The 51,864-nt window shown below is 31.8% G+C and overlaps 4 protein-coding genes, 1 long non-coding RNA gene and 1 other non-coding gene across 8 annotated transcripts; 2 read left to right on the plus strand and 4 right to left on the minus strand.

The window, feature by feature from the left end:
- Window positions 1–10,723: 10,723 nt before the first annotated feature.
- On the minus strand, window positions 10,724–15,405 carry LOC25483580 (uncharacterized). Of its 3 annotated transcripts, none has more exons than XM_024777124.2 (10): window positions 15,279–15,405; window positions 15,104–15,160; window positions 13,923–13,960; window positions 13,160–13,330; window positions 12,932–13,080; window positions 12,500–12,818; window positions 11,899–11,977; window positions 11,302–11,486; window positions 11,038–11,180; window positions 10,724–10,919 (listed from the first exon to the last, which is right to left on the minus strand). In XM_024777124.2, exons 2-10 carry the CDS (start codon window positions 15,138–15,140, stop codon window positions 10,886–10,888), a joined length of 1,155 nt encoding a protein of 384 aa, XP_024632892.2. In that variant the 5' UTR covers window positions 15,141–15,160; window positions 15,279–15,405; the 3' UTR covers window positions 10,724–10,885. The 3 variants fall into 3 exon arrangements, with proteins under 3 accessions (XP_024632892.2, XP_013467730.2, XP_013467729.2); XM_013612276.3 differs by having other exon boundaries at window positions 10,724–10,916; window positions 11,038–11,183; XM_013612275.3 differs by having other exon boundaries at window positions 11,038–11,183.
- A 3,782-nt stretch (window positions 15,406–19,187) lies between these two features.
- LOC25483581 (F-box protein At3g58530) lies at window positions 19,188–24,739 on the minus strand. Its single transcript, XM_013612278.3, has 12 exons — window positions 24,521–24,739; window positions 24,381–24,440; window positions 23,930–24,013; window positions 23,262–23,392; window positions 23,077–23,152; window positions 22,208–22,278; window positions 21,486–21,572; window positions 21,331–21,403; window positions 20,991–21,058; window positions 20,840–20,908; window positions 19,569–19,674; window positions 19,188–19,467 (listed from the first exon to the last, which is right to left on the minus strand). The coding sequence occupies exons 1-12, from the start codon at window positions 24,683–24,685 to the stop codon at window positions 19,402–19,404; spliced, it is 1,056 nt and encodes a 351-aa protein (XP_013467732.1). The 5' UTR covers window positions 24,686–24,739; the 3' UTR covers window positions 19,188–19,401.
- Window positions 24,740–26,060: 1,321 nt separating this feature from the next.
- Window positions 26,061–31,251, minus strand: LOC25483582 (DEAD-box ATP-dependent RNA helicase 37). The gene is made up of 7 exons (XM_013612279.3): window positions 31,090–31,251; window positions 29,990–30,833; window positions 29,810–29,893; window positions 29,462–29,704; window positions 27,631–27,798; window positions 27,331–27,444; window positions 26,061–26,933 (listed from the first exon to the last, which is right to left on the minus strand). Exons 2-7 carry the CDS (start codon window positions 30,725–30,727, stop codon window positions 26,454–26,456), a joined length of 1,827 nt encoding a protein of 608 aa, XP_013467733.1. The 5' UTR covers window positions 30,728–30,833; window positions 31,090–31,251; the 3' UTR covers window positions 26,061–26,453.
- Window positions 31,252–34,935: 3,684 nt separating this feature from the next.
- Window positions 34,936–35,508, plus strand: LOC120580728 (uncharacterized). Its single transcript, XR_005646463.1, has 2 exons — window positions 34,936–35,130; window positions 35,216–35,508. It is a non-coding gene; the product is annotated as an uncharacterized lncRNA (long non-coding RNA).
- Window positions 35,509–43,084: 7,576 nt separating this feature from the next.
- LOC25483583 (fatty acyl-CoA reductase 2, chloroplastic) lies at window positions 43,085–47,021 on the minus strand. Its single transcript, XM_013612280.3, has 9 exons — window positions 46,024–47,021; window positions 45,644–45,747; window positions 45,338–45,537; window positions 45,135–45,235; window positions 44,845–45,055; window positions 44,455–44,616; window positions 44,288–44,369; window positions 43,611–44,008; window positions 43,085–43,348 (listed from the first exon to the last, which is right to left on the minus strand). The coding sequence occupies exons 1-9, from the start codon at window positions 46,442–46,444 to the stop codon at window positions 43,180–43,182; spliced, it is 1,848 nt and encodes a 615-aa protein (XP_013467734.1). The 5' UTR covers window positions 46,445–47,021; the 3' UTR covers window positions 43,085–43,179.
- A 3,217-nt stretch (window positions 47,022–50,238) lies between these two features.
- TRNAG-UCC (transfer RNA glycine (anticodon UCC)) lies at window positions 50,239–50,310 on the plus strand. Its single transcript has one exon. It is a non-coding gene; the product is annotated as a tRNA-Gly (tRNA).
- The last annotated feature ends 1,554 nt before the right edge of the window (window positions 50,311–51,864 follow it).

Consider the following 51,864-nt stretch of genomic DNA (forward strand, 5'->3'; position numbering starts at 1 on the left):
TCTCATATCTAATCTTGATGGAATTGAGAAACTTGTCGATGTCTGTATAAGCATCCAGATCCAATGATGCTGCATATATATGAAAATAATCTATAAGTAAGTCACAAAGCAATGGTGCAAATAAAAAATACTATAATTTAAGACAACAAACTCTTCAATGTATCCAAAGCAAGAACTCTAACAACGTTATTGGTTGTCATAATATGAATGATGCATTAGGGAAGAAAATCTAAAATGGTGTGTAATGTACCTTGAGTGGATTTGGATTCTGTATATTTAGATGCAATGAACTACACTGATGCAAGGCGTGGAATTGGTAGAGTAATATGTCTTGAATGCTAATCTAATTGGTGGAATTAGAATGGGTATGAATGTGGAGGTGTATTTTGTAACGTGCAATGCATTTTGTGATGACCACCATGCATGCTTTTAATTCCTGGGAATTAGACCCGTGTAGAGTGACTTTTCTTTCCTTGTTTTTGACTGAAAACCAATAAGATTACTAACAACTAGGTATTTAACCCGTGTATTGCACGGGTTTATTAAACTGTGGTTAAAAGTATTTTTACATGTGTGAAAGTTATTGGAAAAATTGAAAAATATGTGTATAGCATTATCTTGTCTTATAATTGAAAAAAAAAAACTTATCTTTATGAAAAGACATTTAAATGGATCAAAACACAATTTTCTGAATTCTCCAAACAATCGAATTATTAAAATAAAATTTTGTTATCTCATAATGAGCGTAAAATAACTAAAACCATATTTAAACCAGTTTAACATAAACTTCAATTCATTAATTCAAACTATTACCTAAATTTAACATAAAAACAATTAAAATATAACTTCAATAAATAGGAGAATCGTTTTTTGACCAAACCTTGATCCATCACATTCGATCATAGAATTAGTCCCAGTTAACGACGGTAGCATACATCCTATTAGGAGGATTTTAGGCCCTTTTCAAGAACAAAATCGTACCATCCTCTCCCTATGTACTTCTGATGCATGCTTTTTGGCGCAGTGTGAACATCACAATGATAAGATTTACCAATTTCTTCGTCAAAAAGGAGAATTTTAGATTGATTGATATACAAAACATTCTCAGCAACACCTCGAGGAAAATGCTACAATAGATTTGTCAAAATATCATACAAATTATAATTAATTAACAACAACTTAACAACATAAAACTACAAAAAAAAAAATGCTTCGTAAATGGCACTAACCAAAACATTGTTTCCATTCAAAGTAGAAGCAGTACAATATATTTCCAATAATGAACATCGACATTTTGAACATTCCCTAATTCAGGACCATTGACTTCAACTCCAGTCTCATTCATTTTTCCTTAAATCCAAATGATATATAACATAAAGACATAAATCATATTTACTGCCATTAAAAAATAAAATAGGGACCAACAAAAAAGTTATGCGAAAACCCATGACATTTTTGTACTTATCTATACTTTAAGAAAATTTTACTTTGGTATTTCTTTTTACAAAGCTTTTTATTCTCAAATTCTAGAACGTAAAAAAGTAAAATTTGATAATATCTAATTATAATTCATATTTTTTTCTTTCGAAAATCGGAAAATATATTAAAATAAAGGGAAAATGAAAAAAGTGTATAAGTCAATATAAACCAAACGCAAAAAATAAGAATAGACTCTTGTGATTGAACCCTTTGCTTTTTGACAAATATGTGAATTCAAATCTGAAAAGGAACTGAACAAAAGTCTTCAGAATGAATATTGCATAATTTGAATTGCACATGCACATTAGTTGTCATGCTTCATAATTTTTGGTAGAACGTCTCATTCATATATAGCAGTAGGACAATGTAACGGTTCTAGCCTTCTTTTGTTTACTTGATCTCTAATATAATGATTCATTTGTTATGCCTTTTTGATATGTTTCCTTCCACATGTTTTGTGAACTCTTATCTCATAACAATGTTAAATAAAAAATAATAATGAAAAAATACTTTAATTTCAATGAAAAAAATACAACCACCATTTCATATATGAAGTGCCCTTCCTTAAAAAAAATATATGAAGTATCCTTTCAACAAAACTCTCCCTTTATCCAAAGCCTATGTCAGTGAAATCAAAGAAAAAATATCCATTAGAGAATACAAAAAATTATAGAAATAGAAACACACACACAAACGAAGCTTGAAGAAAAAATCAAAATAATAAAAAAATGAAATGGAAGAAGAAATGAAAAGGATGACATAAGAAACATAAAAATGAGGAGCTTTATAGTAAACTTGTGTGCAAGAGGATTGATTAAGAATATGAATAATTTAAAATGTAACCGTTTAATATTAATAAAATGGATTATAATTCATTCATTGTGCAACTTGCATGAAATGAAGTAAATGAAGTGTTTTTGCAACAGATGAAAAATGAAAGATAGATAGTAAAGAATGACCAGTAAAGAATCAAGAACAAAAGAGAGCCATATAACATAAGTATGAGAGATTAGTTACAAAAGGGAGACGCTGGTGAAGTGACACATAAACAAAATGTAATTTAAATTACATATTTTTCAGTCAAGCCTACATGCTTAATTTTATTTTAATTTTTTTTTTAGGGATAATTTTATTTTAATTAATAAGTAGTGTTGGTAACCATGAATATAGTGTAGTTAGCGACAAAAAAATGGATAGTTGTTGTAAACAAAAGACGATGGAAATTTAAGACTATAATCACAATTGATCATTCACTGACCATTTGATTCAAAGAATTGAAAGATGAAATCAAAGTGTAACCTATCCCATTAGTGATACGGGATGAGACCCTCCCTCCTCTCATTCATCACTAATTTTGGTTCTTTGAAACTCTGGAGAAAAAAGTGAGAGAAAAAAATAATCTTGCATCGTTCATCAAGAACCAAGTAAGTAATTGATACTTTCTTTTGTTTTGATTATCATTTTCTTCAAGTAAGAAATGTAACCCAAAAAAATGTAACATGGTTGTTCATCTTTTGTCTAAGGTGGATTCATAAATAAAACTTGTGGGTTATGAATAAGAGAGGATTCAAAATAATGATTCAAGTAAGAAATGTGAGGAGTTTTTGTAACTTAAACTTAAACTCCTGGAACAATTGAACATTACAGCATATCAATCAACTACATTAATTATGTGACACATTATTGCCTATTTAAAATTATTTTGTACGAAATATCATATCCCAGAACAATTAGCAACATTTTTGTAATTCCGCTACACTATAGCATTGCTATAGCTGCTATTTAACAACATTGCCCATTATATAATGAGAGTGCAATTACTCCCTACATACCTTCTGCATAAGGAATCCTGCAACATATGGCTTCAAGTATTTAGCAACACCTTATGTAGATGCATGAGCTCTATGGGCAGTGCCAAAGGCATCATTAACGTAAAAATCAGCAAGGGAAGCCAACTTCTTTGCACATTCAGGCTCATTCTTCTCTTCTTCCTTGTGGAACCTCACATTCTCTAGAAGCAAAACACCACCTTATGGAATTTGTGCAACCATCTTCTCAACTTCCTTGCCAATACAGTCATCAACAATCTTAACCTATATAATCAATAGAAATAACATGATTAATATACAAAGAGATAAAGAAAGATGTGGTAATAGAAATAAGAGATACCTTTTCATAGATAAGCATCATACATGTAGTGAAAAGAGGAAAGTTTTCCTTCGTCATGGGAAAGAAAAAAAAGAATATACAATAACTTTAGCACTAATGGATAAAAAAAAAAATTGTAAAAATAAACAACCAAAATAAAAGTGTTACAATAGCTTTAGGTGCATATTCAAATGAATATGGTAGTATCAATAGCACCATCGGGGAAACACTAAGATTTAGTATAATTGTCATGGGTAGAAATGAGTTGAAAATGAATGTGGAGGAGTGGTGGTTATATAGGGTGAGAGTGAATATGAAAAATCATACATTATGGATGCAAGAAAAGAACGTTTTTTATTTGGGAAGTGGAAGGATTTACACAATTTAATTGGAAGTTACATAATAAAGAATTATATGAATATGAATGAATGAATTTTATATAAATAAATATGTAGTAAATAGATGTAAGAAAAGAAAGAATGAAAAAGAGAGCCACTTGGCATAAGTATGAGAGATTGGTTAAAAAGGAGAGAGCTTTGGTGAGGTGACAAATCATCAAAATGAACCTTAGAATACATGTATATGTATATATATAGAAATAGAAATAGAAATAGAAATAGAGATAGAGATAGAGATAGAGATAATTTACAATAAGATAATATCACAATTAGGGCCCCACCACTATGTGATTAAGGAGGGAAAAAGGTAGGGTTTAGGGATAAAATGTAGGAGACTTAGGGTTTAAAAGTTTAGGGTTTAATGTCAAATAAATATTTAGCAATTTTAAATCAATTATCGTAAGGTTTGTATTATTCTTTGTACTAAATGAATATTTTTTTTTCTCTTCTTATACTTTAAGAGTATTTCTTTTTAATGGATGTGTTACTTTATTATTATTATTTATTATAATAATAATAATAATTTTATTATTGTTGTTGTTACTATATTATTACCGGAGGTGATAATGGATGTCACAAGTATACATAGTAGTTAACTCTCTATTTGATAAAAATGATATTTATGTTGTTCTTACATTATCACCTTTGGATAATGGATGTCACAAGTATACATAGTAGTTAACTCTCTCTATAGTGTATCTTCTTTGGTTAATTTTATTTTCGAATATCATGCATATATAAATTTGGTCATTCTTAATTATATATCTAACCCGGACAACGCCGAATAGATACATTAGTATTTACTAAAAAACAAATACCTTTATGTTCTAGACTGGTCAGAAGAACAACCGCACGCCGACACGTGTCTGGACTTGCATCGCCTCAAGACTTCACACCCAAGGGAGCACACCAGCTTGCGTGCATCGTGTCACACAGGAGTGCGCCTTCACGGAAGGATCACCCTACACGTGTCCTGCTCTGTCCCTAATCACATGCCGCATAATTTGAAGACGGTTATGGCCAACGTGCGCCTATATAAGGGTGAACTTGTTTCACCCTCAAGGTACACATCACTTTTCACAACACTTCTTACACACTCTTTCTCATTTCCATTAATGACTTGAGCGTCATAATGCTAACGTGCCTGCATCCACCTTTCGTTCACCGCGAAGACTCATCGTCGTCGTGTCGGAAGTCATTACCGTCACTTTTAAGTTGCCACTCAACCGTTCTTACCGGGCATATCACTTTCAATTTTTATTTTTATTTTTATTTTTTGCTCATAAAAATACCTCACAATATAAACATATACTCCTTAAAAAATAAACTTATATAATCTTTGTCAAAAACATAAGCATATCAATCAATCAGTTAATCAATCAATAGTGTGTCTTTATGGGCTGGAATCGCGAGAGAATTTTGAAGAATAAAATATCAAATTTGAGAGAATTTTGGAGAAAAAATGAATCTGAAAAGATCATGGTGAAAGGAGTAGTTGTGAACTTGCTGGTGATGGTGAGCCGTGAGCAATAGAGAAGAAAGAGATTCATAATAGCATTGTGGTCTTGGAAAACATGAAAACCAGTGACATTTTAATCTCTACCATCAATTCTAATCCAAAGGTCCATAATCATTCCTATCATTCTCATATAACTTTGTCATCTCAAATGGTATGCACCATATATATATGTATATATATAGGGGAATGCTAATACACACCCACCTTTGTTTTAGAAGGTGTGCATTAGCATCCTACACCTATCTTCTTTTGACAAAAATATCCGTTTTTTCTTTTCTAATTGTAATTAAATGGATGTCCATTTAATAGTCTTGGATCAAAACAACATGGTCGGTTCCACTGTCAGCAAAACCTCTCTGTACATCCTCAATATTAAGCGTTGGAAGAGTGGCGCTCCGCCGACATGCAGTTCCGACCTTCCATCCTCTGTTTATGCACTGTTCTCAAATGGAATACGTCGGCGCAAAATTCCTTTGACAACACAATACGGCGGCGCGTAGCTCTAGATTTGGGACTGCTTCCTATGCCGTTGGCGTTATTGCAATCAAGGAGAGTGGGCGCGTGGAAGGATTTTTGAGAGAAAGAAAGAGAAAATATTAATGGGAAATTACTTAAAAGGACATTTATTTAATTACAATTAGAAAAGAAAAAAGGGATATTTTTGTCAAAAGAAGATAGATGTAGGATGCTAATGCACACCTTCTAAAATAAAGGTGGGTGTGTATTCGCATATATATATATAAAGTAAGGTTTTTTATGTCACGTGTCACTTTCACGTTTATTCACAATATTTTTATTATTTTTCTATTTCTTACAACCAATATTTGATTTCGCATAAATATCTCAACAAACTTTTGATCTTATCTATTAAATATTTTACTTAACTCTTTCATTGAATTCCTAGGTATCGTTTGGCCAGGCTTTTTTCCGGTCTAAAAGCTACTTTAAACAAAGTTAAAATAAAGCTCTTTAAGGAATAAGCTAAAGTTGTTTGGTTTCTTTATTGTTTTTTAGTTTTGAAAGTTATTTTTAAGTTAAAAGTTGTTTGGCAAAATATTGTACAAACTTTGAAATTATTGCTTTTTTGGTGGTGTCCGGGGTTCGAACCCCGGACCTTGCATATATTTATGCGTTATCTTTATCAACTGAGATCAGCTCACTAAGACAAAACTTTGAATTTATTATGAATTAACATACTAAATAAAAAAAATTAAAATATTTTTTGAAGGGAAAAAATGTTTAAAATATAAAAGATATATTTTTACAAATACTATATTTACTCAATGACGTTTATTTTGTGTAACATGAATACAAATTTGTATCATCATATAAAGGACTTGTTAAATATTTGAGTATGAGAAATAATTTAAGGAGGCTGAAATAATAACATAAATAATATCAAAGTAGTTTGAAAAATTAAAAACAATAATCATCTTTTTAAAACAAAAAAAAAACACAAATCATCACAAACTCAAACATTTATACTCTCCATCAACACAACTCCTATTTGATTTCTAACTTTATTCATGTAGCCTCCATCTTGTACTCTTCGTGTACTATATGAACTGATTTCTTCATTTATATTGATTTCTTCGTCACACTCAATCATATTTATTAAACTCTTCATCTTCAACTTCACGCATTCAAATAAAGTTGTGGAGCGTTGTTTTTGCAACTATGATCTTTTGTTGTTTGATTAGTAAAAGAATTGTGGAGCTGAAAAATATATCTATAATATGTGTGTGTGTATAAAGATAATAGTTGATTTTTTGTTTTTCAATTATACTCTATAAAAAAATTTGTTATAAGAATTCCATATTTTTGGTGTCATTAAAAAAGATAAGAATTTAGTTTATAACAAATTCATTGAAAAAGATATGTATAGTTTTTTTTAATAAGAAAAAGATATGCATAGTTTGTTACAATATAAATGTGCAAAATATATATAAGTATAATTATTTTAGGCATCTATACTTGTACTTTTAATTAAAATCAAAATTTTATAAAAAAAATTATACGCATTAGCGTAACAAAAAAATAGACAGACATAAAGTATTACTCTAAACGCTAATGTGTGTGTGAATAAATGGACTGGTTCAAAAAAAAATTAAATGGAAGAAAATAAATAAATTAAAATATAATATTAAAAAATAAAAAAAAAAGGTTGTCAACATGAGTTGAAGAGAGATGCTTGTGAAATAAATTGCCGAGAAGTAATCTTTTGGTCAAAGCTCATTCCATGCAATTTTATGTATTCTAAAAAAGTACTTTTTTTATAAGATACTTTATTGATATTGTGTTTGACCTAGCTTCTCCTTAATAAATAAATAAATAAAATAAATAAATAAAAAAAAAACTTCTCCTTAAAAATGTAGAGAAGCTGAATAAAAAGTCCGGCCAAACAGTACCCTAATATTTTATGTAATAGAAATATCTCAACAGAAATGACACAAATTCCTAAAAGTTAATTTTATTATATATGTGTTAATATTTTTACTAAATCCAATTAATTTTATCTGCATGTGCATCTATAAATTTACGAGTATTTATAATATGGTATATTTTATTATATTTGTGTGTATTTATTAAGATATTCATCTTATTCCAATCGGTGATAAATTTTACTTGCGGATATCATACATATAATTTTTTTATCTTCTTGAATATGTCTAATCCGAGCAACGCCGGGTAAATACACTAGTATATATATATATATATATAGAGCATGTATCAAGTGAGGGGAGTGTCTTATGATGAGAGATGGGAGGACTCATTAATAGAGCCATTAGATCAAATTGTGTGGCTCAGATTAAAAGTTCCATATTCAATTAATTACAAATGATTTATTTTCTTCTTTTTTCTTGCGTCTCCTTCCTTCATATTTACTAGCTATCTCTTCCCCTTCCCCTTAATTCTTCTGATCTTCTATATCGAAACAGTATGCAAATCAGCAGAAAATAAAAAGCTCAGATGCAATTCAAAGTTGCAGCCTTTCACAAAGCCCTTCAGCCATGGCAGTTTCTTCCTGCTTTTGATGAAAGAATTTCTACAGCCAAATAAAATCCATTTCACGTACCCTTAAATTAATTGACTGATTTTTTATTTCTGTGACCCATTTCTTAGTAATTGATATCCCTAACCTGATTTCTTTCCCACTGACATCAATTGAATCATGAGTTAACAAATTTGAAAATGGGTTAATTTAAAATTGAGATTCAAGTTAAATGAGATTAATCATTTTTCTATAAATTTGTTTACTTTTATATAAATTCCAGTTGTGATTATTTGGTAGTCTTCATCAAAAGAACTGTTATGATTTGTAATTTGTCTTTCAAATAAAACCTAAATTGAGGGAGAGGAAAGAAAGGAAACAGAAAAACAACAAGGAACCTTGTGGATTGAGAGAAAAATCAAGGAAGAAAAGTATCACAAAAAGAGAGAATTAAAAAACAAAAAAAAAAAAAGGGTCTTTTGATTATGATGATGGTGATAACGTTTTTGTTTAGACCAACTCATGAAATTAAAACCATGAAGAATAAGAAGAAGCAGCACATAAAGAGAGTGGAGAAGAGAAAAGGTGGATGTTACGGTGGTGCATGACCCTTTTTAAAGAACAATTAAATCTGAAGTGTTGATTTAGATCTAACGGTCTAAATTAATTCCTCTCACCCTCTCATTTAAAAAGTGCTCTATTTTGAAATGCCATATATATATATATGTTTATTCTCAATATTTTATTTTATTTTTTAATTTTTAAAACCAGTTTTCAAATCTTGCATAAATATCTCAACAAACATTTTATCTTAGTTTTCAATTTTTTAATTAATCTTTGGTTGAATTAATTAATGTCTAATTTAATTTTAACATAATGTATTTCAATAAATATAATAATTTTTTATAAGCTTTTGAACTCTCAAATTTGTTAATATTTTTAAAATGATTTTATTATCTTTTAATTTTCAATTTTTTTTTATCAACATTCAAAAAAAAATTTGAATTTTAAATTTCATATTTATTGATTTTACTGTTTGATTCACATACTTTGAGAACAAACGAAAACATGATTTGGATCTTTTTAGTTTTCCATCACCATCACCATCACCATTTCAATTAGAGTCTGGATCCGTTGACACCAGGTGTGTAAGTCAAAAGATTTACACCAAATCTCATCCATTCAATTTGACGGATCTTATGGTTAAAACATTTCACAAATAAACAACACCTGGTCTATTTTTAATGAATTCCACACGAGTGTTACCATTCTTTCCTGAAAGTGCTGCCGATATCACGCAATCAACAACACACTCCCCCTTTCTCATATGAAGCACGACACTTTGGGAGAAGGATGAGAAATTGTCCATATTCCAAATTTACAAACTTATTGATAACTATATCACATGATTCTTTTCCGCTATATAGGTTTTGATGAAGCGGCACCGCTATCATCTCATGTCATTATTAGGTGCAACGTATCAATGATTACAATTGGGTTTACTGAGTGGTCAATTCTCCATAAGTGAGTTGCGATAATGATTTCAATGTGTTGCAATCAAGATTCACAAAATTGCACCATGGTTTTTAATTAATTCTTGAAACATTTGAGGTTTAACCATCAATTGTTATAATTCACAAAAACATGAACCAAAAATTATTTTAAATGAGGACAAATTCTTGAAACATTTGAGGTTTAACCATCAATTGTTATAATTCACAAAAACATGAACCAATAATTATTTTAAATGAGGAAAAATTGAGAGACGAGACTAGTGACAGGAGAATGAACCAAGTGGAGATCGAAAAAAGAGAAAATAAAAATCAGCCTGTTTTAACCCATTTGGGGTTGGTTTAGTAGTTGGCTTGGGATCTTAGAATTTGCTCCTCCAGAGGTCTCAGGTTCGATTCCCTCTGATGCCAATTTCGGTGGGCTAAGTCCATACAGAGTTTGCTATGCCTTTAAACGGGGCCCCCCGCAAGTGGGCGGTGAAATTGGTCCCCTCAGATTAGTCGATTCTTGAATCGGATACCAAGTTTTCAAAAAAAAAAAAAAGCCTGCTTTCTCTTATTGTTGACCACATGAGCTATTTTTGTTGGATATATTTTCAGCCTTTGGATTAAATAGTTTTAACAGTTTAGATTTGATGCAAGTATTTTGACTTATACCTGGCGTACTCAGTATTTGTTGCAAATCAAAATTAACCAAGTCAGTCTTAAAATTAAGAAGTGCAATCTTACATAAAAACATTATCAGTCAAAACTTTTGACCCAAAAAAAAAACATTATACATTGGCAAAAGGACCCATCGATTAACTATTATGACATCCTTGCGTCTTCAAAATATTGGTCACACAATTCCATTTCCATAGCTTTGCACCCTGCTGATATTAAAGAATTCAAATATGCATTTAGAAACTAAAATTGAGAAACTTAAATCAAAAGCAATGTAAAGGCAACATAAACTTTGTTTAAGATTTCCTGAAGAAAAAAAAAACTCACTCTATATTCTTCAAACAATGCACGTTGCAAAGACAATGATACACATAGAGAGCTAGAATGAATTCCTGTGCGAATCGAACTGAATGAGTCTCCTCCTCCATAACTCTAGTCAGGATAGTAAGCAACCCCTCTCTCCCAGCCCGCTGCTGTTTAGAAATTGATATTGCAGATTTAAAATATGCACAGAAACTATAATTGCGAAACTTGAATCAAAAGCATTGCTAAAGGCCTCAAACTTTGGTAACATTTGCAAAAAAAACTTGCCTGAGTTTCTTGGTAAGGTAGGTTGTGGGTAGAAGTTAAAGATGATCTAACCCTCGAAGTTTGAGCCCTCATATAGCCGTACCAATAATAAGGAATAGGCCCACGGGGATAATGTCTAAAGAGAAGGTCCAGTAGATTGAGTTTGAGCATGAATTCAACCAAAGAATGCTCTTCGTGTATGCTCTCTAGCAAACAAAAATAAGAAAGAATGAAATCATAAATCACTATAGGACGACATCAAGATGCTAAAATAATAATGAACAAAATGGGCTCAATATGCCAAGTCTAGAAACAATCCCAAACAAAAACATAATATCCAATGTGCATCAACACTATCAAGCTTGCATCTTAATAAAAACAATAAAGAAAACAAAATTGCATCTTCACATGGTTCTAAAGTCAAAATCTAAATCCTGAAAGATAGATGTAGTACATGGTTAACTTAAATTAATTCAACCAAGTGCAGAAAATACAGTGTATTAATAATTTAACATGGATAACATTGAACAAACTTAGACAAAGACAACAAAGTAAGACAATCTAGAATAAAAACATCCATACAATTGGTTGATATTAAAAAGTGATGATTCGAGTTACCTATTTGCATTTGAGATTTGATAACGATTGGGGAGACACTCGGTTCCTGGCACCATTCCTCCAATTTCCAACAGCACAACTAGTATGAAAGAACAAAAATATTTACAAATTAAAATTGATGATGATTATCAAAATAATAACAACAAAAATAACCGGTTGTTTAATGATGTTAGAGAATCAACTAAAATCTCTCAAATACATGAACTATGAGGAAAGCTCGCTGCATCCTCCAAAATAAAAAGAAAATCTGCAAGTTATTATCTACTCGGCAAGGAAATGGAATTACCAGAGATGAAGTGCTAATGTATCAAATGGATTGAAGGGACAAGAGATACATTCTTAGATTTGTGCTATAGTGTCTAACAGTCAACACAAAGTCACCACATTGTATCTAGATCAAAAATCACAACACACTTAATGCCAATTCATTACACTCGAAGTCTGTTTTAATTTCTTCACATTCAGCGCGAACTTAACCTTAACTTATGTGTTCTACATCTGTACCCTCTACAAGTTTCATGCTTGAGGACAACTACAAATTTTATCTTTTACTATTTCATTTGAATGGATTCAATGACAGTGAATAGCCATTATGACATACCTCAACACCGTCAACAATAGCAATATGATGAACAGTTGATTCAGTATGATGAACAGTTGATTCATCTTCATTTTCCATATCTTCTTCTGTCACATACCCTTCATCTTCACTTTCCATATCCTCTTCTGTCACATACCCTTCATCTTCACTTTCCATATCTTCTGTCAAATCTAACCCAGAATTTTTAGAATCTTCATTTCCCATATCTCCTGTCTCATCTGGCACATAATTTTCAAAAGAAGCAACTGCATCTCCAAAGTATGGACGAATGCCCATGACTAGTCCAAACATCTTCAAAACCTTCTCATCATTCCAGTATCTGCATGGAAAGAATCGCTTCAGAAATTATTTACCAATTTACACCACAACAATTTATGGTGGAAATAGGAAATGCCAAAACAATAAAATAGAATTAAAAAATTGTGTTTAAACCTCATCATTACTTCAGGACCACCATTCTCTATCTCATCTAAAATAAGTTTCAAACATGGATCTTTGTTCAAGTGTGCCGTTCTACGTTTACGCTGACCTTCAAGTGACGGATCGGTATAAATTTCCACCATGGAAGACATTGATGGGTCCTGTGATAGACAGCACATGCATTTTAATCTAACAACCAGCAGAAGTGTTACAAACATAACGAAGAAATTTTAAAAATACCTGCATCAAAGCCCAAATCAGGCGCCTGACCATGGTTTTAAAATCAAGATTCTCTCTGATCTGTAGCATGGTTGAAGCATACTTCGGATCACGAGAATTTGGGAGATCATCCTGTGGTGCTTCATGCAAAGTTTCCTGAAGCTGTTCAGCCAGTTTCCTGATATTTGGATCCTATGACACATTGACATTTTAAGACGCCATGATGAAATACTAATATTATATACATTAGTAATTTAGAGTGTACATCCAATAAATGACATTCCCTAGTGAGTGAAAAATGAAAAGAGGAAGACTTGGGTCAACCATATGATGATTCAAAAGTCATCAAATGCTTGCTTCACTTAACTTAAACTATCAATAAATCTCAGTTGTATACATGCCTTAAAAGATTATTACAAAGATAGCAGCCATAAGTCCATAAGAACAATACTATCTGCCCATAGAACATGGTATGGAAAGCTTTGAAGAAAACAGTATACAATCTTAAAGAACACTTTTTGCCAACAGTGAAGACATTAGACATCTGAAAAACATTCAGAATTTGTCTTCATAAAACCTATTCCTAGAAGTATTGTCTGATCATTGGCTGCAAAATTGCAAATGAATCAAATCTGATGCATGACCAGGACAAAAACAAAAGCACATACTTATGTAGCCCAAGCAAATAGGCTCAACAAAATTAACAATTAACACAGTTTGATTATCAATAAATACAGCACACACCACACATGCAAATAACACAAGAACGGAGAGAAGAGCTTACATTGAGCAGGGCTGAGAAATCAAAATGTCCAGGAGTAGCTGTCCAGGAGTATTATCCATGTAAGTAAAAATCACATAATGAGGATACTTATGTAATGTAAAAACCTATCTATACCAACACATCTGATGAAAGTTGTGTCAAGTGTCCGGCGTTGACTCATGTGATTACATTCAATTATGTCATTTTTTTTTGTTTAAATAATTATTGGTGTTGCTAAAAAAAAGGGTTAATATATGATTACCCCCCTAGATTATTATTCGTGGTTTCTGGTTTACTTGCAAAAAAAAAAAAATTAGATTCCAACATAGAAGATTCTTTGAGTTTGGACTTTCATGACATCAAATTTCAAAATTTAAAGTACTTTCGCCCCTCGATGCGAATTTCGGTTTACCCCTAGCATACAATCTAATTGTAGAGAGCCTAGACCAGAAACCGCTGGTATTATATGTTTAACATATAGAGAAGTGTTATTTGAACAACCATTTGATTGACAACTTATGGTACAACCATAAGTTGAAAAATAATGTGAGTATGAGAGAAAGTTGTCACAAAATGGATGTTCAAACGATTTTGTCACCATGTAGCCTTTCCTGGTGGTGTGGTGCGACGAGATCTTTCTCCACACCACCGTAATATATGTTCAAACTTATTGGTGTTGCTCCAAAAAAAAAAAGTTAATATATGTTTACCCCCCTAGGTTAATATATGTTCATATATATATAGAGAGGTAGGATCTGTTGACACCAGGTGTAAGTCTGAAAACTTCCACTAAATCTCAACCGTTATAATTATTTAATCTAACGACCCATACTATTTCAATAATTAATATGATATGAGATATCCTTGATTTGTTATTAAATTATTGTCTATCAAAATTTAAAGTACTTTCGCCCCTCTTGATTTGAGGGGATTTCGGTTTACCTAGCACAGGGCTAAACCAGAAACCGATATTACAGGTAAACATGTATTAACCAAGAAAAAATCCAACCGACACAGCTAATAATTTGAAAAAATCACATAATTCAGTGCAATTAAATGTGTTGGTGTTACGTCGGAGGCTCTAACACACCTAATCCGAGAAGTGACCGCGCTTCATTAGATCAAACTGCGAACGCTGAAGCAATAGTAAAAAATTGATAACAAAAAAAAATAACGATATCATCGATTATAGAGATGCATACCAGCAGGAAGAAAATCGTTTTGCAAATTGGGAGCCATGATGGAAGAAATCTAGATAGCTGGGAAGAAAACACGAATAAAGAAATTCTAGGTTATACGATAAATTTACAGATTCAAATTAGATTGTAACGAAATTAAACGAAAGAGGAATTAAAACAAGAGTTAAGAAGTTGAAACCTGAATCTCAACAGAGCGATAATGAACAATTTTGTTGTGATTTTGGTTTATAGAGACGGTGAAAACAAAAACTTGTGAGGGTTGGAAAAAAGTCCCCACAGTCTTTTATAATGCAAATCAAAATATTAATACGTGGGCCCCACTAATTCCCATCCCATCCTCGTCTTCCTCGCTCTTTAGTTTTAGAGTAAATTACACCCCCTCCCCTATAAGATGCTTGAATTACATCCCCCTCCCTTAATAATTAAATATGGACTACACTTTAATCTATTTTAACACAAATAAATATTTTTATAATATATACTAATTTTGAATCACCATTTAAAAAATATAAATTCGTTTCTTTTTAATCTAAACGTCAATGGCAATTAAATTTAAATCTTTTGTTATTAATTTTATAATTTAGAGTCTAAAATTCACTTTTAAATAATCATACTTAATCGACTTTAATAATTTTTTAAATATTTTAATTTTATTTTCAATTGTTTCATATTTTATAACAACGTTTAAAACTATATGTTAATGAAATTGTGAATAAAAAATAGAGAAAAATATGTATTCAAAATTTGATTATATTAAAATGAACCCGCAATTCTATTTTTCTTTGAAGTGTGTTAGATTATTTTTTTGCTAGATTATTAGAAATAAAAAAAAAAAAACTATTGAGGGACTAACGCGTAGATTTTAACTTAAGAGGGGAGGGGGATGTAATTTAAGCTTCTCTCAAGGGAGGGAAGTGAAAGATTTTCTAATATGTTTTGAATAAGAGGGGAGGAGAGTGTATATTTTAACATAAGAGGGGAGGGAAGTGTAATTCAAGCATCTTTGAAGGGAGTGGAGTGTAATTTACTCTTAGTTTTAAAACTCTAAAAGGCATTTGGTCCCTAAGAGGATGAGAGTCTTAAACATTTAAGACCCGGTACCTAATAGGTACCTCCATTGTAGAAAAAAAAAGATTGAGGGTCTGAAAAGATGAAGGTCTAAATTAAGATCTCATTTTTAAATGGGCCCACATCACCTTTTTATTAAAATAATAATTAAAAAGTGTATTAAAATAAATAGTGTATTAAATAAATAATATTGGTGGGACCCAATTAGACATTTTGTTACAGGGTCTCGGTTGAGTACCTGTTAGGTATTATTATTAAAAAATTATTAAAAAGTGATGTGTCAATGTGGGACCCATTTAAGACCTCAAAGATGAGAGTCTCCATTGTGGAAGCTCTAAGGCGGTCGACCAACGAATCACCCACATCAGCATAACTGAATGGATGAATTGATTAGATAACTCGCTGTTTAGATTAAATTTGTATAGATATGTGATCATATTAAATCAGCGGAGATTCGATCACTCTAAAAACTAGAATAATGACACGTATAGAATAAAAATGGATATCCAACAAATATAATTTCATAGACTAATTGTATAAAAATTAAAGTATATGTTAAAGAATAATTGAAAGAGTCAGGATCCGTTGACACCAGGTTTAAGTCAAAAGACTTACACTAAATCTAAACCGTTATAACTATTTAATCCAAAGGCTGAAAATATCCCAACAAAAATAGATCACATGGTCAACAATAAGAGAGAGGGGACTATTTTTTATTGAGTAAATAGTCAATTTTCCCCCTGAAATTGAAAGTTTCATCAATTACCCCCCTGAAATTTCACAACGTTAGTCAATTTACCCCTCCGTCAAATTTTTCTGTTAGTGAATATGACGTTTTGCAAATACCCCCCCTGAAGTTTTGCACTTATGTGCAAAATGCCCCTCAAACTTAAAAATTTATATTATTTTTTTTCTTAAAAACAAACAATTAATAGTTAAATATTAAAACTAACTATTAATTTTGGAATTTGGGAAAACTACATGCATATATACATCAAAATAGGCTCCAAAATGGGGAAAAATATGTATTTTTTAAAGTGACAATAATGGGATGATTTGTGGATTAAAGTGACAATAATGGGATGATTTGTGGATTAATATTTGTGGAAAAATATGTATTTTTTAAGGTTGGTGACCACTCAGTCAAACATAATGCAGACTTGTTGATACTAAGTAAATAGAAAAATATGATGAATGAGTATTACAATGCAAAAAAAAAAAAAACAATGCAAGAAGATAGATTTAGAGATAAAATTATAGGACAAAAAAAAAATGAAACTTTCCCTATAACAATTGAAGAAATGGCAGAATATCATCTTCATTGAAAGAAAGTAAATTAGTTGAAACTAGTTCAATAGTGCTAGAGATAGAGCCAAACTAAAGAAAATTATGAGTTGTGTATGTATGACTTAAAAGTGATTATAATAAAAATTGAAATATTTTTCAAGTTTAATCGATTATAATTTATTGACAGTGTAAAAAAATTACACCGACAAAGTGTATGAATTGAACCAAAAAATGATAGGACAAACCATTGAATAGTGATTTAGAGGACAATACTATAACTTTAATCTAACTAGTTACAACTAACAAGATTTCACTACATATGACTGCCTCAGCTTAATAAGGGAGGCTTTGTTATTGTTTTCGATCATTAGAATTTAATTTATGTTAGGGATGTTGTAAAGTAACTCTTCACACACATTGTGAAAACTTTACAAACATTTAATTATTGCATCGGAGTAAACTTTTATAGCAGGCTAGCATCCGATAGAAACACAACAAACACAATTAAAACCTAATAGTGAGTGACTCGAGAACATTTGAATGAGATGATAAATGATCTCTTTTAACTTAATTAGAGGTCTTCATTTTAAATTAGTCTCTATTAATGCGCGTAAAGAATATCCGTTTTACACCAGAAAATCGTAGTAGTGAGTGTATTGATTTGGCAAAAAACAAGTTTCTTACTACTCATTTATTTTGATATAAATTATTTTCCATCAGTCAATAATTATAATTAATTTCATTTGTTTTTTTTTTTCTCCAAAATAAACTCAATTCGTATACAAAGATAGATACAAAGAGGAATCAAATCATAAACTTGATGACCAGAACGTCCTTAAGTATTGAAGCAATAACCAGTTGTTGTTCTCAGCTATAAACCTTTTCCATCTACTGGAAAATGTGAGGCACAAGTAGCAAACACCTTAGTACTAAAGTAAGTGTAGAATAGTGAATAAATGAAACACATTTCCCCCTTTCTTTTTGCATATCATATTACGATATATTCAAGAGTTTTTTTCATCAATAGGAATTTGCAAAACAAAGGCAGAAAACAAAAACAATAAGTAGGAAAGAAAATGGGAAGAATTTTTTATTTTTTTCTTCGGGTTTCTCTATATTGGAGGTGAATCTAATTCAAAACAATATTGGACTCGAAATATGAACACATCTCTTGGTCAAAATTTAAATTTCAACTCTCATTATGTGAGAGTATAACCCATACAAATATTTTTTCAGTGATACTTAGGAGGAATTTGCTTGTATGCATGCAATTTTTTCTTCTTTTTTAAATTAAGTATTTAAAACTACTTCATCCATCCAATTCAATTAATTCATAAAGTTAATAAAATGATGTGAGTCGTATAAAAAAAAATGAGAAAAGTAGAACAAAAATATGAGGCACAAACTCTAAATTGGTCTATTTAATGTTGTCTAGTTTGAGATCTTATCTCTTTGATGGTGTTTTTCTACTTCTCATGTTCTGCTTTTCTGTTGATGTTTTATAGGTTTATAGTTTCTTTAAGTGTGTCCCATGTTTTTGTTGAAAAGCCTTTAAAGTACTTGGCTCGCAAAGGATGAACGACCGCTGAGATTAGATGTATCTCACTGTAATTTTCGGAAAAGTTGCAAACACAAAATCTGCAAGTCCGGGGTAAAAGTTGCATCGTCAAACTCAAACAATTTAGCTAATGCAGACTGACTTGTTCCCTTCGCAACTACATAACTATTGATGTAAAAAAGATTACATGGATACAAGTTTTATCAATGCCACAAAAGACAGACAGGTTTCATTACAAATTCGCAAAATAAGTCATGCAAAACAGGCAGAATGAGATGCTCAAAATAATCATTTGGGATTAGATTTGCATCTTTTACAAGTTATATTGCCACCGGTGAAAATAAAAAGAATAGACTGCTTTTATTACCAAAATTTCAATAACCACACATTAACTATGCACTTTAAAGCACTTCAAATATGGAAACAACTGAAGCAATTCTTCCCGGCTTCGCTTCTGCAAGGAAAAAAAACACAAATTGTTAGACAAATTGTACAGTTAACACTTATAATTTGTCATATAAAATAGAATAGAGCTTCTTTGAAATAGGAATTTGCCTTGATGCCAATACATCCGTTCACATCAAGCGTTGTAATGCTGTTAGAACATGACTTTGAGAGTGCCACCAAACATTTATCTGTCACGCCAACTATTCCGAACAAGCTGCAAATATACCCGTTCAACACATTAGCCAAGTGATTCTATTACAACAATCAAATATTAAGGTGATGTCATGTTGCCACAGTAGAAAGGATATGCATATGGGAATGGATTCTCTCCATTGACATGAGAGAATAGTAAAATCTGGACCATTGAATAAAAATAAGACGAGATATAAAAAATGAGAGAAAACTATTTAAAGGTGAGATGGAAACAGACAAGAAAACGTGAGAAAACAATTGGAGAGAATCCATTCCCTATGCATATGTATGCAAGTGTGTGCGTATGATAACGTATTACTTCATCATGTCGTGAAAACCCTTTGTGCGGGATTAGCGACGCAAAAATACGATCTGCTTCAAGTAACCATACTGTGAATGCGGCTGCAAGGACCACTACTCACATATGGGTCTCGATGCCCCGTGTGGCACAGGCCACCCACTGCGATGCGCGCTCTGCCGCGATAGCAGTGCTATTTCCCGCTATTGACATAGTTTAAAGCCAACTTTGGTAAGGTCTTTTACATGGCCCTCCTATACCAATTCTGAACCAAGTTAAATAACATCAAACAAGAGTGAGCCAGGTTCGATTCTCTCTAGTGCCAATTTCAGTGGGCTAGTTTGGCTTCTTCAAAAAAAAAAGAGTGAGCCAGGTCTAATCAAGACCAAGCAGCTCCCTATAATTAAAGTATGCTAAATCGGTATCTTGTGATCAGATGAGCTGAAAGACTATAGTACACAACAGGGACAGACCCATATATTTTAAGTTATGGGGGCTCAATAAGTTCACATTGAAAAAGTTAAATTAAGTTCATGTTCGCATTTAAGTTTTTGTGCCAGTATGATTAGTACAAGTTTTTAAAATTATGTTAATGTCTGAAAAGATTAGCTACAATATTGTATTGGGTTTTGGACATCTGCATGAGAAAAGCCCCAGAATGTTGGTGCAGAGGTTATGCAAAATGATAGATGGCATTCATGCAAACTTTTAAACGATGTAGGGGGGGACATTCCAATGCCCTTGAAACAAAAAGTGAACATTCAAGTTCTACTATATTTCATGGGAAACACACACACAACAAGGCCAAAAAAAACATGTTCAAAGTCAAATAGTGCACCATCCAGTACCAAATGTCCAAGTGCTGTAAACTTCTCAGATTATAACATACCTCAGAAATTCAAGAGAGGTGCAACTCTGTGCAATGGCTATAACCCCCTCATCAGTCACACGTACACACCTATAACGTAAAATTAGATACAGCTCGATTATTTTCATCATAAAATGAGATACACAGATATTGAAGTTGATCATCAATTTACCAAGTCAGATTGAGGGAAACAAGGTTCTTGCATTTTGAAATACTCTGAAGTCCTTGATCTGAAAGATTCTGCAAGCCAAACTTAGTTCTATTATCAGTATGCATTAGATGAGTTCAGATTTGCTCAATTTATCCACCCTCCATTTACTGTCCATTTATAAGAGAGATAGACACAAGTGATAGATTAGTGGGACCCATTTTAATAAGTGGACCCCGCTAATCTTCCACTTGTGTCTATCTATATCATAAATGGACAGTAAATGAAGGTAGATAAATGGAGCAAATCCAGACTTGCATTAGATACGGTTTTGCAGATAAATATTCAGAAACGAAGATTTTACCTGGGCACCACAGAGATCCAAAAACGTGAGACGTGTCAGAAGGCATATTTTCCTATAAGCTTCATCTGTGAAACTGAACATGAGTAATGCTGTGAATTAATCCAATCCCAGGGCATGACAACTGGAACATAAATATGATGAGTTTTAGTTCCTACCTAGACACTGCATAGAGATTCAAACTCTGAAGGGATAGGCATTTCTGCAACAACTCCTTCAACCCCGCATCAGTTAACTTGACGCACCTAGGTGTGAAATTATGTTATATATGTTAGGAAACCAGAAGAATATAAAATTGAAAGAAAGAAAGAAAGAATAGATAAAAAATAAAAAATAAAAAACAATTTTATTGAAAGAATGAGAATAGGAGAGAAAGGAAGAGTTTTGTCTAAGGGTTTCCCTTCTGTCCAAGGGTCTCGTAAACTCGAGGGACTTAGTTCAAATTTCCATGAAGGCAGAAGTAAAATGACTGTTAGTGTCGCTTTAAAAAATGCTCTCCATCTCTACTTGTGTCCTATTCATTATGTAAGCTAATTACCTCTAACTAATCAACTAACCATGCCAATTGTCCCTAACTAACGTCTCCTTATATATCCTAACAATGTACCAGAAAGAGGTATAATTCACCTCCAATGTTTCCTTTTATCATCTTAATAGTCTGTTTGGAATCTCAATATGAAATAAAGAAAGAAAAAACCTAGAAACAATATGACTGATCTACTCCTTTATAGTGCACAACAAAAGTACCAAGTCAATAAACCAATTTCAGACAGCAGATGCAAAAGGGTTAAAGCGGTATAATTCATGATTTGAGTAATGATATTTACAACATCATAATGTACTGGATCTCACAGAATCTTCTATGAACCAATAGAGATACCTTGTCAAGTTTAGTGACTCTAGTTTCGGGTAATTGTCGGCAACTAATTGTACACCTCGGTCTGAAATATTCTGCAATTATCATATCAAAGCAATTTGTTCAGCAAACACAAGTACCATATTTTAAAAATAAAAAAAAAATGCTATTATTTTCTGAGAAGATGATTCAGAATTCTAGTGCACACAACATACTTCGCGGGCATAATTTTCTACATAGTTATTTAGGTTTTTTATTGTACAGTACAACATGGGTATATTCAGGTAAGCATTAATGTCAACTGATAAGACCTTCCTTGTGATTCAGGCATGCTTGGTACAACTAAAAATGAAATGGTGGAATTTTCAGTGATGAAAATTGTAGTAAATGCTGAATATGTATTAAAATTACATTTAATTGTGTAAATATAACCTCTCATGAACTGAATATTTTCAGCACTTTTCTTTTTAACTCCTTTCTAGACGTTAAACTAAACCATTATGTGTTTGGCTCAGCGTTAGCAAACTTGATTTTAGATGAACTTTATTTTCAAAATTGATTTTAGTTGAAAGTGAATATAGATTGGAGTGAGTGGTCCATGTTTGAAAACTTTTATTTCAAAATTAGTTAAAAGTCTGAAAATTTCAACTAAGTGCAAAAACTACATTTTTAACAATCAATGTAGGGATGCATCAACTAAATATTCACACAGGCCCCCGGGAACTAGTATTAAGAAGGATGTTCAGGGTTGCATCCTTGCTGCAAACAATTTTCCATACTAACCCGACCGACATTTTCCGATCAAAAAAAATAAACTAAATATACACACAATGTATGATATGTGTAATGATAATAACCTAAGCGTACAAAATCACAACTACGGCATCGTGTACCTTACAACCACTTATATTCAAATCAACAATGTGTTTGCAGTTCCTCGCTGTATGTAGTAGTCCAGTATCAGTTACCCTGAAATAAGAGTCATATTCAGTATTGTTGCTAAGGATTGACTTTTAAATCCAAAGTGAGATTTTCAAATGCTAAATCAAACACGGGTCATTAAGAATTTTCAAAGTACCTCACGTTCCAGTAGACGGAAAATGTTTTTAGCTGAGGACAACAACTAGTTATTGCTTCAATTCCTGTATCCGATATTTTTTGGCAGACGTTCAGATTTAATGACTCCAAGCTTTGAAGAGAATCAAAACACTAGAAATGCTTAAAATTACTTCGTCAGAATCACATTCAATCTATATTCTACATGTGTATATCATAAAGTATTTGTGCAAACATCGTCAACTATGGTTGCCCTCTTTATCTAATATTATTGTAATGTCAGAACCATACATATTAAGTAAGTAATCATAAACTGTTCTAGCTTCTGTCAAAGCATTGATGAGTTATGAAAGAGAAGAATAATAAAACATTACTTTTATATTTTAAAAAATTACATTATTGCATAATTTTTTTTATGAAGCATCTTCTGAATAATAAAGCAACTACGGACATATTAGATTAATTTTCAGCATCCCTAAGATATCAGTATACGTTTGGTGCAATTTCCTATAACGCAACTTCAGAGAATATAAGAATGCAAGCATCTTCTGACTAGTAGAATAACAATTTTATTTATACAACATCATTTTTTATTTGAGCCATCAGGGTTTGTTTTCCCATCCTTAATACATAGATCATTGATAGACTCAAAATATAGAAAACTTCAAAAATAACAAAGAAATATGTTACCTTATCTTTAATAAGTATGAGATGTGCGTCTTCAACATCTCGTGCAAATTCAAGGTTAATCTCCTTTACATGGCGATATCTAGGCTACATGAAGAAGCAATCAAATTCCAGACCAAAACACCATTAATCACAAGATAATGAGTCCTCTAAACCTAAGACCCACTTTGGAGTAAAACAAGTAATATCAACTATTGATTTATAAATCAATGACTGATATTACATGGACATAGACAACAAACTATAGTCGAGTTAAAAAATTAAATTCTAATTTTCTCATTAATGATTGAGATTACACACTTTATTTAAAGATTTCATATCCAAACCACAGAAGTTTAAGGGGAAAATACAAACATTAATCAGTTTCTTTCAATCAATTCACTCAAAATCAAATTTTGTCACAACACAAAATAAATCAATTGAATGAAAATGAAGTTGATTAGTATTTACGTACCAGAGAAAGAGCAGCTAGAAGACGATTCCCAGCATTATTCAACTCACGAAAATTAAGTGACTAAAAATAAATAAGAAAAAGAATGAGTAATTAATTAATAATAGAAAAATGAAAAGTGAAGATTGAGATTAAACACTAACTTGCCAAAGTGGTTGAGAATCGAGAAGGGTACGATAAAGGAATGGACTAACGAGAATAAGAGAAACAAGATCAGTGTGATTCAGAATCGTGGAGGAACAAACGAGTTTCAAAACCTTCGGTACTGTCTCTCTACACCAAATATCGCCGTCCTTTCTTTCCTCCATACTTGCGTCACTAACGTTTTTTTTGTAAAATTTTCAAAGCTCCCTACTTACATATATTTAAGCGTCATAACTGAGTTAATTTCACGAGTACCCTAATGAAATTACAAACATTAATTTAATAAAATTTTGATTAAATTATAGATCAGATATTTTTGTACCTTTTTTGAAGGAGTTATTTTTGTATTTTTATATTGTAATAAATTAATAATTATATTTATTTTTTCAATGAAATTAATAATATAATAAATATAATATAAATTATTATCTTATTGAATAACATCAATAAATAGTATTTTTATTTGTGGAAATAAAAAGTTGTGCACACTTCTTAGTTAAGTTGAGTGTTTCTTCTAACAATAACTTAATGGTCTGCCACTTTTCTCTCATTCTTATCTTAGACCTATTTTTCACGACATTATGAAAATTTGATTCACTAAAACTTAGTTTTTATTTTCTGTTTTCTTTTCTCTTTAATAAATAAGTACCAGGATAACCATTTATATTGTTTAAATGCTTAGCAACTGTCTCCACGAGCATAGCTCAGTTGGTAGGGATATGCATTGTTATATACATGGGTCGGGGTTCAAACCCTGAACACCCCACTTATTCATCTTGAAAAAGGTGAATTCTAACCACTAGGCTACCAGACAAAAAAAATGCCTAGCAACTTATAGCTTATAGTTCCAATCTTTTTGAAATTCTATTTTAAACCGTACTTTATCATTTTCAAGAAACAGGTTAAAGGTTCGTATGCCATAAACCTTATAGTATAAAAAATCCTTAAAACATTCAAGGGAAACATGTTGAATTGGTTATTTTAAGATCAACTATAGTTAAAATGAGCGAACATCAAAAACAATATTGATCTTTGACCATATGTTTAAGAATTTACTTTGGTCGAAAGAATTAAGAGTTTAGTTTGTTAAAGTATTTTTGACTTTACACTTGACTATACTCTCATAGTTTTAATAGATTTGAACGAAGCTTATTTTCCCATAAAAAAAAATGATAATGACACATTTAAATAATATATTTGAATGAAGCTTATTTTCTCGTAAAAAAATGACAATAACATATTTATTCAGCGGTGATAGGCATAATGTTCCTAATACACATAAAAATTTCAAAATCAAAAGTACTTTTACAACCTAAACTCTTAACAACCAACCTAAATTCTTGTTAGGGAAATCACTTCACATGCTAGCTCTCAAGTTTCCTATAATATTCCAACTTGTATTATACCTCTTACCGAATTAGACAAGCAATGGTCATCATTTTGTCTAAAAAAACACCATCAGAACCTATAAAGTTACATACATACAGCCAACGGGATGAAATTGGTTTTATCTATCCTTCTAGGAAAGGAAAAACAATATTAGGTAATTATTAATTAAGTGTAGGGATATGATCAGTTGACAGAAAAATCAAATTAATATGTGCATGCTAATTAGGGTTAACTCCCGAGTCAAAAGCTAAGAACCCTATCAAATTCAAAACACTGCATACTACCCACAACATAAACCAGTAATATCTGCCCCCTTGAGTCTCCAAAACAATATAGTTTACACCATCCCTCTTCTACAGAATTTCAAACCTATGTGCCTAACCAGCAAAAGCAAACCAGTTGTGGATCATTGACAAAGATTTCCTGTAGTAAGGAATGCATGGATTTAGGAAAACCATGGTTGAGAAAATACAACTTTACAACGTTAAGTCTGAAGTTTTATGTACACCCAACATGAGAATCAATTAGCGATGTCGCACTAATCTAATCCCAAGCACTAGTTACACCTTGACCATACCCTCCGCCATAACTGGCAGGAACACCATAACCACCACCGTTTCCACCATAGTAATCATTTCCTTTATTATATGAGCTCTCCTTCCTAACATCACGGCCACCAAACCGGGCTCCCCCAGTCCGCTTGTTTCTACCACCACCATAAGGAGTCCTTGCTGCATAACGGGTGAGCCATGCAGGTACTTCTTGATTTGCCTCTTGCATCAGATCAGCCAATGGTTTAGCCATTGACAAATTACTGTCATTGAAGAAGGCTGTTGCTAATCCCATTTTACCAGCTCGTCCTGTTCTTCCTATCCGGTGCACATAATCATCAATGTCATTGGGAAGATCAAAGTTTACCACATGTGCTACCCGCGGAATATCAAGACCACGTGCTGCAACATCTGTTGCCACTAGAATTGGTGTGTTTCCAGTCTTGAATGATCTCAATGCTTGTTCTCTTTCCTGCAAACAGAACAATTACATTGCACACAACTTTTAGTTCAAAAGTCCTAACACAATATTGGGAAAGCTTGAGAGAATTTAATAACTAATGGCAAATCATAAAGCTTGATAGAATTTAATAACTAATGGCAAATCATAAGTAATGATTTCAACAAGCAGCAACCATAGAGAAATTCAATTCCAACAAAACAATGGAACATCATAATACCATGGTTGACAACAACTAAAGTCTCATTAGGAATGTAGAACTTAAAAGCACAAGGAAACATCAGATGTTAGTAAAAAGGAACAACAAAGAAACAGAACAAATCAAGAAAATATGTAATTATTTTAATGTAATCATAATGCTGACATGTTTAATATTAAACACAAACTTCAATTAGCTAAACAGACTCACTTGCTGTGTTCTGTCGCCATGAATGCAAGTTGCAGGAAACCCGTTAACACACAAGCAGTGTTCCAATGCATCAGCACCTTTCTTCGTTTCCACAAACACTAAAGTCAGACCTTGCTGCAAAAACCACAAAAAAATCCTTAATTGAGTGTGACAAAACCACAAATCTTCCTACTCTTAAATAAACAACTGTTCCAGTGCAGCATAGTTTTTGAATATTAGTGAATTTCACTAACAAAATGTAAACTACAGCCAACACATGTACAAGTTTGAATAGCAGCAGTATGCAGAGGTGACAATTACCTTGCCATTCACATCATTTTCTCTCTGAGCATGAAGGAGGTCCATGAGGTGGCTTCTCTTGTCAGACTCCAGCACATATTCTACTCTTTGAGCAATTAGATCGGTACTTGAACCAACCCTTCCAACAGCCAGAAAGATATAACTAGCAAGAAAATCTGAAGCAAGTCTCTGCAGTGCATTCAAATGAAGGGACATCATAATCATTATTATATCAATCATGCAGCAAATATAAATTGCAACTAGCTGATTACAAAATGATTGTCACTTGTCAACAAACCAAACTCTGTTAATTAATTAGAATGTCTATCTCACATACAAAGAATAATCCTAAGCAAACAGTTTCTATGACTCATTTCAGAGTCAAACACAGTCAAACATGAGTATCTTAATTACTATGTGAAAATATCACCATAAAAACTTCAACATATCCCCAAAACTACATCACCATCATTTAATCCTGACTATAATTATTTCAAAAACACACTTGCTACATATTACTTTAACAAATTAAGCAGTGTCATTGTTTGCACCTGCCGAATGAATGAAGCATGGTTATAGGCATCAATATGTCATTTTTCAAAATCAAGTGCCACTCGTAATATGTAATAATATTATTTTAAAACAATTTGGTTAAGAAAACCATATTTGTCTACATAACAGAGTCAGACACAATTGGCATATAGCATCCGCTTTCCACCTCAATGAGACAAATTTTGAATATGGACTTTTCTCCAAAAAGAACTATTTCTTCAACTCTAAGGATTCATTGTCAGCACGAAAAAACAAATATTCAAAAGTTAGCAACAGAAGAAGAGTTTTTGTTTTTCTGCCAACATCAAGACCATCCAGATTGAGGTTCTATAGATTGATAAGAGTATGGCCGTCTGAAAAGAAGAGAACTACCAAATTCACGCCTACACTTTCCTTGAGGATTATTAGAATAGGTTGTCGCTAAACACGGAAGATGAAGTATGAGAAGCATATGAGCTAAAGATATCTTATTAAGTCGTACCTGTTCAATCCTTACACTATAGTAGTAACCCTTCCTCCAAAATTAGTAAAGATTAACACAAATAAGACTCAGTTTCATGGTAGTCAAATCGAGATACGTATTGTGTATCGTTCGAACACTTTTTTGAATCATATATCAAAAGATACATTAACAAAAAAAACAACATGACTTTAAATATCATATATAAACTCCAAAATACTTCAAAAATCAATTCATGAACAAAAATAAATAACATAAAACATCCTTAATTCAATCAAAACCAAACATAACTCCAAGATAACTAGGAGGTTTTAGACCCTTACCATATTCACCAGTTGGATATTTTGCAATACAGAGTAAGATTTGTACCGGTGATGGGTGTTTTCGTATCACATCGCAGTACGTATTGTATGTATCGAATCGAAGGATACTTACTAAAATTGTTTCATGCATGTCCATGACAGAGCAGGATTTCCACAGTTAAATAAAACAAATTGTGCTCCCCTTTTAAATCAAAAGCTATTTTTCCCCTACTATTTTTCCCCTACTCTCAAGGTTGGCTATTGTTGGGGTAGACTTCTGTAACTATTAAACTTTAAAGTATGTTCAAACACCTAAATTATGGCAATCTCAATTTCCACGAGTGCAGAAGTGACGTTAAAAATACTTCCTATAGAAATTTTAAATTAAAGAAACAACAGTAAATAGAAATGCCAGAAACATGCTTTTTACAATAAATGGGTAATTTAGCTTCTAAAAAAACACAAAAATGTTTCAGGGAGGACAGATCCTCATGCAAAAAGTAACAAGTCGACAGTTTGAGTACAAGTAACAAATTACCTGAATCTCTTTGGGAAATGTAGCACTAAACAGCAGCGTCTGTCTCATGCCTGGAGGAGGCATGTCCATTTGTTCAACTATCTTTCTTATTTGAGGCTCAAAACCCATATCCAGCATCCGATCTGCTTCATCAAGAGCTAGATATCTTATCATCTGCAATGACACCCTAGCCCTCTCAAGCAAATCCACCAATCGTCCTGGAGTTGCCACCAGAATATCAACACCTCTCTCAAGCTCCCGCAACTGAAATCAAATAGTATAAGTTTGTTTGAGGTTTTCTGTTCCTTACTAAAACTCAATCAAAAAGAAAAAGTACACAATCCAACATTGCATGTAGTAGAAAATAACCTGTTGGGTGATCGGTGCTCCTCCATAAGCAACTACGACCTTGACCCCAGTTTGATAAGAAAACTTCTTGGCCTCGTCATGTATCTGTGAAACAAGAAAAACAAAATATTGGTTTTTGAGATACAGATAACCTAGTCATATACAGATAATGAAATCAGAAACTCGTATTAAAACCCCGACCTGACAAGAGAGCTCCCGGGTAGGGGACAGGATAAGTGCAAGAGGATAAGCAGTCCGTGCCACACGTGGTCTTTGAGCATACTGCTCCGTAAGGATTCCGCTTATAATCGGAAAGCAAAATGCAGCTGTCTTTCCTGAACCCGTCTGAGCACAAGCCATCAAATCTCTCCCAGCAAGCGAAATCGGTATAGCATACCTCTGAACCGGTGTCGGTTTCACGTACTTACATCTCTTTATATTCTGATTCAACGCATCACCTAAATCTATTTCCGCAAACGTATTCACCGGAGGCGGAACATTCTCCCCACTCGTCTCCACAGGAATATCATCATAAGCATCAAAGTTAATCCCCGTATTCTCTTGCTCAGTAAACGGTTCATCAACATCGTTCTCAAATGGATTTGCCTCACGTCTTCCTCCACCTCCACCCACGCGCTCCCTTCCATTCCCTGCTCCTCCTCTGTTAAACCCACCAAACCCACCACCACCACCACCATAACCTCCACCTACTTGTCTCCCAGCCCCAAAATCCTGCTTAAAATTCGACGAACTACCCCAATTATTACCCAAACCCCTATCATTAGCCACCAAAGAAGGTGGCTCGGCCGGAGCAGCCATTGATCGGTTACGAAGATGCGGAGGAACATAAGCCGGCTTGACCGGGCGCGCGGTGGATGAAGCATTAGCTGCATTGTCAGCAGAATCTGCCCATGTAGCTGTTCTCATAGTTGCAGACATTGTTCAAGTTGTTCTCAATGCTCAACAAAAACAAAATTAAAAATAAAAATAAACCACGCTTCTTAATCAACGATTCTCTCTTATATAATCACGAATTCACGATCAGCTGGAAAAAAAATCAACAAAATCAGAAATTAATTAGATTCATAAAATGGATTAATTAAATTAATTATGATCTATGATCTAAACACAATAATAAGCAAAGATCGAACAAACCTAAGCTGAAATAAAATTGAAAATCTGAAGAACATTAAATTTGAAATAAATATCTGAAAAATTGAAGAAAAAATCTTAAAAAAAAAAATAATAAATTAGGATTATGCGAATCGGATAAGATTGAAGGAGAGGTTTGGATTTTGTACCTTGAAGGAGATGAAGATTTTTGAGAGCGTTTTTTCAAAGGTGAATCAATGAAATTTGAAAAGTGTGTTATCGTTTTTTGTTTTCTCTCTTTTTCTCTTTTTCTATGAGTTTTCTTTCGTATCTCGTTTACCAAACACGCTTTTTGTTGCGCAGAAAATTAGATAGATAAATATCTTTCTTCACCGGCGTAAAATCAGCATGCATGAATATTCCTTTTTCTATTTCTAATTCAAAAATAAATCATTATAATTACGCTAAAATTAATTGTAATTATTAAAAAAGAAATGCTAAAAAAATGTCTTCAAAAGTTTAAAAGTGAGACAAATCTCAAAAACATGGACTATGCCAAAAATATACCATCCTAACAATCGTATGAGCAGTCATGTTCGCTTGACGCCTGACAAACTTCACTTCAAAGTTGAAAAATAAAGCTAACATAGACTTGATAGAGTGAAAAATTTATCTTAAAAATTATGTATTCGACACATTGAAATAATAAAAAGTAACTTTTTATACACACCATGGAGGAAGAATTCAGGAATTAAGTATTTTTACAAATTGAAATTTTGTATACAATTAAGGGACCGACTAATCCACTTTAACAGAAACATTGAGCATAAGTTGTTTTTTTTTTTTAACAAATCAAAATGATATATATTACTAAACCAACAATGTTTCCTTCTGCACAAGGTGTGCAACGAAGGAATACCGACAAATATTTACAGAGTTAAGGTGCCAGACAGAGCACCAACAAGAACAAAAATTACAAAAGAGCACCCATGCAAAGAGTGAGATGTCTCCACCAATCGTGAAAAGTATAAACAAAAGCCACCTGTTTGGATCGAGCATAAGTTGTTATACCTAGAGAAATCATTGAATCTTAAAACTAGGGATGAGAAGAGATCATATCGATCTACAACGGCCTACGAACGTAGCTTACGATAGCCATGTTAGACTAGACTTTTTTTTTTCTTAAATAGAGAAGACCTATGCATTTTTAGAAGTCTATTTAGCTTAAAATGTCAGATCACATGCCAATAAAAAAGCCTCTTAGGCCCTACCAAATCATCATACTTAAGTAAATTTGAATAATGTTATTTATTATTATATTATATTTTGTACTTTGAATTAAATTATAAATTTGTTCACACTTTCGGTAATTTAAGTTTATCGGTACCCATTAATTTTTCACATGTTTAGATGTATTATTATAAATTAGAATTTAAATATGATATAATATATAGTGAAGTTCTTAAATTCAAATGAGAGTTTAGTCTCATTTATCTATTAGTTCGCTAGTTTATTTAAACTTAGACCACATTCATTATTTAAAGATGTTCATATAAAATAGATTTTTAAACAGGCTATTAGGCCATATCGGGTTTTCATAAGGTCGGACACATGCCTAAAAACAAGTCTATCACAGGTCGTAGGTCAAGGTTAGATCTTAAACAAAATTTACAGGCCAAACTTAGGTGTTGTAAAGTCTAGCTCAGCGTAGTCTATTCTCACCCCTACTTGGAACGCACTTTAAGATTTCATGTTTACACAATAAAATTAAGGGTCTTGCTAACTTATACTCCTAAGACGCATATTAAAATCTTATAAAGAGAAGGTTTACCTTGAAAGTATATTATTTTGACTTTAAAAAGTTGAATGAACAATTTTTAAGGTAATATTTTTATGTTGAATTCTTTAATACGTGTCCTTGAAACACAGGTTAACATTTGTTTAAAGTTAATGCTAGGGTTTAATTATTAATTAATAGCGACTTTCTCTTAGTCTTTTTTTTTTTTTTTGCAATAGCGACTCTCTTATTTTAAAATTTGACTGTTTTGGTGTCTATCAAATATTTGATCTTAAATATAGCAATATGAAATGTTTTAAATGAGATTTTAAAAGATTTTTACTTACGATTGTCAATGTTGATGTTTTCTCATCATTGTATCATATATGAAATTATTTATAACATATTTTATCACTAATTTTTAATTAAAAAATATGATGGAATGGCCAAAAATGACATATTTAACGTAGGAAGACCAAATACATAAAATGATAAAAACAATGGACGCAAATAACTTCCTTCAAAAAAAAAATTGGACGCAAATAACTATTGTCTCGTTTCTTTCCAAAAACAAAAAAAAAACTATTGTCTCTTTTTTACCAAAACTCTCTCTTAAGTCATTTTTTTTTTTTTTTGTCAAGTAGTCTAGTGGTTAGAATTCACAATTTTTAAGATGAATAAAGTGGGGTGTTCGGGGTTCGAACCTCAACCCCTGCATATAATAATGCACGTTTCTGCCAACTGAGCTATGACCTCTCTCTTAAGTCTTACCTCATGCTTTTCTTTATCCAAAAAAATATCATGCATTTCTTTTCTCTGATTAGCTCTCTGAACAAAATAGTTATTTTCCTTTTTATTTCTGGTTGTACTTTTTTTTCTTTCTTTTAAATGAATAAAAAACTTATTTCAGCCTTAAAAATGCATTTTGTGTGTAGTCTTCAAAACAAAAACAAAAAATGCATCTTGTGTGTTGTGGATGATGGGAAAATTATTTCAACTTCTCGTAGTAGTACGATTTATTAAAATACATTTTAGTGATTTTATATCATTATTAAGACTTAAAAAGTAAAATAACCACGTAAACTATCCTTAAAAAAAGGTTATATTCTAAAAAGACAATGTAAACTACCAATCGATAATTAGTATTTTTTTTTTTTTTACGAGGAGGAAAGGGAAAAAAAACAAACAAAAATAAAACAAAACTACATTTTAAGACAACGTAACTATATGCCAGCCAAATCGACAATCATGTCAAAATCTGTGGGGAGATATACGAGGTAGCATATGGGTGAAGGGAAGTGCTACCATGCATAACTACTTAACTAGTCAATTTGAAGTTGTAGAATTTGGTTTGAGCAGCACCAATAAACCCTTAAGTCATTGCTAGGTGAACACCATCCTTTATTATAAAAGCTAGACTTGATTTGCTACAATGTTTGTCCTAATTCACCCTACTTTGCCCTAATCTCTAGTATTTTTCCCTCCTAAACATGTACCAATTGCTAATCTAATCTCACCAGTTCAAACTCTATTTTCACACTTGATCACACCCGTTGATTCAAACTCTAAAAATGTTCTCTCATATAACTTAGTTAATGCAATTGAAGACGTATTAAATGTTAATCAAGTCGGTCAACACCCCCTACACTAATTGTTAATTTAATCTTACCCGTTCAAACTCTATTTTCACACTTGATCACACCCGTTGATTCAAACTCTCAGTCGTAGATATCATATAGAAGTGAACATGTTTGCCCTAATTCACCCTAATTTGCCTAATCCCTAGCATTTTTTCCTCCTAAACATATATTTATTGCTAATCTAATATCACCTGTTGATTCAAACTCTATTTTCACACTTGATCACAACCGTTGATTCAAACTCTATTTCAAACTCCTCATTTTCTCTCATATAACTTAGTTAATGCCAATTGAAAACGAATAACAACACACTTTTAATGCAATTGAAGACATAGTTAATGCTAATCAAGTCAGTCAACAACCCCCTACGTCTCAGCCGTAGATCCCATAACAACCCCGCACAGGTCAAGCTAACATTTAGCCCTAAACACTCTAAGTTTTCTCTCCCTTGCTATCATTTAATGCGATCATGAATGAGAATAAATACAAATAATGTCAAACATGAATGATAATAAATACAAATACCTACAACAATAATTACAAGAATGTTGACTTCTATCACTCCCAACTAACCATTAAACACCCAAACATTTATCATGACCTTTGATATACATTTATGCAATGAATATGAGATTCAAACTACCCAATCACCATCCTCTATGTACACATATAACTATGATTCAAACTCTCCATTCCACTCTATATTTACACGTGCGTTGACACCCTCCTTTGTTCAGTTTACATACAGTTATAACGAATTCTATCAATGTATCATAAACCGCTAATGGCTGAACATGATGTTGAAACCATGTTGGTGTTGCATTCCTTGAAAGGTTAGTAATCTATCTATGTTAGATGCTTATTCTGCGTGTTCATTCGGACTTTAAAATAACATTTTTTTTCTTCATGTTTTTACAGCTCTATTGGATCCAATTACGATCAAAATTGTCCGTGTGAAAGTTGAGTCCGTCAAACAAAATTGAGATTGGTTGCGTGTAATTTGCATTTGTGCAATTTTGATCGTGTTGACATTTTGCATCTGTTCAAATTGCAACTTCATTCAATGTTGCTGGATTATTTTTATTTTTGTTGCAAGTACTTTTAGTTATCATATAATGCCTTTATGTTGATGGTTTTGTAATCCAAACTAAGTATTTTATCAATCTTCATGATTTCGTTTGTGTTATAATCGATTTACAATTGTTGCTACAGATCCAGTTTTCATTGTTATAAGCTGCAACTTAATAGCAAATACCGTATTATAAGTTAGTTTGGTAAGGGATGATGTTAAAAAGAAAAGGCATTCCTTTAGATTTCATCAAATACACTAATGAATTTTGACTTAGTGTGATATAAAGCCAACCAATCTCACTTTTCATCTGTATCGTATAATTATAAGGGTTGGAACTTGATACAATACTTTTAAGGATTAGAACTTTATACAGTTACAGATGCATAGTGTGGAAACAAGCATATATAAACAAATGGATATTCGATTGATCTATTAATCACCAACTAATATGAGAAGCATATAAAATACATAATTAGAACAAAGTTCTTCCGACACTTATCAATGGATAAAAAACTATTTGCATGATAATTTTCTAACGTGTTCAGTACCACTACGCGAGTAGCAAATGCTATCACACTAATGAAAGAGTGCAAAGTAGATTTAAATTGATAGTTTATTATGACATTAGTTCTTATTGACCAAATTCTTAATGCCTAAGGTGACTCTTACGTTTACTTATGAGATGCAGAATGAGTATTAATGTAATTAATAAACGTGATGGAATTGACAACGTCACAATTAATAGGAGACAATCAGAATTATTAGCATTAAGATCAAAATGTTAGACTTCTAAGTGGTGCATATGATATGGATATAGAAGAAAGAATAGTGTTCTCCCTATCAAATGTCGTTTACCATGAAATATTTCGTAACGTATGATGATGAATGTAAAACGTTAACAATAACTAGACTATGACCTTATCGATTTGTTATCATTATTTTAAATTAGGGCTAACTTAAACTTTATTATGCTACTTTTATTGGTTACTATACATTCATTATGCTTGATAAGTGCTAGGAAGTGTTAAATTCATGATATATTTTAGGCACTTTTGTTACTTGTTTTGCAAGTTATTGAGGGAAAAGCTGAGAGATAAATGATTATTGCCCTTTTACGCTTTATTTATCTTACTTCATCCATTTGAGCAGGATTTGAACTCAAGACATCAAGCAAAGAGCAAAAATGAAGAAAAGTACAAAGAGGCTGAAAAATGAAGATCACTCGCCATGGCGAGCTTCAAAGGCGAGCAATTCCAGGGAGCACCAGTTTTTATTCGCCCTCAACTCGCATGGCGAGTGGAAGGTGAGCTTACTCACCATGGCGAATGGATTTACTCGCGAGGCGAGTTAGGGCGGTCTTAAGCTTCATAGTTGACGTGGCACAAACCCAATGGTGAAGTAACCTCAACTCGCCATGGCGAATGAATGAGCTCGCGAGGCGAGTGGATGCAGAGTCAAAATTCTATAAATAGCCCACTCAAACATACTTAGTTAATCTTAGTTTTTGATAGTTTTCACTTGTAACATTCTTGGAGAGAGAGATAGAGCTTGTTCTTCATAGAGTGAGAGTGATAGAAAGTGGATTCTTCATCTTTTGTTGAGAAATCACAAGTTGTAATGAATCTTGCTTCTTCAATTCATTCTTGCAAGGCTTCCATGACAATGAGTAGCTAAATCTCCTTTGTTGGGATTAGAGGTACTTGATCCTAGCTTAACATGTAATCTTTTAATCTATAAATATATGGTTCTAGCATTTGATTTGATATTGATGTTATTCTTGCACTTTAATGTTTATCTTTGATTTAATTGTGATTGAGAAATACTTTTGAATCTAGGTTTAGAATAACCATCTATCAAAACATAGGTTCTAGACATGGAATTGATTTTTTGATAATCACTTTGTGTATCCAAACCTAAAGCTTTCTTATCATTCAATAGATTGAGAAATCATCGATTGAACGATAAGATCGACTCTTGAATCATTCAATAGTTTGAGACATCGACAATTGAATGATACAATTGATTTCACAATATTGTTTGGACACGAATAGTGTTGTCGAGGGATACATGATAATATCAAAGAAAAGCTAGAATCCATGTATGGTCATTAGGTTATGTGCGATGTAACACCCCGTTTTCCCAATATAAAAATTTCTTAAAACATTTATCAGAGTAAGCATCATAAACAACGGGATATCACATATAACATAATCCAAAACAGTTAAATAATAATTTAACCAAATAACTTAAACATTGCAGCGGAAATTATATCATAATTCATAAAACGTTTTGGCACGCAGGCCCCATCAAAATATTTCAGAAGTTAATCGACATTATAAAAATAACATAAATGTTTCACGTAAGAGAATGAAGCATGTATAACAGACAACCCCATCCCGTTACGTATCAGAGCGACCTAGACGACATAGTGAAGGCAAGGCCACTCACGACGGAAACTGCACACTAAGCACGATCACCTGCAAGTTACTCATACGAAGGGCAACATTTTCAAGCAGAAGGGGTGAGATTTCATAACAAAATAATATTAATCAATGTAAATCGAATCATAAATTAACATTAACATCATAATCAATCTTAAACAACTTGCATATTTGATAAACAATTATCACGTATTCACATATTCAATCATCATCAACAACATAGCATCTTAGACACGACAATGCGACAATGCTCTTAGACTTCTTATATGCATGTGGTACCAATCGTCATCATAAGTATTAATATACTTTAAACGTGCGGAGGACAAAGCTCCTAATAATCGTGCGGAGGACAAAGCTCCTATCGTGGTGAGGACTAAGCTCAATGAATGCTAATGCATGGACTCTTATCAACAAATCACCGTAATCATCATATCAATGTGCATCCAATAATTTGGAGCTAAACGTCATCTTATTCATCATATATAGACATTATGCACTTAGTTAAATAACAGCAGCAGCATAGTCAAGTCACAATAACGGATGATATCAATATACCAATTGCAATTCAATAACATCATAATATTTCATTCATATCTTACATAATGTATAATACATTAATTCATGCTCAATTAATATCAACATATCTTAAACGGCTTCACAGATTGCATTAAACGTCATCATTAGGTCTCATTACCATTTAGGGGTTCACTCTTGATCAAAACGTGCGACACAGATCGCACAAACACTCAATGCATTCCAATTTGGAAGTGCTCGCGAGGCGAGAGTATCTACTCGCCATGGCGAGTTCAAGCCAACTTCCCAACTAATGTTGTTCTGGGTTCAATCTTGTCTTACATTCATTCCTAATCATTACTAGGTATGTTCAGGCACTCAAAGGCACTCAAGGTCCAACTAAAAAGTCAAAGTTGCAAAATCTTACATGCTCTCTGCCCTAGCTCGCTATGGCGAGTAAGGTTGCTCGCTGTGGCGAGCTGCATTGTGCAACTCGCGAGGCGAGGGAAAAGGGTTCGCGAGGCGAGCGATGAATGTTCATCACTCGCGAGGCGAGACTCATAGCTCGTCGTGGCGAGCGATGAATGTCGCTACGGCCAGACTTGCTATTTTCACAAAAATTCAACGATTCACATGGTTCTAAGCCTAATATTGATTCCAAAGTTCGTCCTAAACATTATCTAAGGTCTAGGAGCACTTTCCACATCAATTTAACCAATTCCTACCGTTTGATCATCAATTCTAGGGATTTGACCTAGTTTTCGTTTTCTCCAATTCAATCCTAAAGCTTGCTAACTAATCATCAGAATTACAATGAATTAACATTACTGAGTTATTAGTCTCACCCTTACCTGGTTATGAAGAAAAATCGCAGCTCTCTTTGATTCTCCCTTCTCTTAGCTTTTTCTCCCTTTTCCAAAAGTTTTCACGTACAATAGTTTTTCTAACAATTAGGTCTTCCCCTATTTATATCTCTTCCTAATAACTTATCTTATCTCACTTTCTCCCCCAAAACTCTCTAAAATCTCAAAACAACCCTTAACTAAATATTTTATATTATTTTCAAATCTTTATTTTATTTAACAATAAAATAAGTCCCTTAATCTTATCAAATCTTCCAAAACTCATAACTTATCACAATATCAACCAAACCATCAAGATAGTCGTAAATCATTCAAATCATACCAAAATCATGCATATATTATATAAATATAATATAATCGCCTAAACTCGATTAAGTAAACAATTAACGAAAGTGGGCGTTACATGCGACGCTTGATCAAGGAACTCTAATCCTAACAAGTTTTACGCCCTATTAATCTCAACTTTATCATTTGCAACTTAGTTATTCAAACAAACAACAAATTATCGTTTAACTTAGAATGATATTTGGTGTCGAACGGTCCGCGATATCGCACTAGTCCCTGAGGAGACGATACAAACACTTACAATTGTTTGATGCAAAAATACTACATCAATGCTATAACTTATTCGTTTATATTTCATTTGGTAAGTCAAAAGTCTAGTTGTAAATAACATGGCAAATTACCTTTTTTTAACATATGAGTTTCTCGCTTCTCGTGCGCTATGGTTTTAAAACTTGAAATGAAACGTATATTAGAGAGTTTTATAATGTATTTATGTCATTCGGATTCTATAGTCCAAATTGCATATAGGACGAGCATTCGAGCAAGAAACTCAATAGGACAGGAAAAGTAACTGCCAAATGACATAGAGCTCAACAAGTAAACTAGAAGGCATCTCAATGAAAGTTGAGAAAACAATAGCCAACCACCATAACTATTGGGCACAATGGCTTCAAAACATGATTTATAGGATTGTTGAAGGAGATGCCATCAACTTCAATTTTGACCGAGTTAAGGTTCCCGCAATAGGAACTCAAGCTACTTGTGAAAAAGTTTGCGAGAATGACAAGTCTCAACATTTACACAAAGGAATCAATTGATGTGTGATTTTGTCTAAAACATTGTCTAATTCTCATTTTTTGTTTGGATTTTGTCAATGATTCATTCCTATTAATAATTTAATTGAATATTCTTAAGATTTGGGTAACCTTGAGAATTAAAATAGGTTTAGATATGATTACAGGTTGAGATATGTTGCTGGTTGATTTATTGTTTTGTTGAATGGAATACGTTGATGTGTTCAATTGAATGATTTATTATGCAATTAATGTGTTGGATGAGATAGTTCTCTTATGTTAAATTAATGTGTTGATGAATTGTTTTGCTAATTGATATTATGTCGTTATATGAACATGTTAAAAAAAAATATGTGAACCTTAAACATGTATCGTAAAATATCATTGAGAATGAAATGATATTAAATGTGATTTACTAAGTGGAATATACTTATTATTTTTTTAAGAATAAAAAAATGGTATATATTAACAACGACAGTGGAACCTCATTACTATAAGGTGTACTAAAAAGGCCACTCCAAGATACAATAAGTCAATCATGTAATTACAAGAACAACGGTCAACCAATACCCAAATATAACAACGGGTCCGACCACTATCTTTGAGAACCATACACAAAAGTGGTGTTATTAGCCTTCAACCATCTTTTGAGTTATGCGAAATTAAGAATTGTGCTTAACTTTATTCATAAGCTCGATATAATTATTATTGTCACTAATATTGTCTTTTTTTTTTTTTTTAGTAAGTCACTAATATTATCTTGTTATTTGATGATGCTTTAATTGGACCATTATGATATTAAAGCGTTGTAAGTCACTAATATAACTTCTCTGCATGAAATATGGTTATGTGAAAATGTGGTTATTAGGTGAATTGTGACTTACATGAAATATGATTTATGAGAAATATGACATATGTGAAATGTGACATTTGTAAAATGTGATCTATATGAAAGGTGAAATATGGTTTATTTGAGATGTGTCGGTGAAAGATGATTTATGTTAATACTCGGGCCATGTCTCTATGATGGTTCTTTTTCATGATTGACTTAGGACAACGCTGGGAAGTACATGCCATATTCATGTATATGTGAGGGTTTATTAATTAACCTGGTGTTGGAGGAACACAACAATAAGAGTTTGAAAATGAAGGTTAACAAAATTGAGCCTATTGGTAATATGCTAGATCTTGAATGTTCTAAAGGGAGAGTTTTTATGTGACTTAGGGTAACCCTCAAAAGCCAAGAGCTATTATACGACCCTGGTTTATCATGACTAGTCACTTAAATATGCATCGGGTTGAGTCAATTGAGTTTTTGATAACGAGAAATACTTACTTGAACACAAACACAAATAAAAAATTATTAGGCACACACATATAAATTATAAAAAAAAAGAAAATAATTGAATGATGTAACTAAATATTTTTCTCATTTTTTTTTTCATTTGTGAGTGTGTCTAAACATTTTTCATTTACATTTATGTTCAAGTAAGAGTTGCTCTGTGATAACATTCCAATCGCATGTAACCCACCAACAATATTGTGTCTCATCACCAAAATTTTTATAGTTAGTTTAGTATCACACATCATAAGAAGTGGCATATGAAGGTTTGCATTGCATGTCATGTGTTTGCAGTATTAGAATCATTCAATTGCAATACTTGTGAAAATATTAATTAAATGTGAATATGAATCAATTTGTGTTATTACTAGTTTATGACTATGTGAACTACTTTATGATGAGCATGCATAATTAAGTATATTAGTGTATCTGATATCATGTTTATGTCTATTTGATCATATTTGACCATACGTCTATATGTGTCAATGTTTGTGCACGTTAGTTTACACCTATTAATATTATGCATTTAAGTTGATTTGATCACTCTAACAAATAATTGACCAAAATAAACTCAACCCATTCATTACTAGTATAAACAACTAAATTTGCTTGTCACAAATAAACTTTGCAACAAAGGTAAAATTCTTAACATTTGTTAATGTTGGAGCCAAAATTTGAAGCATCAATGATTGAATTGTGGATAACATATTGGTAACTTCAGAATCACTTTCAAAAATAGGTTGGAACTAAACTTGAATAAGAGATGTTTTACATGTAATAAAAATATGGTCAAATGTATCTAAAGATCCTTTAAGTTTTTCATTTTTCCTAAAGTGGTCCTTTAAGTTTCAAAAGTCTCAAACAATCCTTTTAGTTTTTGAATCGTTTCAAACAAGTCATATTGTAGATAGCATAGTTGGTAATTGCTTCCTTGAACTCATCTTTGGTACCAAATCTGGCTCCTAACACCCACTTAAAATTAGTCATCTTTTTAGGCATGACAAATGGTGGATAATGCTCTTTGTTGCTATCATCTGAATCATCATCATCATCCTCTAAAAGGACTTGTTTGAAACGATTCAAAAACTAAAAGGACTTATTTGAGACTTTTGAAACTTAAAGGACTTGTTTGGGACTTTTGAAACTTAAAGGACGACTTTAGAAAAAACAAAAAACTTAAGGGACCTTTAGATGCATTTAACCTAAAAATATATTTAACTTTAAGTTTTACTTACTTCCCAACTAAATTTTAAATTAAGTCGCTTGTTTATCGAAATTATGACAAAAAAAAACATGTTTAACTCTAAAAAGTTATATTCCTTCAGTCACCAACTAAAGAACATGCATATAAGTAAAACCTTGGAGGAGTACTAGATTACAGAAATTTGATTATCATTATTTTTATCATTATAAAATTACATCATGGATGATGAAGGATACCATAGTAGACAAGTAGTTGTTATCACACTCTAAAGGGTTCAAGGAAAGAAGTATATATATAAATCTATTACAATTTGTTGCATCATAGGACTACTAACAACTAATGATTACATATCACACACATGATGTGAGTCACTGATTGCTCATTCCTCTTCCCTTCATCACATATCTCCTTAGACCTGGTATATGAACATTAGTGATATAATCTTTCCAATCTATGCCTTTTACATCAAATCTAAACTCCCTCTTTTCTTCTTCAGACATCATTTCTATCAATCTTTGTGTATTACTGTTGTCAAACCTGCATCACATTTATTTGTTTCAAAATTAGTAACTCATTCATATGACGTGCAATCCGCTGCACTAAAGCTCCCGCATACGCAGGGTCTGGGAAGGTGTCCCACCATTTGGTGTATTGTACGCAGCCTTACCCTGTTTTTTACACAAGAGGCTGTTTCCATGACTTGAACCTGTGACCTTACAGTCACATGACAACAACTTTACCAGTTGCGTCGAGGTTACCCTCAGTAATTGAAGAGTATGAAAATAAATTTATAACAAACCTTCCACCATAAAATGTGTATGGTTCATAAATTTTGGCCAAGTACTTTGCTTGCTCCACTGATTTTCTACAAATGTTTTCAATTTTTTGAGACATCTTCCCATTTGAGGATGCCATTGCTGTCAAACCAGTTTTCTGAATAGCATCCCTCCATAGGTGACCAGAGAATTCTTCTGATGAGCTAAACAACTTCATAATTGGAACTTGAATTGGGTTTCCCTTTGAGTCAATGCATGGTGATGAAGTGTAATGTTCATAGAGAAGCCTTGTAAGGTCTTGGAAGACTAAAGGGTTAACCACAGATGAAGCAATTTGGTACACATTTATATCTCGTTTTTGTGTTGTTCCATGTTTTGCCATTGCTGCTAAGGTTGCATTAACAACCATGTCAGCTGGTACCTATAGATTCAGAGCAAGTCAAGTCATCTTAGTGTGAGAATTATTTCACCACAGAAAAAGTGCGAGAATTACTTGCTTAATTAACCTATTTAACTTATGAGTATATGGTCTATGAAGTTCGGATACATCAAAATGGGGAAGTATCAATGTCAGATACTGATACTCTTAAAAAAAAAACAATAATGTACCCGCATATTTGTATAGTAAACATTTGTACCCGGAACTAAGTATCCGAATTTCATAGAATTATGTGAAACAAACTGATATAGTGTCACTTACCACATCAAGGACTCCATTAGGATCAACCAAGAAACCTGTTAGTTGTCCTTTACCATAGCAAAGAACTATTGGATCCATCATCCTAGTAGTTGCAAGAAGAAAAAAAATTATTAGTTCTATCACACAAATTAGGTTTTTTTCCTTATAAGAAAAAGGTTGTGACTCACCTATTTCCTTCCATCCACCCAGGAAATGGTTCATTTAAAGTGCTCTCAATAACACTTGGCCTAATTACAACAACTGGAATATCTTCCCTCAATTTGTCAATCATCATTTCTCCCATTGCCTTTGTGAACACATAAGTATCTTGCCATCCATATCTTCTAGCCCTATATAGAAAAATCAAATCAAATTAAGCTTGTGAGTTTTAAGAATATTCACTTAATTGATGGATAAATAGATACGTTAGTTTCGAGAAAACAAATATAGATGCATTATTTAAGTTTTTTTTAACCATCTGATTTTTCAGGGAAAAGGAGTTCTCGTAATTCATAATTCGATCAGAAGGTAAGTAAAGTCTTATTGATGAATGTGAAACATAGGGTCACTAAAAATACCTCTCTAGACCCATCTCCTTCATCTTTTGAGCTAGTAAATTGTCTTCAATGTTACCCTTGTTCTTCAAAATCATATTTATTTCATTTTCAATGTCCAAAGTAGGAAGGTATTTTGGTGGAACACCTGGTATAAGTTTCTCTCTTGCTATGCAATCACCAATGCTAAATGGTCTTTCCATTATTCTACCTTGCCTTTGTCCATTGACATAAGCTACAAATTACAAACAAAACTATTGTTATTTTTGGTAAATAATGTGAAGTAATATATATTAAAAATGGAATTATTTTACCTGTTGAAACATGAAGAAAGAGCTTAAGTTTCTTGCACTTTTTCGCGATCGCCATAAGGCGACATGGCCCTCGAGTGTTTATGTTGATTGCAGTATCATATCTGATAAAAAAACAAAAAAAAACTAGTTAAAATGATTAAACTTTATGTAACTAAAAAGGAAAACATGAGAATTTATCATTTGATGGATAAGTAAAATTTTACCTTTCATCAAAAGTTGTATTAGCTGCTGAATTTACAATAACATCAACCTCATCAGCAATAATATCATATAACTCTTCATCTAATCCAAGATTAGTTTCACAAATATCTCCAACAATAGGAACTAGCTTGCTCAACATAAAGGCTTGGTATGATTTTCCATGGATTTGTCTAAGACATCTGAAAAGTTCTGTATTTATGATCTATAAAACATACAAATGAAATTTTAATGAGATAATAGTAACCTAGTAACTTTGTGAAGCCATGAACTTTGACAAATACAAAAAAATAACAAGAAAATTAAAATACTTCATTCTGCAATCTCTCCATTGCAGCTTGCTTATTCTTGGCCTTGATCAATAGATACATTTTTCCCACATCAGGTTCTGTCCTTAGAATCTTCTCAATAAGAACTGGATTATTAATAATAATAATCAAATGTCATTATAAAATCTTCTCAATAAGAATAGGACCATTAGTTACATATTTTTTATTGAAAAAATGTAACATGTGAACCAACATTTAAAGAATTTAATAGAAGTTAAGAAGTATTGCATGTTACAAATTATCATAAGATCTTTATGTAAGATTAGATTATATTTCTGTATCACCGATTTCTAATCGTCTTGTGCAGAGACCTGGTTTTTAATAAAATTTTGCTGATTCAAGAAAGAAAGAAAAAAGATTACCTTTTGCTAGAAATCCAGTTGATCCAGTAACAAAAAACTTCTTCCCTCTAAGAAATTTGACAATGCCAATTCCATCATCAAGTCCAATTAATGTAGTAGTAGTTGTTGGTCCACCATAAGGGACAATATCCTTAACAACAATATCTGTCTGATTTTTACCATTTTGTGACAAAACCAAATTTCCAGCATCCATTAATGTTGTTGCAGCATGATCTGAACTAACCAATGATGATGATCTTTCAGTCAAAACAGAAGACAAGTTAGAAGATTTGATCACATTTCCACCTCCACCTTGATGAGAAAACACAACAACATTTGTTCTTGTCTTTCTCCTTGTAGGAATATACCAATCATTGTTTTGAGGTATTTTTATTATTTTAGAAAGTAAATTTGTGGAATGACTTATGGACAAGATTCCCATGACTTAAGCAAGGGAAAATAATTTGAGAGAAAATCAAAGCAAGTGAAAAGAAAAGGGTGTTAAAGGTTGTGATGATGAAGTTAAAATTAGTTGACTTGTAACCTTGCTAATTTTCTATATGAAATAATAAATAAAAATTTATAAAAATAAAACAAGTAAACAAACTCAACTCTATAAGTTTTGTTTGGTTCAAAGAGAATGTGTATGAATGATAAAAGAAAGAATGGTTTGGTGGATTTAAGGATGAATGAGATGAGTGTTAGGTATTTATAATAAATTTTTTTATGAAGTGTGAGTGAATTTATCTAGGAAGCACTCTTTCTGCCTAATTGTCACACCTCTCATACAAGCTAAGATATTGGGAGCTTTCTTTTCATCTATTGTTTCATTATTATTTTATGGTTAGTGTTATTTTTGTATGTTTGCATTAATGTAGGGGAAGAAAAGTTTGTGTGACGATGGTTGTGGTTAAATTTAGCCACCATAGATGAAGAATATAGCCAACTAGAATGTATCAATGATAATTTGTTAAGGGTAAAAATACTTAGATGATTGAACTAAAAAATTGAAAATTTAGGTGGATTGTAGATAAAATATTGCACTTTTTTTTTTTGTCAAGGATAATATATTACACTTTACTTGCGTAAATAATAAGTATGTCACATTCGCATGAGTGACATTAAGTTAACCTAAATTGGCTAGTTGGGTTGTTTGAGGAGGTATCTTGTAAAAGAAAAATATACAATATATAAGAAAATGATTTTGAATCAAGGGAATGAGATATGTTTAATAAGACCATAAGACTAATCATTTAAGCCAAAAGTCAAATCAAGCAAGTTAAATTCCAAATTATTGGTGCAAACATCCTTGAAATTGAAATCTTTTTTGTGGTAGCGCGGTGGCTGGAGTTTGAATCTCAGATCTTGTATATATTATACATTGTTCCTACAAACTGAACTAAATTCACGAGGAACATAACAAGATTTGTATACTCTTTTTTAGGGATAACAAAATTTATATTAACATATGCATTCGTAAGAAGAGATTCAACTTTGTATTTCCTATGCTATTCATTGGGTCCACGGTATTCAACTTCAGAATGACAATTTCGAGCTTGATTTAAAAAGGGTTGTCGTTGCGAAATTTGGGAGCATGATTCGAGATTGTAAACATTATTATATTATTTTTTTTTGACAAAATCTTATGTTGGATTTATTCAGAGACAAACAAATAACATCATTATCAACTAGCTCTCATATTTACGTTGATGCGCTGCTATATATTTACAATTTAATATCTAATGAAATGCTATAAGTTTGTTTCTCTTAAAATAAAACATAACAAGGTACAGATGGATTAAATTAAAATGTGTAATCAATAAGATACTAATTTCGATTATGGATGGCCAATATTGAAACACGTCTTCAACCCAAAGAACATTTAAAACGTTTTTTTTTTATTTTATAAAATACTGTATAAAAACATTTAAAACAAAAAATTCAAATATACTGTATAAAAAATATAAATATAATGATGAAGGCAATTTAGGCTGAAAGAAGGAAGAGGGAATGATTTATTTTTTCACCGACGCTAGGTTTCTGCTCTATTTCGCTTTTCTTTTTCATCATTCTTCACTATTTTTATCTTCCTTTTTTTTTTTCTTCATCCAAACATGGTGGGAAAGTAGGAAGGGAAAGAGAAAAAAAATTATTGTGATGATAAAATTATAAGATAAGATACTTCGGAGGAAACAAAAATAAAATTGAATAAAATCAAAGAAAATAAAAATGTTATGTTATATATACTAGCGAAAAGACGGTTTCCGCTCTTTTTATTGCATTGATGTTTGAAAATTATAAACGGTGTTTTTTTTTATGAAATTTTAATTTTGATTAAAACTAAAAATATAAATGTTTCTTGCTTTAAAATTATAGCAAATCAAACTAAACATGATTATTTATTTCAATGACACCAACAATATAACAAAAAAATATATAATTTAAATTATTATTTTTGTAATAACACCAACAACAATCTTTATTATAGAAAAATTGTTTAAGGGTATAATTGTGATAATAAAAAGGTAAATATAGATATACTCATCTAGTTTGCTACATGTTTTAAAAGATAAAGAAAAAAAATTAGACATATATATACTCAGCTCATATCGTGTTTGTTACACTTTTATTTTAATATTTGAATTTACTCTTATCTATTTGTTATATGTTTGTTCTATTTGTATTGAAATTTGAGGATAATTTTGGAAAGAGAAAAAGACAGCTCAAAAGAATCGAAACATGTTATTTTCTTTATATATAGTATAGATATATACATTGATCAATATCAGATCTACGGCCTAAGAAGTGATAATAGTTTTGATCGTCGGACTTCATCAATACCTTTCTTCTTATTTAAAAGGGGTGGTGTACTTAAATACACTTAAACGGATCAGACGGTCCACATTCATTTATGTGGCCCTGATCTAGTGGATATAAGGGAAACCTATGACATAGTGCACCTATGCATTAGTTAACTAAGTGGGTTTGACCCGCTCCGCTTGAAAAATGGGTTTTGGCCTAGTCTAAAAATATATATTTGTGTAACTTGATGAGAAAATGAATTTGTAAAGAAAACTCTTTTTTTAGCTCAAGATTCATTTATAAAAATATAAAAACATAAAACTAGAGAACATAAACAAAAGTCGTTTGAATACAAACAAAAAAAAAAAAAAAAAAAAGTCGTTTATATGTAAAGAAATGACTTCATTTATAAGATGGAAAATAAGTTAAGTTGAATATTGAGTGGGTGGCCACTTTAATATTACATGTACCCAATTCAGTACCAAAATTTAACACATGTACCTTTGTCCCCTTTATTAGAAAATTCAAACTTGTATTCTCTTATAAACTAGTCGGTAAAGTTTGGTTGACACCCTTTAATTGTACACACCACTTTAACCTCCACACAAACACGTGATATGTGGTCATTTTTGAAGAAAAAAAATTAACAAATCACAACAAAAAGAAAAAAAAAACAGTGAGACCCTCTCTTCTCTCTCCCTCTTTCATTCGTTGCATCCACCTCATGAAGAAAAAACAGTGAGACACAAGAGAAACCTCTCTTTCACGAAGGTTTAATCTCTGATCTTTCAATTCATTAACGATTAATTCAAATCAGTTAAGTTATTCAACTTTTTTAAAGGTCATTTTTCTAGTTCAAATCCTTTATCTTCTTTTAAAACGATCAATGCTAGTAATTATTTGAAGTGTTAATATATTTTTTATTCACATTGGTTTAAACTTTGATCTTTCAACTCATTTAATTTTTTAATTCAAATCAGATTAATTATTCAATTCTTCTGAAAGTCATTTCCCTAATTAGTAGCTATCAAGTAATAGAAACTTGTGTACTTGTAAAAAATGAATGGTGGGTTTTGGTGCTTTTGTAGCTAGTCTTTCTCTTATAATTTGTGGATTCTACATGCACAAACAAGTTAAAATTTTCCTTCCAACAAAAAAAAGTTAAAAAATTATTGTCTTTTATAAAAATAATTTTTATTATGATAAACAAACATAAAATGAATTTCACTTTTTTTTTTATAGATTCACTAAATTACTAATCCGTGACAAGCAAGGATTTAATAAATATTCTAAGGACATCATTCCTTTAATTCAAGACATGTTAAATGTGAGGATCTCTATTATAAATATCTTTATAGATCCTTTAAGCAAGTGTACAGTGATAAGTCTCATTTATAATCTATATATTTAAACTTTGACAAAACAAAACAACAAGCGTTTGTAGTCCAACGGTTAGGATAATTGCCTTCCAAGCAATAGACCCGGGTTCGACTCCCGGCAAACGCATTTTAATTATTTTTAAAATTATTTGTATGCAATATATCAAAATCTAGTTTTCATAACCACTTTAAATTCGATTTCCTCAAAATTATTTTCACCCCACTTTTTGTTACATTTCCCACAATAGTCTTCAAATCTTGATTTCTTTTACCATATTTTGATTTTGATATCATGATATTGATAAAAGTCTATTTTCACAAGTCTAATTTACACCCTTCACTCTCGATCTTGATATATTAATCAAAGATTAATTTAATCTCTGTATGTAAATCCCTAAAAAGAAGTCCTAGTGAGCATAACTCAGTTGATATGGACACTGCATAAAATATGCAAAAGGTCCGGGTTCAAACTCCAACCCCGACCACCACAAAAAAAAACATCCCTAAAAAGAAATTTTTGCGTGTAAAACTAGGCTTAAAGAAAGTTCATATTGATTCAATCAAAATTTCTATCTTATTATCTCTATTTTTTATTCACAATTTCATTTGCATCGAGTATTAAACCTTATTAAAAATATAAAACAACACAAAATAAAATTAAAATGAGTGAAAACTTATTAAAATCGATAAAATATGGTTATTTAAAAGTGAATTCTATATTCTAAATTATAAAATTAATAAATGAAAAATCAATTGTCGTTTACATTTAAATTATAAAGTAATGAATTTATTTATTTTTAAATGTTGTTTCAAAATTAGTAGATATCATAAAAAGATTTATTTATGTTAAAATAAATTAAAGTGCAGTGAATGTTTAATAATTAGGGATGAGGGTTGTCATTCAAGTATCTTATAAGGGATAGAAGTATAAGTTTTAATTTTCAAAAGAGAGAAATGTATATTATAACATAAGAGAGGAGGTGGATGTAATTCAAACTTCTCTTAGAGAAGATGAGTTTAAACTCATATGAGACACTTATAATGAAGCAAAGAGTAACAATTTACAATTTCGTCGATTCCATTAGAATTTCCTACGCTAATTTAGAAAAAAATATTTTCCAAAAATAGAGGGGATTCTATTCAACTCCCTTCTAGAGTTGAGTAAAACTTGGTTTAAATTGATGGAGAATATTACCGAGTAGAGCGAAATAAAACATAATGTAAATGCAATTGAATAAAAATGAATAATGGAACGTTGATTTCATTACATTGTTTGGGTATTTTATATTATGACTAGGTAATGTTTCCATTCTATTTTTTGAAAATGGAATGGAACAAAATATATGTTTTTGTTTTTTTGTCCTTATTTAAAAAACACTATTTAGAAAATGCATTCTATACAATAAATAAAAAGGAGGAGCCATCCATATTGATTATTTTAAGATCTCGTGAACACAATCACAATTTGGAAAATAAAAAACTTTAATCACAAACCATTCAGCCAGAATACATTACACTTGTCCTCATGAATTTAACTCAGTTGGTAAAAATAAGGAGTTCAAACCCCAATCATAAGAAAGAAAAAAAAACACTAGACAGTAATAACTCCAAATATATCTCACAAGCATACGCCATGATATACTTCAGCCATAATATTAGACGCACACGAAAAAAGAAGGGA

The sequence above is a fragment of the Medicago truncatula genome, chromosome 1 (genome assembly GCF_003473485.1).
Source record: "Medicago truncatula cultivar Jemalong A17 chromosome 1, MtrunA17r5.0-ANR, whole genome shotgun sequence".
NCBI lineage: Eukaryota > Viridiplantae > Streptophyta > Magnoliopsida > Fabales > Fabaceae > Medicago > Medicago truncatula.

Excerpts from the sequence above, each read along its gene's own strand:
- LOC25483580 (XM_013612275.3), bottom strand. The coding sequence starts at position 15,140 with ATGGCTCCCAATTTGCAAAACGATTTTCTTCCTGCTG. Across the intron at positions 11,978-12,499 it reads CTATTGTTGACGGTGTTGAG|TTGTGCTGTTGGAAATTGGA; the intron begins GTATGTCATAAT and ends CTTTCATACTAG. Across the intron at positions 11,184-11,301 it reads TACCTTACCAAGAAACTCAG|CAGCGGGCTGGGAGAGAGGG; the intron begins GCAAGTTTTTTT and ends ATTTCTAAACAG.
- LOC25483582 (XM_013612279.3), bottom strand. The coding sequence starts at position 30,727 with ATGTCTGCAACTATGAGAACAGCTACATGGGCAGATTCTGCTGACAAT. Across the intron at positions 27,445-27,630 it reads AAAATGATGTGAATGGCAAG|CAAGGTCTGACTTTAGTGTT; the intron begins GTAATTGTCACC and ends TGGTTTTTGCAG. Across the intron at positions 26,934-27,330 it reads ATGGCGACAGAACACAGCAA|GAAAGAGAACAAGCATTGAG; the intron begins GTGAGTCTGTTT and ends TTCTGTTTGCAG.
- LOC25483581 (XM_013612278.3), bottom strand. The coding sequence starts at position 24,685 with ATGGAGGAAAGAAAGGACGGCGATATTTGGTGTAGAGAGACAGTACCG. Across the intron at positions 24,014-24,380 it reads TTCTAGCTGCTCTTTCTCTG|CCTAGATATCGCCATGTAAA; the intron begins GTACGTAAATAC and ends TTCTTCATGTAG. Across the intron at positions 19,675-20,839 it reads ACCTCTCTTGAATTTCTGAG|CTTGTTCGGAATAGTTGGCG; the intron begins GTATGTTATAAT and ends GTATATTTGCAG.
- LOC25483583 (XM_013612280.3), bottom strand. The coding sequence starts at position 46,444 with ATGGGAATCTTGTCCATAAGTCATTCCACAAATTTACTTTCTAAAATA. Across the intron at positions 45,748-46,023 it reads AACTGGATTTCTAGCAAAAG|TTCTTATTGAGAAGATTCTA; the intron begins GTAATCTTTTTT and ends TTAATAATCCAG. Across the intron at positions 44,009-44,287 it reads CTAATGGAGTCCTTGATGTG|GTACCAGCTGACATGGTTGT; the intron begins GTAAGTGACACT and ends CTGAATCTATAG.